This window comes from Anguilla anguilla, chromosome 13, assembly GCF_013347855.1.
Source record: "Anguilla anguilla isolate fAngAng1 chromosome 13, fAngAng1.pri, whole genome shotgun sequence".
Lineage (NCBI taxonomy): Eukaryota > Metazoa > Chordata > Actinopteri > Anguilliformes > Anguillidae > Anguilla > Anguilla anguilla.
The window spans coordinates 1018240-1090328 of record NC_049213.1 but is presented as its reverse complement, the minus strand read 5'-3'; the positions used below and the strand labels follow the sequence as shown (position 1 = coordinate 1090328).

The following is a 72089-nucleotide window of genomic DNA, read 5'->3' as shown; positions in this document are numbered from 1 at the left end:
ATGCATTCAAACTTCTTCTTCAGATGAGTTATCAGTGCCTGTTGGGCTCGTTTTATGGATTCATCTGAAGAGAGGAAATATGAGAAATAATAATTTAAAAAATATGATAAACATTTCCCACTCAATAACAGATTTTAAGAAAAAACAGCCAATAAAAGTATTAATGCATTCTGTCTTCACAATATTTCACACATATCAGTGTTACATGCTTATAACAGTATGTTACACACCTAACAGAGCATTACACACCTCTCTCACAGTGTGTTACACACCTCTCACACAGCATTACACACCTCTCTGACAGTATTACATACCTTCCATCATTGAAATAGAATTTCTTGTTGACAGCAGCATCAGTGTCACTGTCACTCTCGCTATAATAGTTTTCGACCGAATTAACACTAATGGGTATTTTTTTCATTATGATGAAGAGGAGCGCTTTTTCAATTCCGAGTTCCCAACCAACTGCTTCCGACAAGGAAACCCCGTTGCAGGGTCATGCTTTTGCTTTTGGAACGAGCTTCTTTACAGCGTGAGACACCAAGAGGCCCTTATAATGTGATACTTTTATACTGATTGCTAAGATTGATTCCGGAATACAAACTCAGGGCAGTATGTCTGATGGGACAGTGGTCTAGTTACTGGTTTTTGAGCACAAGATTCTGCCTTTAAACCCCCCTCAGGGACATTTAATCTTTTCAATTTCCTTGTCCCTGTAATAACTGCTTGAAGCAATGTAAAATGAATAAATGTTATTTTTGGCCTTTTATTTACAGTATGCAATATTGTCAATGTAAAACAGCATTATGAAAGTGTAGATGCTGTAAATCAGAACATTGATCACTGTTAGATTTGCTATCTAAACTCATATCAAAACTCTAATTGACACACAGTAGCAATGAGAGAAAGCTCTTACTGTGCTCACCTCTTTCCAGTGAATCAGCAAGATCCTTCTGCTTCATGTACTCCAGTGACTCGTGGATCCTGTGAACAAAACATGGAGACAGAGCTTAAAGTTAAACTCATTCTCATACTGCAGCTCTAACCTACAGCACATGGAAACAGAACTTCCAGTTAAACTCATTCTCTTCCTGCAGCTCTAAACTCACAGAAAATAGAGACAGAGCTTCCAGTTAAACTCACACTCTCACTGCAGCTCTAACTCACAGCACATAGAGACAGGGCTTCCAGTTAAACTCATCCTCTTACAGCAGCTCTAACTCACAGGACATAGAGACAGGGCTTCCAGTTAAACTCATCCTCTTACAGCAGATCTATCCAGAAGAATCTGTTTTACACATTATGTACTGTACCATTTGCACAGTTTCTCTCTTGAACACACATCAGAGTTAGAAATGAATGAGCGTTGCGCACAGAATACGCAAAGCAAGTTCTGTCAGGAAACTCAAAAATTGCAGCTGACCAATCGGACGGCTCCATTAACCTCATACTCACGCGTTTCCACAATCATCCAATTGCATACACACAACACTCTTCTCTTACACATCCAATCACAGGCACGCATCACCAATGGAGCGCCTTTTTAAACCACCAGTCAGACCTCTCAGTGCTGCTGCTTGCCTGCGCTGCTTTTGCCTGCTTCACTGCTGCTGCTCACAACTGCACTCACCCTCCACCACCCCATCATCACCTGTTGTTTGGATCTGCTTCTACATACTGGGGGGTTAACTGGTATTCTTCCTGTTTAGTAGGGGAGATGTATAGTACTCCCTGTTAGACAAAGTTAGTGCGTGCACTAATATCTAAAGCAGATCCATTCACCGCCAAACCAAAAATATGTATTTACATATCCATGTGAGTATTTTAATAAGTGTGTTGTCCTTAACTGCATAAAATGTGGTTGCAGTTCACTCCTTGTTGATTAATTCACATGAAATACGAAGCCACTCCTGTCTGAGCTGTGTTAACAGCTAGAATATAGGGACAGAGTGAGGAATGGAGGGAGGGGAAGTTTAACTCTGATACTGCAGGAAATGGATCCAGGGTCATTTATTGCAAAAATTTAACAAGAAAAAACACCATCTAAACATCAGTGAGCCAACACGGTATACCACACCTACACCTGAATGTGACATAATACACCCACCTACATCGGAATGTGACATAATACACTCACTGACACTTGAATGTGACATAATACATCTACCTACACCGGAATGTGACATAATACACCCACCTACATCGGAATGTGACATAATACACCTACCTACACCGGAATGTGACGTAATACACCCACCTACACCGGAATGTGACATAATACACCCACCTACATCGGAATGTGACATAATATACCCACCTGCACCTGAAAGTGATATCATACACTATCAATACCTGAATATGACAAAATACACCCACCAGCACCTGAAAACGACATCATAAACCAAACCTGCACCTGAATGTGACATAATACACCAACGTACACCTGCTCATAGTGTACCATACTATCTAGACCTGAATGTGACATGACACACCCACATACACATGAATATGACATGGAGCACCCAACGTACACCAGAAATTAGCCAGTCAGATTTAGGTTTAATTAAACAGTAGTATCAATATGAACCTGTTTATTCACCTTGAATCACCTGGAAACTCTTCTCTGAAGTTAAGTATCCTCCTCATTGAATCATCACTCTTCATAGACACACAGCTGGGTAGAGGTGACCCTGCTCTTTCAACCTGAACCCTGTGAATAGAACATGGAGACAGAGCTTCCAGTTAAACTAATCATCTTGCTGAAGCTCTAACTCACAGAACACGGAGACAGAACTTCCAGTTAAACTCATCCTCTCACGGCAGCTCTAACTCACAGCACATGGAGACAGAGCTTCCAGTTAAACTCATCCTCTTACTGCAGCTTTAACTGACAGGACATGGAGATAGAGCTCCCAGTTAAACTCATCCTCTTACTGCAGCTCTAACTGACAGCACATGGAGACAGAGCTTACAGTTAAACTCATCCACTTACTGCAGCTCTAACTCACCGAACATGGAGACAGAGCTTCCAGTTAAACTCATCCTCTTACTGCAGCTCTAACTCACCGAACATGGAGACAGAGCTTCCAGTTAAACTCATCCTCTTACTGCAGCACTAACTCACAGAACATGGAGACAGAGCTTCCAGTTAAACTCATCCTCTTACAGCAGCTCTAACTCACAGAACATGGAGACAGAGCTTCCAGTTAAACTCATCCTCTTACTGCAGCTCTAACTCACTGCACATCTGAAAGTGACATAATACCCCCACCTACACGTGAATGATACCAGCCAGATTGAAGTAGAATTAAACAGTAATGTCAGTATGAACCTGTGTAATGACCTTGAATCAGCTGGAAACTCTTCTCTGAAGGTGAGTATCCTCCTCATTGAATCATCACTCTTCATAGACAGACAGCTGGGTACAGGTGACCCTGCTCTTTCCTCCTGGACCCTGTGATCAAATCATGGAGACAGAGCTTCCAGTTAAACTCATTCTCTTACTGAAGCTCTAACTCACAGCACATGGAGACAGAACTTCCAGTTAAACTCATCCTCTTACTGCAGCTCTAACTCACAGCACATAGAGACAGGGCTTCCAGTTAAACTCATCCTCTTACAGCAGCTCTATCAAGAAGAATCTGTTTTACACATTATGTACTGTACCACTTGCACAGTTTCTCTCTTGAACACACATCAGAGTTAGAAACTAATGAACGTTGCGCACAGAATGCGCAAAGCAAGTTCTGTCAGGAAACTCAAAAATTGCAGCTGACCAATCGGTCGGCTCCATTAACCTCATACTCACGCGTTTCAACAATCATCCAATTGCATACACACGACACTCTTCTCTTACACATCCAATCACAGGCACACATCACCAATGGAGTGCCTTTTTAAACCACCAATCAGACCTCTCAGTGCTGCTGCTTGCCTGCGCTGCTTTTGCCTGCTTCACTGCTGCTGCTCACAACTGCACTCACCCTCCACCACCCCATCATCACCTATTGTTTGGATCTGCTTCTACATGCTGGGGGGTTAACTGGTATTCTTCCTGTTTAGCAGGGGAGATGTATAGTACTCCCTGTTAGACAAAGTTAGTGCACGCACTAATATCTAAAGCAGATCCATTCACCGCCAAACCAAAAATATGTATTTACATATCCATGTAAGTATTTTAATACATGTGTTGTCCTTAACAGCATAAAATGTGGTTGCAGTTCGCTCCTTATTGATTAATTCACATAAAATATGAAGCCACTCCTGTCTGAGCAGTCTTAACAGCTAGAATATAGGGACAGAGTGAGGAATGGAGGGAGGGGAAGTTTAACTTTGATACTGCAAAAAATGGATCCAGGGTCATTTATTGCAGAAATTTAACTAGAAAAAACACCATCTAAACAGCGGTGAGCCAACACGGAATACCACACCTACACCTGAACACACCATAATACACTCACCTACACCTGAATGTGACATAAAACTCCTACCTACACCGGAATGTGACATAATACACCCACCTACACCGGAATGTGACATCATACACCCATCTACACCTGAAGTTAAAAATAATGCATGTACGTGTGTCTGTGTGTGTGTGTCTGTGTGTATGTGTTTTCTGTCTCTCCGTCTTATACACTTCTAGAAGTCCAAACTGGTGAGCTTGGCTTTCCTCCTTATCCTCCCCCTGCCATCCTGCCAGGGAGGAACCGGCTGTGATGCCATGATGCCCAGGACTCTGAAAGCAACCGATCGATAAAAGACCAAACTATTATATCTGATTTAAAGCTTGTTTATGTAACAATGAAGACTAAAAGGTCACCATGTGCTTATTCAGTATTCATGCTATATTACTAGACACAGCCAATCATTCACTTTGTTCAGTCTTACTATACGCTTATGTATTAGCCATGCATCAAAAAGGAATAGAACTGTACAAATCATAGGTAAATCACTTTGTGCTAATAAAAAGGAGGGAGTGCCCCAGTTGTCTTCAGTTTGAGTGTTTCCGTCTTGTTGTGTGTAAGTGCCAAACACGTTCTGCAGAAATAAATCCTATTTCTTAGATGGATAAACCTCGTTGTGCCTGGTTATTCTAAGGGGAGAATTTACTCTGCTCAGCAACACCCACCTACACTTGAATGTGGCACAATATACCCATCTACACCTGATAATGACATAACACACCTATCTACAACTGAATACGATATAATGCACCCACCTACACTTGAATGTGAAAAAATATACCCATCCACACCTGATAATGACATAAAACAACCACCGACACCGGAATATAACAACACACCATAAACAACTGAATGGGACATATTATACCCACCAACATTTGAATGTGACATAATACACTCACCCACACCTGAAGATGACAAACAACAGCAACCTACACCTGAATATGATATAATAAACCATCAACCCCTGAATATGACATAGGCCAAACACACCCATCAACACCTGAATGTGAAATAATACACCCACCTACACCTGAATGTGGCATAAAACACCCACCTACACCTGAAAGTGATATCATACACTATCAATACCTGAATATGACAAAATACACCCACCAGCACCTGAAAATGACATCATAAACCAAACCTGTACCTGAATGTGACATAATACACCCACGTACACCTGCACATAGTGTACCATACTATCTACACCTGAATGAGACATGACACACCCACATACACATGAATGTGACATGGAGCACCCAACCTACACCAGAAATTAGCCAGTCAGATTAAGGTTTAATTAAATAGTAGTGTCAATATGAACCTGTTCATTTACCTTGAATCACCTGGAAACTCTTCTCTGAAGTTGAGTATCCTCCTCATTGAATCATCACTCTTCATAGACACACAGCTGGGCACAGGTGACAATGCTCTTTCTACCTGAACCCTGTGAACAGAACATGGAGACAGAACTTCCAGTTAAACTAATCATCTTACTGAAGCTCTAACTCACAGCACATGGAGACAGAGCTTCCAGTTAAACTCATCATCTTACTGCAGATCGAACTCACAGCGCATAGAAACAGGGCATCCAGTTAAACTCATCCACTTACTGCAGCACTAACTCACCGAACATGGAGACAGAGCTTTCAGTTAAACTCATCCTTTTAGTTACTGCAGCTCTAACTCACTGCACGTCTGAAAGTGACATAATACCCCCACCTACACGTGAACGATACCTGCCAGATTGAAGCAGAATTAAACAGTAGTGTCAGTATGAACCTGTGTAATTACCTTGAATCAGCTGGAAACTCTTCTCTGAAGTTGAGTATCCTCCTCATTGAATCATCACTCTTCATAGACAGACAGCTGGGTACAGGTGACCCTGCTCTTTCCTCCTGGACGCTGTGATCAAATCATGGAGACAGAGCTTCCAGTTAAACTCATTCTCTTACTGCAGCTCTAACTCACAGCACATGGAGACAGAGCTTCCAGTTAAACTCATCCTCTTACTGAAGCTCTAACTCACAGCACATGGAGACAGGGCTTCCAGTTAAACTCATCCTCTTACAGCAGTCCTATCCAGAAGAATCTGTTTTACAGATTGTGTACTGAACCATTTGTGCAGTTTCTCTCTTGTACACACATCAGAGTTAGAAACGAATGAGCGTTGCGCACAGAATGCGCAAAGTAAGTTCTGTCAGGAAACTCAAAAATTGTAGCTGACCAATCGGTCGGCTCCATTAACCTCATACTCACGCGTTTCCACAATCATCCAATTGCATACAAACAACGCTCTTCTCTTACACATCCAATCACAGGCACGCATCACCAATGGAGTGCCTTTTTAAACCACCAATCAGACCTCTCAGTGCTGCTGCTTGCCTGCGCTGCTTTTGCCTGCTTCGCTGCTGCTGCTCACAACTGCACTCACCCTCCACTACCCCATCATCACCTGTTGTTTGGATCTGCTTCTACATACTGGGAGGTTTACTGGTATTCTTCCTGTTTAGTAGGGGAGATGTATAGTACTCCCTGTTAGACAAAGTTAGTGCGTGCACTAATATCTAAAGCAGATCCATTCACCGCCAAACCAAAAATATGTATTTACATATCCATGTAAGTATTTTAATAAGCGTGTTGTCCTTAACAGCATAAAATGTGGTTGCAGTTCGCTCCTTGTTGATTAATTCACATAAAATATGAAGCCACTCCTGTCTGAGCAGTCTTAACAGCTAGAATATAGGGACAGAGTGAGGAATGGAGGGAGGGGAAGTTTAACTCTGATACTGCAGGAAATGGATCCAGGGTCATTTATTGCAGAAATTTAACAAGAAAAAACACCATCTAAACAGCGGTGAGCCAACACGGAATACCACACCTACACCTGAACACACCATAATACACTCACCTACACCTGAATGTGACATAAAACTCCTACCTACACCGGAATGTGACATAATACACCCACCTACACCGGAATGTGACATCATACACCCATCTACACCTGAAGTTAAAAATAATGCATGTACGTGTGTCTGTGTGTGTGTGTCTGTGTGTATGTGTTTTCTGTCTCTCCGTCTTATACACTTCTAGAAGTCCAAACTGGTGAGCTTGGCTTTCCTCCTTATCCTCCCCCTGCCATCCTGCCAGGGAGGAACCGGCTGTGATGCCATAATGCCCAGGACTCTGAAAGCAACCGATCGATAAAAGACCAAACTATTATATCTGATTTAAAGCTTGTTTATGTAACACTGAAGACTAAAAGGTCACCATGTGCTTATTCAGTATTCATGCTATATTACTAGACACAGCCAATCATTCACTTTGTTCAGTCTTACTATACGCTTATGTATTAGCCATGCATCAATAAGAAATAGAACTGTACAAATCATAGGTAAATCACTTTGTGCTAATAAAAAGGAGGGAGTGCCCCAGTTGTCTTCAGTTTGAGTGTTTCCGTCTTGTTGTGTGTAAGTGCCAAACATGTTCTGCAGAAATAAATCCTATTTCTTAGATGGATAAACCTCGTTGTGCCTGGTTATTCTAAGGGGAGAATTTACTCTGCTCAGCAACACCCACCTACACTTGAATGTGGCACAATATACCCATCTACACCTGATAATGACATAACACACCTATCTACAACTGAATACGATATAATGCACCCACCTACACTTGAATGTGAAAAAATATACCCATCCACACCTGATAATGACATAATACACCCATCAACACCTGATAATGACATAAAACAACCACCGACACCGGAATATAACAACACACCATAAACAACTGAATGGGACATATTATACCCACCAACATTTGAATGTGACATAATACACTCACCCACACCTGAAGATGACAAACAACACCAACCTACACCTGAATATGATATAATAAACCATCAACCCCTGAATATGACATAGGCCTAACACACCCATCGACACCTGAATGTGAAATAATACACCCACCTACACCTGAATGTGGCATAAAACACCCACCTACACCTGAAAGTGATATCATACACTATCAATACCTGAATATGACAAAATACACCCACCAGCACCTGAAAATGACATCATAAACCAAACCTGCACCTGAATGTGACATAATACACCCACGTACACCTGCACATAGTGTACCATACTATCTACACCTGAATGAGACATGACACACCCACATACACATGAATATGACATGGAGCACCCAACCTACACCAGAAATTAGCCAGTCAGATTAAGGTTTAATTAAATAGTAGTGTCAATATGAACCTGTTCATTTACCTTGAATCACCTGGAAACTCTTCCCTGAAGTTGAGTATCCTCCTCATTGAATCATCACTCTTCATAGACACACAGCTGGGCACAGGTGACCCTGCTCTTTCTACCTGAACCCTGTGAACAGAACATGGAGACAGAACTTCCAGTTAAACTCATCCTCTTACTGCAGCTCTAACTCACCGAACATGGAGACAGAACTTCCAGTTAAACTCATCCACTTACGGCAGCTCTAACTCACAGCACATAGAGACAGAGCTTCCAGTTAAACTCATCCTCTTACTGCAGCTCTAACTCACAGCACATGGAGACAGAGCTTCCAGTTAAACTCATTCTCTTACTGCAGCTCTAATTCACATCACATTAAATATCTGATTTGTGCATTCATACCTCTTTCTGTTAGTGCTGAGGGTTCCTCCTTTGGTGTCTGGCTCTCCTGAGTGACTCATTTTAGAAACAGCGCCCCCTATCTCAGGAGACTGGAACACATCAGACCAGTTTACACCACATGTGGGTTCTATCCCAAACTAGCCAACCTGTAAACACACAAAATGAGAACACACCGAACACACATATAGACACACTAATATACAGAGGCATGCATATACAACACACCACAGTGTTGAGAGTAAGCAATCAAGAATTTAAATAGGCCCTAAACATGTTCTATACAGCAACTGTATTACATAAATGAAAGTGGTAAGCTCTATATTGATTGTACAACTTGATAAATATTCTTTGTTAATGATTCAATGGAATTCAATGGAATCGGTCAAAATTCCACATTTCTCAGATTATACATTAACTTCCAGAAAATAAGTGTCACAATTATTGCCCCCCTCCACCCCTTATTTAGAAATTTGTTCACCCTCCCCTTGCAGGGATAATGGCACTGAGTCTTTATGAATAACATCTTATAAGACTGGAGAACACATTGGGCGGGATCTTAAACCCTTCCTCCATCCAGATCCTTAATATCTTTTGATCTTTGCTAAAGAACTGTCCTGTTCAATTAAAACTGCAGGTTTCCAATGGAGTTCAAGTCTGGAGACTGTACCCATTGCAAATGCGCCTTATGTGGTTAATTAATCATTTATTTGTGAATAGTAATGTGTGCTTGAGGTCACTGTTTTGCTGGAAGATCCACTAGTGGCTTTCAGTCCGCTTGGCAGAGGCAACCAGGTTTCTGGCTAAAATGTCCTGGTACCTAGGTAGAGTTCATGATGCTGTTGTTTTTAACAAGGGCCCAAGGATCAGTGGACGCAGAACAGCCCCGTAACATTAAAGATCCACCGCTGTATTTACCAGTATATATGAGGCCTGTTTCTGTATACACATCCCTATATCAACACCAAACCCATAACCTTTGTATTATATACCGGACACTTTATTATGTACACCCGCTCATTAATGCAAATAGCCTACTCCACCAAACAGCAAATCATGTGGCTGCAACTCAATACATAAAGTATGCAGACATAGTGAAGATGTTTAGTTTTTTGTTTGAGCAAATATTGTAATGGACAAGATGTGTGATCTAAGTGACTTTGACTGTGGCATGACTGTCTGTGCCAGACGTAGTGGTTTCACCATCACAGAAACAGCTGCCCTCCTGGGATCTTCATGCAATTCAGTCTCTAGAGTTTACAGAGAATGGTGCAATGAACAATGTAGTATAATGGGTAAGGAACTAGTCTAAAGATCACAGGTTTGATTCTAGGATAGACTGTATCCTTGAGCAAGGTACTTAACCAGCATTGCTTCAGTATATATCTGACTGTATAAATGGATGCAATGTAAAAGTTGTGTAAGTCACTCTGGATAAGAGTGTCTGCTAAATGACTGTAATGTAATGTAATTGTAGGGTGGAGGACTAAAATAGGGCTGCCACCAGGGGGCGCTGCTCCGTTCTGGTACAGTAACTGTTGTCGGGGACCCTCTTGGGCCACGTGAGATCAAGGTCAAGCCATAACTGTTTCAATTCTGAAAGGTAGGAAGAAGAAATACTTCTCTCCCTCAAAACAGTTTTATACCTTGATTAATGTTACCCATCCATGTAATTCATTCATGAAATTCATGAAATATGGAAGACAATATGTTTGATGTTCATTACATGTTACTATTTGCGGTCAATGATTTACATAAAGTATGCAGTGTTCATCTTTATTTATGGCACTGGCGTGACTAGTAGCTATTTATTTCGCTATTGAAAATGAATGAAGCGCACAAGTAATTTGGTTGTGGATCAAATGTTGATTGTATTTGCTACTACTTAGTGTTTTACTATCTATATTCTTTTATTTCTTGCCATATGTTTATTAGACTTTAACTACTTGTTTTATGCAAATTGAACTAATGTGAAGCATGTGTGCTACGCTAGCTATATGTAGCTGCAGTAGTTGGCCATGTAACTAATTCAGCCATAACTGTTTTAATTCTGAAAGGCTGGATGTGTGAGACTGACTGCATGCTGCTGTTTCAACTGCTTCATCTGCCACCAAATAAACAACACTGCTGTGTTTCAACCGCAACCACAAACTCTCCCTATACTCCTTTTCTTCCACCAAGACCCACACATAAAACAACAGACTTTACGGTCAGGGTTATTCGTGGAAGGGACGAAAAGCATAAGCACACAGTAAAATAGGGTCACACAATGATGTCATCTCATTTAACAGTAGATGAGGCAATGTCATTTTGAAAATGCTAGATTTTTGGGTTTGACTGACTTCTCCCAGTAAAACATTTACTTTGCATTGCAGGCATTTAGCAGACGCTCTTATCCAGGGCGATTTAAACAAGTTTTTATTTTGCATAGTATTTTACATTGAATCCATACAGCTGGATATATACTGAAGCAATACAGGTTAGGTACCTAGCTCAAGGGTACAACGGCAGTGTCCTACCTGGGAATCAAACCTGTGACCTATAGGTTACAAGACCAGCTCCATACCTATTAGAATGGGCAAGATGTGTGATCTAAGCGACTTTGACTGTACCAGATGGATGGTGCCAGATGTACTGGTTCCAGCATCACAGAAACAGCTGCCCTCCTGGGATTTTCATGCAGTACAGTCTCTAGAGTTTACAGAGAATGGTGTGATAAACAAAAAACACCTTGTTAATGAGAGATCAGAGGAGAATGGGCAGACTAGTTCAAGCTAACAGAAAGGCCACAAATGAAATAACAGCTATGCTTGGCCAAAGAGCTCTAATGTCATCTCTCCGGACCACAGTAGATGAAACAAAGGAGACAATTTAGTTTCTTGAAACTGTTGATTACTTCCAGTAAAACCATTTTTCCTGAAACCATTCCAAATAGCCTTTAGGCATGGAGGTAGCATCTAATTTTGGAGCATCTAATGTAGCAATTAATTGTAGATTTGGAAACTTGGTGACCCCCCGACGCAACCAAGTTCTGGAATTCTCCAACTGTGGCCACTGGATTGTTCTTTGCTCCCTGAACCATCTACCTCACTGTGCATGGGGCTAAGATATACTAGCACCCTCTACTGGACAGGTTTAACTCTACTCCAGTATTTTTAAAATTATTAATATTTGGTCTCACAGTATTAAGTCATATATTTCTTTCTTTGTTTAGTTTTTGACCCATTGCCTTATTTTTGAATGTCAACAACCATTTTTTTTTCTTCATTTGTGAGTTTGTTGCTTTTGATGAAAAATGGATTTTATAAGTGTGTTGCCTCAGTTTTATACTCCAGAGAAGTAGCAAGCCATGGAAGAGCACGACACTGTTCCTCAGGCCTGACATCAGCTTAATGTCTTATATATATATACATTCTGGTGTAGATCAGCTTCATGTCAAATATAAATATAAATATATATATATATATATATATATATATATATATATATACAGTTGCAATTAAATTTATTCAACCACTGTGGAAACTGTAAATATTTTTAAATGCATGCTTTTCGGGAGACTTGAAACTAAAAAAACAACATGTATGTCACTTGTGTGTTCTGTTAAAATTCAAAATAAAAATGTATTTTTTAATATTTCCGAGTAGCATGTACATTTTGTATTTCAGCCATATCATAAATATTCAACCCCCATTCAATATCACCATTTTTTAAATATTTGCTGGTCTGTAGAGTGACTAAATTTTGTGGAAACACACTTAAGCCCTTAGGAAATCCATAAAGATACTGTTTGCTTCCCCTGTGATAAACATATAAATCCCACCGATGCACTTCTTCACATCAATTTGAAGCTGACTAGCAAACATGCCAAAGACAAAGGAGCTTTCTCAAAAGTTCAGAGAAGAAATTATTTCACTGCATAAAAAAGGCAATGGATACAAAAAGATCTCCAAGATATTGAAAGTTCAAAGAGACACAATTGGCAGCATCATAAGGAAGTTTAAAAGTCATGGAATAGCAGTAAACCTACCTGGACGTGGAAGGAAGAGTAAAGTTACATCAACTGTTATCAGGCACATCGTAAGAACTGCTGAGAAAACACCTCATATTACTGCCAAAGGATTACAGAATGACCTTTTGAAAGCTGGAACAAAAGTATAAGTACAGACGATAAGAAGGATATTGAACAAGCAAGGCCTTCATGGCCGGACACCTCGCCGCACTCCACTCTTAACCATTAAGCATATGAAAAATTGACTTGAATATGCAAGACATCATTTGGATAAGTCTGTGGAGTTTTGGGAGAATATTTTAAGGAGTGACGAGACAACTGGAAATTTTTTAGACCCAAGGATAAGTGGTATGTCTGGCGCAAGAAAGGTGCAGCTTATGACAAGAAGAACACCATTCCCACAGTCAAGTATGGAAGTGGGTCAGTCCTTCTGTGGGGGTGTCTTGCTGCTTCTGGTACTGGCAATCTTCAGCGTGTGACTGGCACCATGGATTCCTTGAAATACCAGGCCATTCTGGAGAAGAATGTGATGACCTCAGTGCATAAGCTGAAGCTTGGTGATCATTGGACTTTCCAGCAAGACAATGATCCCAAGCATACATCCAAGTCAACCAAAGCTTGGTTCAGGGAACGATCTTGGAATGTCCTTGCCTGGCCTTCTCAGTCCCCAGATTTAAATCCCATTGAAAATCTTTGGTGGGATTTGAAGAAAGCAGTGGCATCACGAAAACCAAAGAATATCGGTGAACTTGAAGCATTTGCACAGGAAGAATGGGCCAAGATTCCAAAAGCGAGGTGTCAGAGGCTTGTGAGCACTTATAGGAAGTGTTTATTGGAAGTTATAAAAGCTAAAGGATGTTCCACAAAGTACTGAATTTGGGGGTTGAATAATTTAGTCATTGATTTTTTTGGAGAGACTTTTTTCCTTATAAACAAATAGTGAACTCAGCTGTATGTTTTCAAAATCACTTGAACTTGTTCTAATAAACACGTATTTCTGTTTACAAAGGCCTTAGTTCATACATTGTCATGAAATTTTATTCACATCACAAAGACATCGTATGGGTTAGAGGGGCTGAATAATTTTGATTGCAACTGCATATATATGTGTGTGTGTGTGTGTGTGTGTGTGTTTGTCTGTGTTTCATTAGTTATTTTATTCTTGTTCCCCTCCTCGTACACCCATATATGTTAAAGTGAAATGAATATTAGAACCAGCTATCATGCTTATGTCTGACCAGGTATTAGCCTAATTGTATTTGTTTTTTTTTGTCTTTCCTCCCCATTTTCATTGTTTTCATTCACTCCCTCATGTGTTTATGTATATTTCTTTGAATATATATTAGGGTGCATCAGACACCCCTATGGTAAGCAATTGAATTAGGTCCTCAAATACTCTATAACATGGATTCTCAAATTTGGACCACAAATTAAAATCCAGCCCTAGTTTTCTTTTCCCCAGGTAATTAACAGAACAATTTATGCTACTTTGTGCCAGACTGCATTCACACGTGACTCCCAGGTAAACGGAGGGTACAAAACAAGCAGTTCTTGGATGTGGAAGCCTGCGATTAGAATAACAGTACACTAGAACCACACCAGAAACCCATGATTTGGGATGACAGATATGCCATCCTGCCAAGTTACGCCTTGGCAGGGCGGCATGCCCTATACCTGTACAGCACCAAGAGTTTGGCACTCTTCAGGGTTCCCCACAGAAATAACCACAACAGCCACAGACACTCAGCCCTTAAAAACATTAAATTCTGTACATTCTCACCCCATTTCAACAGACAGAATTCATAAACAACTTCACATGTCCACGCAATAAAGCCCCAAACCAAGGGGGTTTTCCTCCTTCTTCTTCTTCCTGCCGCCTATCCCACAAACAAAATGTCTCCCTACTGGACATTTTACCAACACCAGCCAATCCTTCACCTACACGAGCCAATCAAAATCTCGCATACACACGCAAAATAGCCATATCTTTTTAGTCTGAAACATTTCTGGTCTTCACAGCAAGTCTGTTCATGGCCTAGTGGTCAAAGTTACAGCCTATGGACCATGAAGCTGCGGGCTCAAGCCCAGCCAGGATCACATTTCTTTAACCTGGTTATTTCCTCACTAATAATTGTCTGTTACTTCTCAATTATTGCTTTTGCACCACATCTACCCGGCCTTCACCGAACATATACACTGCATTATGACATACCATCTACACGTTCAGTTAACCAGCTACAATATCGCCAGGCCATATGGATTCAACCGGAGTTCAGCAGTGCTTACTGGCCTGTGTTCTTTAAAACCACGGACAGGTTTTACCAGGACATTTTACGCATTGAATAGTTATGTCGTGGTGACGTACTGCCAGAGTTACGAACTGGAAAGCCAGAGGTCGAAGGGTCGAATCCCGCCTCGCCCTCAGGAAGATATTTTCATATTTTACACTAACGTTTTCTTACACTTATATTTGCTTTACCAAAAGTCACTCACGGCCAGCCATATGCATTTCATGACGACAAATATATTGATTTTCTTAAAAAGTTACACCAGCTGACCACTGTGCCATTTCTACTAACTATATTTCTTCACTTGGCTACTGTAGAAAACATCAGCAAACGCCACATTTCTACATTCATGTTACCTCGCTCTGTTCTCTATCTAGCCACATACAAACAATTACTACGTATGTACTGTCTGCAACTCCCCATTAAAACATTACATTTCAACTCATGACTCAATCATAACTATAACTACTAGTACTCAACATGAGAACAGCACATCAGGGCAATAGATTCCCTATACATTATCACATGTTACTTCACCCACCACTTTCACGAGGGATTGCTTATACCGTTCAATAAGGAAACGCAAATTGCTCATGGTCACTTCATTTACTTTGCACTATAGTCTGTCATCATGTCAAACTTCACCTACACGCCCATTCTGCTAAAAAACATATTGTTTCAACTAGTCAATTTTATCATATGCAAAGATTGCTGGGACATATGCGTCTGCTCTTATTCCCCCCTATCAAGTGTTCCGCTTCTACTACTTCCAATTCTCACATAAGCTCACTGATCTACCTTAGAAAAACAGCGAAGAGGACTCCTACCTGCAGATAAGGCTATCAAACTGCCTTATAAACCTTGCAAACACTAAAAGTGCATCTCAACGAAATAACAGAAAACGGAGCAGGACATAAGGGTACACAAGTTGCGACCTAGGGAGCACTAATTCTAAGGGCTTGCTGATAATTTTGTCAATCAAGGCTCGCAGGATGGTTGCCAAATCCGTGAGTACATACACTGGGCATATTTCAGCTGCGTTTCTCATACGTTTATACTTACGCCACCGCACCCTTTGCCACAGCCACTGTTTTACATGTATAGCAAAGCGAAAGGGCTCAACGGTACACGCTCATCAGACTGTACAAATTCACACAAGGACAGCCATAATCCAAAACTGTTTCTTAAAGGGTTACTTCGCATTTCTCACTTTCTCATAACAAAGACTTTGCAAAAAGAAATGATATCTCATAAAAAACACGTTTTCAGCATACAAAAATGTCAAGTTACTCACACATACAAGACATACACTGTTACGTCCCCTGCCTCTGCTTGCCTGGGTAGTGCAGGTGGAGGTAGTTGTTTAATTACTTAATTGCCTGATTGCTTCCACCTGCCTGTGGTCCAATATAAGCCCAGTAGTATGAGGCAGGGGAGATTTTCTTTTGGGGTTTGTGATTTGTGTGGAGAGCTTTGGTTTTGTGAACTTTGTGTGTTTTTGTCTGTAATTTAGATTAATAAATGTCTGGGTTTGTTTTTATATCAGTTTCTGTCGTGTTTTTGGTGCATCTGGACTTTGTTTGTTGCGGCCAGTCGAGCCAGCCGTAACATACACTGTCTAACTCATTCATTCAAACTGGCAAAATCTAGGCTTGCCATTAAAAGTATTGATATCAAAATGATGCCAAATTACTGTACTACAAACAATATGGGCTATCTTGCCTCACTGAAATTACATAAACTGTATTCCAAAGCAATGCTACCCAATGTTTCCTCAATTGATTCAAGTCACTTGGCCCTGTGTTTTGTAATCTTACCATTTTACAATGTCATTCAAACTGTGTCACATCAAACTGTGAAATATTTCTAATTGCCTCATGCAACACATTTAACTTCATGTACAAAACTGCTGGTGAATACCTACAGGAAGCATACTCCTCCAGAAAACATATGTTTATACTTGCTCGTGAACTTCATTTCACTAAATGTACAAGTTGTTGTATATTTGCGACTTACAATAAATACTACATGTGAAATACATATTGTACAAACATATATAGAATACTTCTTTATCCCCATGGGCACATTTCCCTAGCAGCATGTTACATTTACATTTACGAACAAACATTTATACCAAAAACATGCAATCATTCACGCAATAGAAAGGCTGGGCAACTAAACACATACATAGCAATACAAATTGGATATACTGAAGCCTATTCAATCAATCTTCACTCTTACAAACCCATCCACACATATGTTTCGCCTGTCCATGTACTGTATGCTTATACACACAGGGCCAAGTGACTTTAAATAATTGAGGAAACATTGGGTAGCATTGCTTTGGAATACAGTTTATGTAATTTCAGTGAGGCAAGATAGCCTATTATTGTTTGTAGTACAGTAACTTGGGGTCATTTTGATATCAATACTTTTAATGGCAGGCCTAGATTTTGCATGAATGAGTTATAGACAGTGTATGTCTTGTATGTGAGTAACTTGGAGTTTTTGTACGTTGAAAACATGTTTTTTATGAGATTATAATAACAAAAATATGGTAGTGTGTGAATAGCAGGTTGTGTATTATAATAACAGAAATATGGTAGTATGTGAATAGCAGGATATGTATCATAATAACAGAAATATGGTAGTATGTGAATAGCAGGATGTGTATGATAATAACAGAAACATGGTAATATGTGAATATCAGGATGTGTATTATAATAACACAAATACTGTAGTATGTGAATAGCAGGATGTGTATCATAATAATGCTCATGCAGTATGGCAAAAGTATGTGATGAAATGTATGGCATTATTTCAATAATGTATCATATATAACAATGTTCAACTGCAGGAAGAAAAGGCAAAAAATCTAAAGGGACGGATTTTAAATGTTTAAGCAAAGACAACAGATTAAACAGAATAGCCTATGATAGGGTGAGCCAAATAACCTATGACAGAGTGAGCTAGATAGCCTATGACAGAGTGAGCTGAATAGCCTATGATAGAGTGAGCTGAATAGCCTATGACAGAGTGAGCTGAATAGCCTATGACAGAGTGAGCTGAATAGCCTATGACAGAGTGAACTGTCCCCCTTTAAAATGGAAAGAAAGACAGGTTATGTAAAGGGGCTACTAGGGCTTACCTCTGTTAAATTTAGTTCCTTAGTTGAACGTTCGTCCTGTGGAAACAGTCTCTGCTGTCCCTGCAAGTATCAAAATGCGTCAGTTGCTCTGTGCTGTCAGTGGAACCATCGCCTGACCTAACTAGGCAACAGGTAACATTTGAATGTGCAGCCATCTTCTCTATGGAGAATTATAAAACTGTAACACTAATGCTGCATTGCTTGTGTAGCTCTGTATTACCAGTTTGACCTCAGTATTCTACTGTGCTTTAGCTAAATAGCTGTGTTAGCCAATAGCATTAACACAACAACTGTAACAGTAACACACCACATACTGTAGAGTCTGCCCAAATTTTACATTTCTACATTCTGCACAAATTCAAACTGCTTGATATATAGAGAAAACTAATTTCTGACTTCCCTGTCCACACAAGGCTCATCGTGTACAAAAAAACTGTTATTCTATCAATAAATCTCTGTTCAAGAGAAATAGGCTTCCATAGGCCTATTATTGCCATGTGGGAAAATCCAGTTGTTCCTAATGTCTTAATTATTTTCTTAAGAATAAGTTTATCTATAAATATGACACTAGTTGGAAAAGAAAAAACTTTTCTGACAAAACCACAGACCGAATTTAAAATATACATTGTTTAATAAATAGATATCAATTAAATTAATAAATAGATTTACTGAAATAGTAAAATTGCGGGCGCAAGGAATTGCGTGTTATGCATTCAAACGACAAAGCGCTTCTCGTCACATTAATACCGCTAATTAAATCAACCGCCAGTAAACTGTAGGGATGCACCGAAATTTCGTTCACCGAAAATATTCGGCCGAAAATAGCAAAACTAACACATTCGGTATTCGGCCGAAAGAGTGAAAATGCCGAAAATTTTGACCAAATGTGGGGTTTTTTTTTTTTTTTATTGTAACAAAAGTATAGAAATAAATGTGACACTGTTTCGTTGCTCTCCTGCGGCTATTGATGACGCATTCAAACAGTGCCGGTGTTGTAGCGAATTCAGTATCCTCGAAGCGAACTGATTCCCCTGTCCGTGCACGCGCGTCTCGCGATTTGACATTTCAAACAGCGCCTTTTTGTGTGCATTTAGAATGGCTAATACTCGCAGCATGCAACTAGTAGCCTATTTGTACGGTTATTAGGTATTTTACATTTCCCTTGATTAGTCAACAATCGGCACTGACTTACCTTTTGAAATTACGTTCGGTAGAAATGAAATATATATTCCACCGTTAGGCTACAGGTGAACATTTGTGGTTGGAAATCATGTTGGTTGAATTATGTTTTCTCCGTTTATTTGTTTTTTTTTTTTGTTTGTTTTGTTATTGTATTCTTGTATTGTACAAAGGAAAATAATAAAGATCTTGAATTACCTCCCAAAAAGATTTTTACTGAATGTTATACTAGTATCAGCTTTCTGTGGAACACTCCCTGCCCTCTATGTTCATTACCCCAGTTATTGTGCTTTTTACTATAATGACTTCTGGAAAGGACTGAATGTTCAATAGACTAATAAAAGTTTTTTTAATCACCTTGTCGTTTTGTCATTGAATAGCATAAATCAAAAGCTAAATTGATTTAATGGTAAATGGGCAAATAAATGAAAAAATAACGGTACTCGGTATAAAGCCAAGTGTTTTCTTACTTTCGGTTTCGGCCAAGAATTTATTTCGGTGCATCCCTAGTAAACTGCATCGGAGAAATTAGCTGTTTCAACCGGCTCGCTACACAAAACACTACGTTAACGTTTCTAAAAAAAAAAAAATGCCGTAGTTAATCGTTCGCTTCAACTTTTCACCTATCGATAACGCTAATAAATGGATCATAAACTTTTGTCTTCAGGTAACATTAGTGTACTAACTAGCGAATGTACAGAGAAAGGGACGTTCGACTGGAAAAAGAAAAAAAAAGGTCGCACCAGAACAATTATTTGCACTCGCACAAATGCTCCCAATTATATTTCGGGAGCATATGAAAAAATGGTCGTAATTTCGAGCCCTGCAAATGGAATATAAAAAAAGAAGCCATTTTCTTGTCAGATTTCTGTTTTGCTGAATTAGGCGTGTTAATGCGATTATAGGCTACTAGAAGTTTCCCATTCCTCCCCACACCTCTTCAACCTTAGGTTTATATTCTCTCCATCCCACTCCACAACAGGCTACTTACTCTGTTCTTTTTTTCAGTTTTATTCCTTCTTTTACTCCCTTTTCTTTCTCGTCCGTCTTTAAAATGGCGTTTGAGTTTGAAGGGTCCGCCTGCAGCAAGCTGGGGAAAATCCACCAGGAGGAGATCCACGGAGAGGACAGGAAGCACGTAACGTCCATGTAGAGGGCCCAATTTTTTTTTTTTTTTATTAGTAGAAATTACTAAATACAGGTTAAAGCAGGAAAGTACAGCAATATGTAAATTCAAATGTTACTGTATCTTATTGAAACACAGAAGAAATGGTACAATATATAAAATAATAGAAAAAAATAACTATTAGTTTAAAAAAATAAATAAATAAAAATAAATAAATAAAAAATAAAGTAAAATAAGGAAAATAATAATGTGAATACAGACATTCCATAGTCAGTAATAGTACAAATAATTAAATTAATATACATTAAGATGTACAATAGTAAAGAGTGAAATTAACCAATTATTTCAGTTACATTTCAACAGGGGGTTCTTCAAAAAAAATTTGTAAATATTTTATCAACTTTTGACTTTTATTGTGATTTAGTATTATAATTGACGATAGAAGTGAATCCAGTTCAATCAAAAAAGAGACAAGGCAGGACGGGAGTTAGAGAATTTCTGTTTATGAACAAAACATTTTGCAATAAGAATAAAGAAGTGAAGTACATATTCCAATGTTTTATTATTTTTCGTTATCATAACAACAAACAATGTCTTTTAGCATGAAGGAATATGTAATATTAGAATTTGGAAATAAGTAAGATGCTAAATCTTCCCAGAATTTCTTTGTTATTTCACAGCTATAAAACAGATGGATATGAGTTTCATCAGCTTCATTGCAAAAAGTACAAAGGCTATCAATATCTGTAAATTTAGCCATAAATGCCTTGGTTGGATATATTTTGTGTAGAAGTTTAATATGAGTCTCCTTGGTTTTATTAGAAATGCAATATTTATATGGCAGAAGCCAAGCCCTTTTCCAGCAAATATCCTCAATACACATTCTCCAGTAGAATTTACCTCTTGGCACCACTTTGTTCTTTCGTTGAAAGATTTGGCGAATATGTTTGTTGATACATTTTTTGTCTGTGAGCTTTATACCATCCAACATCAATATTGGTAATGCATTATCTATCTTACCACAGCAAAGGCAGTTTCTAATTAACTGAGTTAGCCTGGGAGGAACAGCTCGTATGACAGAATTGTTGTCATGGTTCTGTCTTTTTGTTTCTCTTTTTCCTTTTGGGCCGCCAGATGGCGGTAGTTTTGTTCCTTTTCCCTGTTTAATTGTTTTATTGGTTCCAATTATTCTATTATTGTTTTTCAGTTGCGTCTAGTTATCCCTTCCCTCTGTGGTCTGATTGTGCATTGTGCACTCCTGTGTCTCGTTAGAGTCTAGTCTATTTAAATCTTCTTCTTCCCTGACTAGGGTGCTGGTTCCTTGTGTTTTCGCTTGTGTTTCCACATGTGTCTGCCTGAGAGTTCGCCCGCGTTTCCCCGTGCCTGTTTTTGTTCACCTGTTTCTGCCCTGCCCGTTTAGCTTCTCTCTTTGGATTTTTTATTTTCTGTTTTTGAGTTTTTGTCATTAAAGTCTGTATTCCCCTTTTGGAGTTCTTGGGGTTTTTTTAACTCTGCATTTGGGTCCATTCCCTCGACAACCCGTGACAATTGTATTCCTTAAAAGGGATTGGAAAGTTATAAGTTTCCATAAACTTTCCATAAGATAAAACATTGCCAAAATCATCAAAAAGATTAAGTGTGTGATTTATATTTCTAAGGTGCCATTTTGGAAGTAAAATCACTGTTATTCCATAGGAGGGATTTGTGCGGGGTGAAATTGTGAATGAATCTGTGTGACCATGTGATTTGCTTATTCAGTCCACATGGAAGCTGCAAGGCCTTGCTTTTCATTGGCTATCTTTTCAGCTCCAATTAATATCAGCAATGTTTGTTTATTTCCCAGAAGCCTTTCACGTGGCCTCTGATGCTTGGATGATTGCTACCACATCAGGTGTGATTAAAGAGAAAAGACCAAAGATTGCCTATGTGCCCCATGTTGGCAGTTATCCTATTCTGTTTAAGAAATTGGCGATTCGATTTATCATGACAGGTGGTATTAAATGGATCTTGTGATTTTCCAGGGCATTACGGTTTCCCTATATGTTTTCTTTTGTTGGTGTTTCTAAAAGGACATACTGCACTGATTAATATATGTATTTATAACGGTATTATGGGAAAATACTGGAGGATTCTTGTTTATATGTTGCCTGGCAGCAAATGATGTCTGTTTTAGATAAACAGTGTTTCTGACGTCTCATTCTTAACTGAAAACCCTTGGAAAAATGTTGAGGAAAGAAACTAGTTGGCTCTAGTACTAAAAATGCACTGTTCAGGTAAGTTATCCTACAGAGCTGTTGTGTAATGGTTATCTGAAACTCTTATTTTGATGTTTGACTGACAGGACCATACAGAAAGGCATTAATTATACAAGAAATGAATGTGACACTGCTTTACAGCAAATAGGCAGGACATTATACCTTACTGTTTATGAAACCACGAGCAAACCATGACTAAATCACAGGGTGTACTGTTATGAGGGAGTAGGTTTTGTGCGTCTTGTAGTTATCCACAAGTTCGGAAAAGTCCAGAAGCACGCGGCTGTCGTGTTTCACTGGTAAATGTGGAGACTTTACCTTCGGTGCAGTGCGTTGCAGTGTGGAATATGGAAAGATCCATAGAACAGATTCGTAGAACAGCTGGCGAACTCTGTACAGTGATGGCTGTCCATACAGTCACACTTTCCTTCCGATAAATAAGGCTCGGTATCATTTCCCTGATGGGAAATATCCAGTTGCATAACTGTGTAAAACCAGCTATAGCAAAGTCCTCACTGAGGCAAATAAGAAGGTAAGATTTGTGTCACTTCTGCATACAAAGTAAGAGATGCACAATGGGAAAATTCTGGGTCAACTGATATTTGTCTGACCATATTGGCTGATGTTGTTACCTTCTGTTTTACATTTTGCATACAAAGTGCAAACTGGTTTCCACATTCAAGGAAGTAGGTAATCACAGACAGCAACTTAAGATGGAGAAAATAGCATTTTATCTGTATGACAAAATACTAAAAGCGGTTTACTTTATTATTAAGCAGAGAGCATGAGTCTAGAGAGGTACAGAGTCTCTGTGGAGCTTTGCTTGGGTGTTTGGTGTTTGTAAAAATGGTCAATGAAAAATAAATAAAAGAGGTTCAGATGACTATGATTAGGCCACATTTATTTATTTATTTATTTATTTATTGGCATTTTTGCCTAATTGCAGCGCTGCAGATGCATCGTCTCTCTGTCACGCGTTGTCATAGCTGCCCATCATACCAGCTGTAATCACTGCATCGGGCAGACGCCTGCCGGTCCATTTTAAGGCATTATCAGCCGATACCGACCCCCAGCGCTATCGTGTGTTCTTCTGTCCCGCCAGCCGAACTGTGACCGCACTTCCTCCTCCGAAGGTGGGTGTGGCCAGTCTCCCCTCCTCCTCCAACCGCGCGCCAGAAGAATGGCCCCAGGCGTTCTGCCGCTGAAAGGGTTGTGTGTGTGGTGGGTTTTGGGGGGAATGTGAGTGCTGAGTCACCCTGACTCTGCCTGCTACAAGGCTAACCATAGCGCCATCTCCTGGCCGTGAACACTGTCCTCCATTACAGCCGCTGTGCAGTCTCTCATTCCTGCCTTTAAAGAGACTCTCGCATGACGATAATGTGTGCTTGTTTCAGATTTATGAACAGAAAAATAATTAGATTTCCTTTAGATTTCCTCTAGATGTGAAGGGCGTCATTTCTAGAGAGCTGGAGGTCTGAGAGGTCATCGCCATCCTGTAGTGGACGTTTGCGTGATCGTCAAATTTAATTGGCTGACCTCAAAACAGATGCCCCCCTGATTGGTTAAAATGTAAATGGTGAAGTCATTCACACTGGCGATATGGTCTTTGAAAGACCGATTCCAAAGCCTCCAGCTTTAGGTGGGATAAAGACTTAGTTGATTTCAGGATAAAAGGAAACCCTAAAATCTGTACCAAATGAAATAGGCTTAGCATTTGCTTCCTTTGATGCTTTTTGAAAAAATATCTATTAGAAATTATGATTTTGATTGGACAGGGCTTTAAGTACATTCAACCATCTTTTGGAATTTACAGCCTTCTTGCTAATTTTAAAACGGTAACTGGTTAGTTAACAGTATTTAGAGTCTTGTTTTTAGACGCATGCAGGTAGCCAGTATTTGTAAATTCTGAAAGTACACGTTGTTTTTCGTTTGACTCCTTCTTGCAGACATAACAGTGAATGCAGTTTGTAAATAACCGGTAACCCAAGTAGCTTGTTTTAAATTTTCTTGTGAAATTATGAGAAGAAATATGGAAATTCCTCCTAATCTGTTAGATTCAATTTATTAACGTCAATGATTTAGCTCATTAACTATTAATGTCTATGGTTTACTTCACAAATGAATAATGCCAATGATTTAGGTAATGAGACTCTTATAATCAATGCCTTTCGGTGTATTTCCAGCTGGCTTAAGGTACTAAAACAGAAAATAACCTTTCGTCATCTTCAACCCTTCTCTTAATCTGCAGTGGTGGAGCCAATCTGTTTTTAACACAGAAACTCATGATTAGAGGGAAGATGAGTTTTTAAGTCCCCAGGTCATAAGTCTACTTAGTACATTAAAACAATTTACTTCAGAATCATAATGTCGCTTACGATCTTGAATGCATACCAGTGTCATATGTTACATTTTTCATTAATTATTTTCCCCCTATTCCTTTATTTGAAAAGCCTGTGCCACTGAGCAACACGGTCGCAACGTCAGGACGCTGTTTTAGAATAATTTATAAATTACTTTGATATATTAAATAAAATGGCGAGAGAAGCATGTCCGCGCCGTCTCGTCCTGTTTCTTGCGAGTGCTTTGATGCATCACAGCTCTGTTTCTCAGAGGGGCCTCTCATAGCTCTGTGACGGACTCAGCATGAGCATCAGATGGAGCCCCACATGCAGACAATACCAGCCGGTGGTAGAGAGGAGTCACTGGCAGTCACAAGTGTGCCGAGTTATGGCTTTGTGGGTGACTGAAAGCTCTGAAGTTTTTAAATATCTTTTGCATGCCGCATTCTTCTCCAACCAGTGGCCCACTACTTTCGACCTGTGGACGGGGTGTCATCATCATCGTGAAAGACACGCGTCTCTGCGGGAAAGTCAATGCTTTAACGTGGGGTGCAGATTTTGACTCGATACCAACAAGCAGTGATGGACATTGACCTTGCTTGTAAGGCTGTAAGTGCTCTAACACTATTAGGGAGCTTTCTGAAGCCTTCAGTCTTGGAAATGGTTCCATTTTGTTGTGCTTTACATTCATTACCTGTTTGGCACACAAGTCCTGAGATGTCTCCTGTTATTTGCCTTACACCGATTATTTTTTTTAGCAGGGCTGGTCTTCACCATCAGACATTTATCTGCACCTCAGAGCCACCCAGCTTCTGCTTCAGGGTTTTTTTACTTTTCAAAATTCTGGTTGTCAGAAGCCACGCTCTTGATCTATTCCTCTCTTGAAAGGGGAGAGTAACATCTCTACCGCGATAATATTCAAGCAAACAGAAACACTCAAACCCTTTTGGTGTTCCTGGTCGACATTTTAATTATTTGCCACGTTGTCCGAGTCCGAAACATGGAAAATGTTGACGGACACAAGCATTGCCTTGATATTCTTCCACTGCACCCGATGAAGTGTTTATTTAACAATTTCTGCAATTAATTGAATGATTGTTTGACTTGAAACTGATATATGCTTTACCAAAACTCACTCACGGCCAGCCATATGCATTTCATGACGACAAATGTATTGATTTTCTTAAAAAGTTACACCAGCTGACCACTGTGCCATTTCTACTAACTATCGTTCTTCACTTGGCTACTGTAGAAAACGTTCTTATCAGCAAATGCCACATTTCTACATTTATGTTACCTCGCTCTGTTCTCTATCTACCCACATACAAACAATTAGGCTACTACGTATGTACTGTCTGCAACTCCCCATTAAAACATTACATTTCAACTCATGACTCAATCATCATTATAACTACTAGTACTCAACATGAGAACAGCACATCAGGGCAATAGATTCCCTATACATTATCACACGTTACTTCACCCACTACTTTCACGAGGGATTGCTTATACCGTTCAATAAGGAAACGCAAATTGCTCATGGTCACTTCATTTACTTTGCACTATAGTCTGTCATCATGTCAAACTTCACCTACACGCCCATTCTGCTAAAAAAAAAACACATCGTTTCAACTAGTCAATTTAATCATTTCTCCTCATACTATTGTTATTTTATCATATGCAAAGATTGCTGGGACATATGCGTCTGCTCCTATTCCCCCCTATCAAGTGTTTCGCTTCTACTACTTCCAATTCTCACATAAGGTCACTGATCTACCTTAGAAAAACAGCGAAGAGGACTCCTACCTGCATATCAGCCTATCAAACTGCCTTATAAACCTTACAAACACTAAAAGTGCATCTCGACGAAATAACAGAAAACGGAGCAGGACAGAAGGGTACACAAGTTGCGACCTAGGGAGCTCTAATTCTACGGGCTTGCTGATAATTTTGTCAATCAGGGCTCGCAGGATGGTTGTCAAATCCGTGAGTACATACACTGGGCATATTTCAGCTGCGTTTCTCATGCGTTTACACTCACAGCCAGTGTTTTACATATATAGCAAAGTGAAAGTGCTCAACGGTACACGCTCATCAGACTGTACAAATTCACACAAGGATAGCCATAATCCACAACCGTTTCTTAAAGGGTTACTTCGCATTTCTCACTTTCTCATAACAAAGACTTTGCAAAAAGAAATGATATCGCATAAAAAACACGTTTTCAACATACAAAAATGCCAAGATACGCACGCATACAAGACATATACTGTCTATAACTCATTCAACTGGCAAAATCTAGGCCTGTCATTAAAAGTATTGATATCAAAATGACGCCAAGTTACTGTACTACAAACGATATAGGCTATCTTGCCTCACCGAAATTACATAAACTGTATTCCAAAGCAATGCTACCCAATGTTTCCTCAACTGATTCAAGTCACTTGGCCCTGTGTGTATAAGCATACACACAAGATATGATCATATCTCACAAGGTAATATTATCACAAACTATTTACAAAATACTGAATTAAACAAGAACTTTAAAAAATATATTTTTAAATGACTTTTGGTCCCAAATGGAATATAAAAAAGAAGAAGCCAATTGCACCCAGACCGCCATTTTATTGTCAGTTTCCTGTTTTGCTGAGTTAGGTGTGTTAATGCGATTATACTAGAAGATTCCCGTTCCTCCCTATACCTCTTCACCTTTCACCGTTTATATTCTCTCCATCCCACTCCACAACAGGCTACTTACTCTGTTCTTTTTTCAGTTTTATTCCTTCTTTTACTCCCTTTTCTTTCTCGTCCGTCTTTAAAATGGCATTTGAGTTTGAAATACCCTCAGAGTTGTACTTTTGCACTTTCACATTCCAACTGATTATCAGATCGTTTGCATGCTTGTGCTTGTACGGAACTCAGGAACCCGTACTCCCCCAGGCCAGTCCCTGGACACGCCCCTGGGTTAGGGCTCTGGCTCCTGAATAATTTGTACAGGAGTGGTGTGGCTTTCAGCTAGACTGTGTTAAGTTCCCAGAACTCAAACTGTAACGTGCAGTCCGTGAGATTCTGACATGGCGTCAGACGAACCTCACCACAACATTCTATCACTACTGGGTGTGTGTTAATCCTGGAGTGCATTTAGTTTATTTCTGTAGGCTTGTGTACGTCCAGGCCGACATTGCAGTTTAAAGTTGCTTTTTAAATGTGATTGTCACATGCCGTGACCACCCTGGTAGCGATGTTGCAGCGTTTCCAGCTGCTAACCTGAAGAAGCAACAGGCACACGTGTTGTTTGCAGCCTTACGTCATCGAGCTGTTCTGGTTACACAAAAGAGACAGATTTCCTTCTTTGAGTTTTCGTCTCTGCATTTCACTCAACTTCCCAGCATCCTTCCCTACTCAAGCACACTTCCTGGCAGGCTGTGATTGGCTGCCGAGCTCAGGTGTTTTCCACATTGAGCACAGTGTAGCGGGGTGTCTTGCGCGGTATCCGCTGGTCTGACCCCGCCCCTTCTGCTGCCCTCCCTCTCAGATCCTGCTTTTGTCAGACTACTTCTATGCCTACCTGTGGAGGGAGCACCACCTGGCTGTACCTGAAACGCAAGGACGGAAGCGAGGCCACGCTGGTGCTCAAGTAGATCTGGGCGTGGCGGTGGGCGTGGCCATGGGCGTGGCTCTGACATCGCCACAGCGCTCGACTCCTCCGGGCTTTCATTGTAAGATACGTCTGTTTGGCTTTGTTCTGCGGAGCTGCTCCTCACAGACCAACGTCTCGGAATTCTGAGGGCACTCTGGACGGAAGCTGTGAAGTTCATGAGCCAAGAAGCACTGTAGGACCCATGCCCTCCTGCAGACTACTGGAGGATTGTGGGATTTGTAGTCTTATCCTATTTTTTTGATCTTTGCATCTGCATCTTTCACTATGATTTTGGAAAGGACCAGCAAACTCTCTCTCTCTCTCTCTTTCTCTCTCCTCTCAAAAGGACAAGCAGCCCAACCACATTGTGTCTCCTTGCTTGTCAGAACACTCCTGCAGTTCAGGCCTGGGCCTGCAGAGGGCAGCATGTGAACATGTGTAGGAATTCTTTCACTGTGGGTCTTTTACTGAGGGACTCAACAAGTGGATAAAATGAAAACTTGGAGGAGAAAAAGAAAAAAACTGTGCCAGAATGCTTATATTTTTGTCTGTGGAAGGAGGTGGTCTGGCTATTTTAAAGCAGTCTGCCATAACCTTTTTTTATGCTTCTTTGAATGTCATCCATTTACCTGAAAACACATTTTAGCTTGAGTTTCAATCATTTTTATTTGTGAGGGATTTATATTTGTGCATCTTATTTACCAACCATCATTGGAGAAAGGTACTAATTGACCTTTAACCTTTACTTAAAAGCATTTAGGAGTGTGTAATCCCTCTGAAGTATAAACAGTCTGTGACTGAAAAACAGAAAATCAGGGAAGATATCCGGTGTATCAACGAGAGGATAAGGTGTTTTGCTTTAGGGAAATATGTGCAAGATCGTCCTTCCCCGTTCGTGTGCCAGACATTGTCTCATTGTTTTCACTGTCATATACCGAATGCTTGTAGAGTGACCCAGATTCAAAGAATGCCATTCATGTATTAATGTAGGTCGGTTGGTGGCAAAGCTTGTATGCTTGGAGGGTGTTCTTGGCTTTACCCCCCCCCCCCCCCCCCCCCCCTTCCCTTCCCTCCCCTCCCCTCCATCCGAGCTTTGCCTTTGGCCTTCGATACAGCTCTCTCACAGGCGTCCCGTGTCACATGATCGCTCTGTGGTGCCTCGCCCCACAACATGGCCGCCGGGGCCATGTGTGAAGCCCGGTGCCTGGTGGCTAAAATGGCCGTGTCAAACGGGGCCCTTGGCTTCCGGTACCTGTGGCAGGTGCGCTTGTAGGAGAAACTGTACATTTATAGGATTAACGCCCCCGTCCCGGTCCCTCTTCAGGGCTCTCTGGAAGGTGATTGGTTGCCCTTGGCTACTGTTTGATCAGTTATTTGATGCATTGTTTGCAGATTGCTTGTATTGCTTGTATTTTCACAGGCAAATGTCCTCATATCTGTTAGAGATATTTCCTTGCAGGAACCGGAAATGAATGTCTTCTAAGTCTGAGCAGTCTGTGTGTGGAAGCACGGGATGATTTTTTCGGCTCCAAGTGCACAGATCCTGCTGTCCCGTTGCTAGGGCTGCACAATGTATCATATCGCCATCTTTTTAAGCGTAATAAGAATAACCGTTACCATGGGGGCGTATATCTTCTTTAATCTGATGTGGTAGCACACATCCAAGCGGTTAAAGACTTCATCACCAATGTCTATTAGGTGCTGATAAAACAGCCAATCAGCAGCAACGTCGTACTGCTTCTGTGTGATCACGTGATTTGCTTTTTCAGTCACAAAGAAGCTGCAAGGCCTTGCTGTTCATTGGCTGTCTTTTCTGCACCAATTGCTATCAGCAATGTTTGTTTATTTCCCAGAAGCCTTTCACATGGGCTGTGATGCATGGATGCTTGCTACCACATCAGGTATGATTAAAGAAAAAAAGACCAGAGATCGCCTATACGTCCCATGTTGACAGTTATCTTATTCCGTTTAACAAGATCGAGGTACGATTTATCGTGACAGGTGGTATTAAAAGGATTTAGTGATTTTTCCAGGGCATTACGATTTCCCTAAATGTTTTATTTGTTGCTGTTTCTAAAAGGAAATACTGCACTGAATAATATATTTATTTATAACGGTATTATGGGAAAGTACTGGAGGATTCGTCCTTGTTTATAAGTTGCCTGCCAGCAAATTATGTCTGTTTTAGATAAACAGTGTTTCTGACGTCTCATTCTTAACTGAAAACCCAAGGAAAAATGTTGAGGAAAAATGCTAGTTGGCTCTAGTACTAACAATGTGCTCTTCAGATAAGTTATCCTACAGAGCTGTTGTGTAATGGTTATCTGAAACTCTTATTTTGATGTCTGACTGACAGGACCATACAGAAAGGCATTAATTATACAAGAAATGAATGTGACACTGCTTTACAGCAAATAGGCAGGACATTATATCTTACTGTTTATGAAACCACGAGCAAACCAAATCACAGGGTGTGCTGTTATGAGGGAGTAGGTTTTGTGCGTCTTGTAGTTATCCGCAAGTTCGGAAAAGTCCAGAAGCACGCGGCTGTTGTGTTTCACTCATACATGTGGAGACTTTACCTTCGGTGCAGTGCGTTGCAGTGTGGAATATGGAAAGATCCATAGAACAGATTCGTAGAACAGTTGGTGAACTCTGTACAGTGATGACTGTCCATACAGTCTCACTTTCCTTCCGATAAATAAGGCCCAGTAACGTTTCCCTGATGGGAAATATCCAGTTGCATAACTGTGTAAAACCAGCTATAGCAAACTCCTCACCGAGGCAAATTTGAAGGTAAGATTTGTGTCACTTCTGCATACAAAGCAGATTTCCAACTAGAGATGCACAATAGGAAAATTCTGGGCCAACTGATATTTGTCTGACCATATTGGCTGATGTTGTTACCTTCCTGTTTTACATTTTGCGTACATTTACAAACTGCAACCTGATTTCCACATTCAAGGAAGTAGGTAATCACAGACAGCAACTTATGATGGAGAAATTAGCATTTTGTTTGTATGACAAAATACTAAAACCGGTTTACTTTTTTATTATTAAGCAGAGAGCATGAGTCTAGAGAGGTACAGAGTCTCTGTGGAGCTTTGCTTGGGTGTTTGGTGTTTGCAAAAATGATAAATGAAAAATAAATAAAAGAGGTTCAGATGATAATGATTAGGCCATTTAGATTTTTTTTTTTTTTGAGGTGGGCATTTTTTCTTAATTACATACAGCACTGCAGATGCATCGTCTCTCTGACACGCGTTACGCCATCATAGCGGCCAATCATACCAGCTGTAATCACAGCATCAGGCAGTCACCCGCCAGTTCATTTTTAAGGCATTATCAGCCGATACCAACCCCCAGTGCTATCGTGCGTTCTTCTGTCCCGCCAGCCGAACTGTGACCGCACTTCCTCCTCTAAAAGTGGGTGTGGCCAGTCTCCCCTCCTCCTCCAACCACGTGCCAGAAGAATGGCCGATGAAAGGGTTGCAGAGTGTGATGGGTTTTTGACTTTTATAGAGACTGTCAAGATGTTTTGTTCATTTAAATGATCGTTTTATTGAGTGCCCCAGACTTGGTTGGCAAGATCCACTACTGTATGTCACTCTGGATTTGAGCATCTGCTAAGCGATTGTATTGTAATTGTAAAGTATGATATACCCCGTAAATCTGTTAGAGCCATAGAGTACACTGTGAAATATTGGTACAGTAGATGAACATTTTTATTCTTTAAGGAACAAATTTGCCAAATGTACACTGAACGTGCAATAATGTTCCATTTGGGTACTAATACGTACCTTTTTCAAGGAAATAATATAGAAATGAATTATGCATTGTTGGTTAGAGGTGCAATTTTATGTACCTATAGGGTACAGCGCTTGTACCTATATAGGCACGTTTTAATTTTTTCTGAGAGTGTACCGGACCAATGCCCACCTCTCCGGGGTATGATTTACCTAGTAAATCTGTTAGCGCCATATTGGGATGGCAGGTATGCCATCCTGCCAAGTTACGCCTTGGCGGGGCAGCATGCCCCATACCTATACGTACGGCACCGAGGGTTTGGCACTTTTCAGGGTTTCCTATACGGAAATAACCACAATGACCACAGACACTCAGCCCTTAAAAACATTCATTTCTGTACCTTCTGACCCCATTTCAACAGAGAGAATTCACCAACTTCACACGTCCGCACATTAAAGCCCCAAACCTAGGGGATTTCCTGCCTGATTACATCAGCACAATGCTCCAAGCCCACAAACAATATGTCTCCCCATTGGACATTTACCTTCACCAGCCAATCAAAGCATTACATACACAAGCAACACAAGAAAATTCCGGACCACTGCAGCTGCTATGATGGCGGCTCACTCTGGTGGTTTAGCAGAAGTCTCGTACGGGGAGCCATATGCATTTCATGACGGCAGATTTATTGATTTTATTAAAAATCGACAACAGCTGACCGTTGTGCCGTTTCTACTGTTTACCTATGTTTTTTTACTGGGCTACGAGCTCCCATTACTGGCAAATGCCACTTTAGCAAGACATAGTTTCTCCACCGACGTACAAACAATTAGTGCGTCTGTTGTGTCTACAACACCCTATTAAAATCAATTTGATTTTAACACACGCTAAACACTTTCATATCTAGTAGTAGTCTACGGGAAAAATCACATTCGCGCAAAAGCTTTTGAATTGTATTTTACATGCTTTTATCATCAGAGAATACTGAATGTATTATGGTGTCCTGTGTTTTATACATCGTTCAATTAGCGACTTCATCATGGTTAGTGTGCTTTGTACAAAAGACTGTGATCATGTCAAACTTCATCTTACATGCCCATTCTGTAGAAAACATATTGTTTAAACTATTCCATTGAATAATTTGTTGTCGTTTCTTTGGTTCTACTTTTATTTTCTCATATGCAAATATTGCTGGGAAATATTTACGGTGTAAAATGTTAGGTCAGCTAATGCCTGAGATCTGAAAAGGGATCATTTTGACCCAAATACACCACATGGCCCAAAGTATGTGGACACCTGACATCCAACATCTCATCCAAAAGTATGGGCATTAATATGGAGTTGGTCCACCCTTTGCTACTATAAAAACCTCCACTCTTCTGGGAAGGATTTAAACTAGATGCTAGAGCATTGCTGCAGGGATTTGCTTCCATTCAGCCAGAAGGGCACTGGTGAGGTCAGGCACTGATTGGGCGATTAGGCCTGGCTCACAGTTGGTTTCCAATTCATCCCAAAAGGGCTGGATGGGGTTGAGGTCAGTGTAGATCAGTCAAGTTCTACCACACCATCCTGGACAAAAGCATTTCTATATGGACCTCGCTGCCAAGCTGAAACAGGAAAGGGCCTTCCCTAAACTGTTGGGGAAGCACAGAATCGTCTAGAATGTGATGGCATGCTGTAGCGTTAAGATTTGCTTTCACTGGAACTTTCTTTCAGGAGGCTGAAAGAGGGTGTGCTTTTCTCTAAAGAGACGTACATCATTAGGCTATTATAAATGCCACTAGATCGATCTAGTTCGAGTGGGATTGCAAATACATACGTCATGTCCAGCGAGGTAAATATTGTCATGAAATAGGCTATACAAAAATAAGCATTTTTTCTTTTTTCTTGCCTGCGTCAATTATTGTATTGAATTGGTTATTCAAAAGAAACAATCATTACATGCTTGTAAATATCTGGAATTCTAAGCTGGTGATGGTTTAAACTGCGTTCAGCACATTTAGCTGGTCATAGCTGGTCTCTGGCTGGACAGAGCTGGTCAAACTGGTTGATTAAGCTGGTGGTCAAACTGGTGGACTAGCTGACTATATAGGCTGGTCAGCTGGCGAACAGGTAAAAAGTGTGGGTAACACATAGCAAACCAGCTTCGACAGATATAAGCTGTAATTTTCAGCGGGGCAACAACTCGAGAATTATTTTTCTTTAGGGACTTTAAGTACACCAGTCCAATATTATATTATAGGCCTATTATATTACTTGCTATACCAGTATAGTATCTGTAAACAAAACTAACAAACCTGTTTGAGTATAACGAATGTCCGTAAAAACTTAAGACATCTTCCTATTTCAAGATAGAGCAAGGGACAGCGAATAAAAAATAAAATTAAAAAAAATCCATCGCACTCCCTCAGTGATCACTGCCTCATGATCATGGTCGTATGTGCTGATGTTTCTGTATTAATTTCTGTTTACACTACTTGTTATCCCGATTCTTATATGTTTCTTTTTGTTTATAAGTTTAGGCGCAAGGTTTGGAATTATTGTGTCTGGATGTTTTTGTAAGGTTATTTGTCATTTGTATGTTTCTCATCATATCGGTTGTTTGTGAAGTATTTTTTATTTTATTTTATTTTTTAATCGAGAAGCTGATTTTCCATGGCATTTGCTCTTTACAGATTCACTTCTTAGCTAACCAAAATGAGCTGTGGCGGGACATGTTGTTTTATTTATTTATTTCCATTTTCAGGGCTGAGATATGAGCTCTGGTCCACAGCTGCTATAGTAAGTCTCCTTTCTCCCACAGAGGGGCCCATGGTATTGATGCACAATGACAGTCAACAGGAGCAGAGTAACCTCCATACAAACTGAATTGAGTGACAACAGCTGCAGTTCATTTGTAATAAAATGTTTCCTCAGTGGATAATCAACTCAGTTTCCAACTTGATAAATCCATCAGCATTAAAACAGTGATTTGTCAAAAAGGTGTTTAAAATACAGTCAGGTAAAATGATGCAAAATGAGCACAAAAATCAGCAGACATGGTATCAGTGAGCTGTAACCAAGAGTACATATTTGGCCTGTAACTGTATGATCGTACATGGTGTGTATCTGTGCCCATTATTTGATTTATGTAAAAATGGGCAGAGTTACACTTGTAGAATCAGATCTCAGTGATCAGATTCAATGAGAAAGAACACAAGGAGAAGTCAGTTATGATTCAGTGGCCCTTAAATCTTTGTGATGTTGGGGGGGATGATGACAATGTAGCGTAAAAGATACACATTTTACAGTGCGCGGTGTAAAAGATGCATACCCTCATACGTAATATTTAATATTACACTATGCACTTACACACCACTGAATAGTCAGTGATTTTTGCATTCTGAATCTGATCGCAGAAACCTGATTTCAGTGACAAATGTCATGGTCATTGTGACCACATACTCCCAATAAAGAAATAATTATAGAATTATGTCTACATATGATAAAAGCCCACACTGAATCTAATTTTACACAACATAAAAGGTACCTTCAGAATAAAAAACATCAGTGTCCATGTTCTTGCCCACAAGTGAAACATGGAATCATTTATGTATACAACAATGACAATTTGATGACACAAAAACCCAAACTTCATACTGAGGCCTGTGATACTCTGACCAGAGAAAGCTCCTGTAATCCATCTAGTGACAAACTATTAGAAAGCTAGCTCTCAGAACTCTGTGAAATGATTATTGCTGCTTAATATACTTGTTATGCAGATTCTGTTATTTTTGCCAAGCGCCCACGACACAACAGCTCAGTGTGAAACTGAAGTTCTACCACCATCTAGTGGCTGTATGAAGAAACTACAATATTTTTTTCAACAGTCATTTCCAGAACTCCCCAGATATCCTTACATCTTAATAATTGCAGCAGATATGGCTTTGAACTAAAATGTTTTCATCAATCAGAAAAACAGTTTTCATGTCTGTATGAGCGCACATAGTGAATCACTGCCCATTCTTCCACTGCTCCGCCTCAGTTCCTGTAGATTCAGTTGGAAACCTGCAGTGATTAATGCACTTCAGACTGTTCTGTGTGTTCTGCACAGCTGCTTGGAGGCTTAAGGTGGTGAAGGGAAGTGTATGTTTCTGTATTTCCGTATGCACTCCTGGCCCCTTCTGCCTAGGCCTGCAGTCTTGTCCCAGTCTCCACATTCCCAGTTACCGTGGCAATGAGGGAGAAGAGCGATGGGGAGCTACGGGGAGGATGGGATGCAGCTCAGGGCCATCCCGAGTGCTCTCCTGAGAGGACCCGAAAAGCTCTGGCACCCACCATGGGGATACACCGCCCCCATCCCAGGCACTATACTGTGCTGTTATATTGTGTGGTGTGAGGCCTAATTACTGATGTAACATGCGTGTTTGACCACAGACAGAGCCTCCATGCTTGTGAGATGTGCCCTTATGAGGTGTAATGCTCAGAAACTACTATCAAGAGTGAGACAACTTAGTGAGTCTTTGGAGAATGCCTCTGCTTGCTGTGTAGTGGGTATTTCCCTGGTGCATATTGTACTAAAGTCCGTTACCGTGGGAAAATGTCACCTGGCCTGATGATTTCCTGTGTGCCTCATGTACGTGCTTTGAGTGGTTCCTATCAATTCAGTGATTATTTGGCATATTGTATGGAAGTTAGCATTTCTTATGGATGCTGATAAGGTGTAATTTTATTGAAAGTAGGCTTGGGGCTGCAGGATGGCTCATTCGGTTAAGCCACCATGCTGAGGTGCATGGATGAGCCTCACAGCCTCGGGTTGAATCCGGACCGTGCCAGTGCCGACTGTGCCCGGTAGCTCCACAGGGCGACGCATGATTGGTGCCTGTGTTGCCCAGGGTACGGGGGGGGGGGGTTCAGTCAGACAGGGATCTGTGTTTCATTGCTCTCTAGCGACCCCCCTTGGGCGCTCGTATGACTGCATGTCAGAGCCACTTATGAAAGGTCTTCCTCCGGCATGAAAAACAGCTTTTCTGTCCTATTCCATTACAAAATATATATGCGCACAAGCTGAAATGTGGTAAATGTGTCTTTTTCTTGCCCAAGCAGAGTAAAATAATCCATTAATGTGTAGGCTTGATATCGTACTAAACCTGATTTTTTTATTGAGAAAGCAAAGCCTTAAGATTAAACATAAGGTCATGTCATGGCTTTGGCTCTATCACATGGGTGTTTGATGTAATTACAACTGGGAAAAAGTTACTCAGACGAGCTCGCTTTTGTTAAGATAATATACTCCATACTGGTGTGTGGCATTAGCAAACTTCTGAGAATTCTTCTGCAGGCTGTGTAGTGTGTGTCTCCCTGGTGCCCCTTGTATTATAGCCTGTTAAAGGAAACCTGTCTACCTCATGTACAGTGCCATGAAAAATATTTACCCCATCCTGATTTCCTATATTAGTGCATAGTTTCAGATCTTTAGAAAAAATGTTATATTAGACAAAGTGAATCGGAGTAAGCAGTCAACGTTTTAGAAACTCCCAAATGCTGCCTTGAGTCTCACCCTCGGCAGTTCAGTTCCTTGTAGTAGCGTCACAAGACCAGTATATGGCGGAATGCATCCACTTTGTGTTTCCAGTATTCCAGTACAGCCCACAGGTCTGATAGCAAAAATAAATACTCCGATGCTCCCAACCATTTCCAGCTCCTGCCACGGCACGTAATGGTTTTATTAAATTCGACTTAGCATGAGGATGGGGGTGTAATTTCAAAGAAATGCACTGGTAGACGCATTGAAGATGCTCTTATTGTACACACAGAGCACATACACAGCGCATCAATACACACACACACACACACGTGCATAACATGCACACACACGCACACAAACACACACCCACACACATACACACATTGTTCACCTGATCACATGGATAGATGGTTTGATATAGTGGTTTGTGTCTTTGGAGGCCCTACTAGACTGAAGGCTTTTCTTTCTGGGGAGGCTACGTTCCTTCGGTGTGTGTAGCAGGATGCTGGCCCTGTTCTACCAGATCATTGTGGCCGATGTCTTGTTCTACACCTGTGTGTACTGGGCTGGGAGCCTCCACCCCAGGGACAGAAAGAGGCTCAAACTGATCCAGAAGGCCAGCTGCCACCCCCTGCTGTTGGTTTGGGTGGAGTGGGTATTTGACGACTCTTCCCGCCCACACCTTCTGAGCCAAAGCCGCCAGCCCCCCTTCTCTGCTTCCTGAGCCAGCCCCCTAGCTGGCCTCCTCAGGCTTGCTCCTGTCATGCCCGTGTTCTCCAGAAGGTGAAGCACTGACTGGCAGATGAAGCCCCAGCATCCTAACTCCACTGGATATACTGTCGCTCTCCAACTGGCTTCCTTACACTCCTTACACTCTCACACTCCGCTGCCAGGTCGGAGTACTTCAGCCGTGTCCGCTCATAGGCTGCTTCTGCCCCCTCCTCCCATGGGAGGGTGAGCTCCATAAGGAGCTTCACCTTCGCCCAAGTAGACCACATCTCCATATAAGGAGCTCCACCTTCGCCCGAGTGGACCACGTCTCCATATAAGGAGCTCCACCTTCGCCCGAGTGGACCACGTTTCCATATAAGGAGCACCACCTTCGCCCGAGTGGACCACGTCTCTATATAAAGAGCACCACCTTCGCCCGAGCAGACCACATTTCCATGTTAGGGCACAGGGACGCTGTGCTGATTTCATTTGGGAAACGGAGCTGTGGACTGAGATCTACACGCATGCTCCACCCTCTGCCTGGAACCAGGGCTCTACTCCCACCTTTGTGTCCTACGGTCCCCTCCTCCTCTGCTTGCCTCACAAAGTGGGTTTGATGCTCTTTCACAGGAGAGGCGTCTCTGTTTGCCTCCTGTCTGCTGGTCTCCAGTATTTCCAGAAGCTTCCGCAGCAGCTGATCATACCTCCATCTGTAGCACCCCTGTGCTGGAGCCATCTCACAGCCTGACAGAACGTGCCGGAGGCCTGCTCTGTGTCCCTGTGCTGGAGGCCTGCTCTGTGTCCCTGTGCCGGAGTCCTGCTCTGTGTCCCTGTGCTGGAGCTGTCTCACAGCCTGACAGAATGTGCCACAGGCCTCGTTTGGGGGCAGCACAGAGCGGACGGTCTCATCCACACCAAACCATTAGCGCAGGTTCTGAGGAGAAGGCAGTGTGTCATAATTGACCCTGATCAGGAAGCTGAGTCTGGCTTGTGGTATCTTCCACCAGTCTGACCCACTGAGCGATCGGTCCTCCACAATTTCCCACGCTGTCCATCCTCCCAGACCACCTTAGCAAACTGCTAAAACCTGCTACCCCTCTTGCGCCGTCCATGGTGGGATGACCCAGAGTCTTCTGTGCCCCTCTGTTTCCCTGCTGGGGGGGCTGTGTCCATCTGTTTTCCTGCTGGGGGGGTTGTGCCCCTCTGTTTCCCTGCTAGGGGTAAGCAGTCAGGTAGAAGCAAACTGCAAACATAGAATGCGTATCAAGCCACTGCTATATGTACCACAATTAAACCATCAGTAAAAGCCCAGGATATACTGGTATATTTATAAATCAATGACAAACTATGTTCTACAGCGTATCCACCAATTTACCCACCCAGATATAATTTCTGATTAACAAAGTTATACATTTTCAGCTCTCATAAAATGCCAAGAGTACAGATTCTGTAGATGGTATAGCCAAATGAGCAGATGTTAACCCTGTCATGACAGAAGCTGCCTGGTGTGGGTGGGGATGGCAGATTTAACCTGTGCGCAGTGATTACCTCACTACGCAGAGGTGCAGCCACTCCTGTTCCTGGGTCCAATTAGCCTGGCTAATTATCTAATTCTTCACCAATTATCCAATTGGCCAGGTCTAATTAGCTTGACCCAGGGCAGGTGTGGCTGCTTAAACCAGCCATCCCCACACCACAGTGTCATTTCAAACAGATTGGAATATGGGTTTAACATCAGCATGCCTTTGGAGCTGAGACACGCGAGTACATTTAACATGGTCGGTGAAAATAGCGGCGATGTGTGTTATAACCAATCATTTAAACAGAAACATTTACACTCTAGACATTTGACACATAAACAGCAAAAATAACACATACAAATGCAACATTACAAACTTACACCAGCAGGCCTTATCTGATAGAAGAAAAATAATCACATTATCAGAACAGACAGAACAGACTATGCCACAGGAATACCTAACACAAATGCAATTTTCCCCCATGTGGAATAAGCCGGCATTTTGGAAAAACAGAGCTGCGCGTTCTCTAATAAAAATGATTAACATGGCTTACAGGCTCATCACGAAACACAAATAATATAAAATGACACCAACACAACAATCCTGTAATGTAATTACAGTGTCACATTTTGCAGTAAATTATTGACATATCAATGTTCAGTCCAAAAGCTCTTATTAGATGCCACTTTTGACATTTTTAAGTTTGGCCTGACAATCCTTCCAGCTTCTCCCATTGTTATGACTGGATTCATGACATGGTCAATCACTGTGGCTCTAAATTCATTCGATACAACAATATTTCTTCTACCTGCTTGACCACAACCTCAGCCACAGCCACAATTCGTCCATCAGTACCAACTGCATTGGGCTGCTCCATGTTGTCAGACACTACTGAATGTAGTGCTGTAAAACAGCCTTTTATGTTGGGATTACCAATCATGCTGCAATGCGACTCACCTGGGCAATGTTGCTGGAAGTGACGAGACAGGATTGCAAACATCTTGACTTAATTTCACAATCTGCATGTCTAGCAATAAGCATTGGAACGTTGTACTAATACGAGACAACTGTATTGTGAAAACTGAGTGTGATTTAGAGTTGTGCACTTTGTGGGTAGGTACTGCAATTAGTGTCTTAGGGTAAGAATTTTGCCAGTCAGTTTGGCAAATTGAGTTTTCCACATTGAGCCAAAGCAATCATAACATACTGTAATGCATTTGTAATGTGTGACAGCAGATATTAGAAATGCATCTGAAAAACTAAGAAAAACTGTAGGGTCTCAGGAACATCTCAGAGACTGGATGTCATGCAAACCACACTTCAGTCTTGATTTTAGCTTAGTGGTCTAATCCATTCAACTGATGTGCAGCAGATCCAGGTTCAAACCTACAGGGAAACCATTTATTTGAGAGGTAACATAAATATACCAGCTCAATAGACAAGCAGTGACTTTACAAAATGTATTGAGTTGTGGTCACACTACAGTAACAGAAGCAAGTATTCATCAGACACTACACAACTTCTCTTATAATGGATTTTATTTCCACTACTGTATATGAATGCCATTGCTTCAACTGTAGATTTTAGCCCCATGCTGATCTACTCATATTGAGCCCAAACATAATCCCATACAGAATGTGAAATAATTACTACTGTGTCACAGGAGTTCAATACATCACACAATAATAAATCATAACAGCAAAACATTTGATATTTTTATAATTCAGGTTTAATCATTGCATATTATTGTCTCAAAATACAGAAAATTAAAGCAAAAAAAACAAAAAAACAATCCTAACAAAAATAATAAGGAAAGTCAGTCCATCATTGTTTACATTAATGAAAGGAAATAAGTACACTGCAGTGATCATTCTGCATTCTCCCTATCAGCTGCATTTGCCCACAGAAATTTGCACATTGGAACTCTTGTGAAAATGAATGAAAGCAACTGTAAAAACTAGTAAAATGCACATTTAAGTGGAGGAGTTTGCCACTGGCTTCTTTAAAAAAAGATGCAGATACAGGAGACAGAATTATTACTTCAAATACATTTTACCCTGCCAGTTTTGGCATTATTACTCTCAATGTTCTATTAATGTTTTAATAATCAAAAGTACGTAAAAACACCTTGAACATTTGCAATATAAATGTATTAAAATGTAAAAAAAAAAAAAAATCATATTTAGACAGCAAGTGCTTAACCTGAATCTGCTAAAAGATCATACTCTTATGTACAGGGTTTAAGCTGTACTGAGGCTAATATTTGGCACAGCTGAAATTGCACTGCTAAGGCACTGGTCAAGGAAGGTTGCAAGTGTGTCGACGTGTGTGTGTGTGTGTGTGTTTGTGTGTGTGATTGGGTGAGAGTGTGTTTGCGTGGGTGTATTTGTGAATGTGTGCGCATGCATGCATACGTTTGTGGGAGTGACTGTGGATGTGAACATGTGTGTGTGTATGTCTGTGAGTGCATGAGTACGAGTGTGTGTGTGTGCCCGGGTTGCGTGTGTGTATGGGTAAGAGAATGTGTGTGTGTGTGCGTGTGCACGCATGTATGTGTGTGTGCATGTGTGAGAGTATGATTGAGTGCATGAGTATGTGTGTGTGCACACGGGTGCGTGTGTGTATGGGTAAGAGGATGTGTGTGTGTGTGTGCGTGTGCACGCATGTATGTGTGTGTGCATGTGTGAGAGTACGATTGAGTGCATGAGTATGTGTGTGTGTGCACACGGATGCGTGTGTATGGGTAAGAGAAAGTGTGTGTGCGTGCGTTTGTGTGAATGTGTGTGTGACTGTGTATTTGAGCGTGTGTGCCTGCAAGAGAATGAGTGTATGTATGTGTATGTGTGTGTGCGTGAGAGTGCCTTTGTGAATGTGTGTGTGTTTATACATGTGTCTGTCTGTGTGTGTGTATGGGAATGAGAATGTGTGTGTGTTGACACGTTTGTGTTTGTGTGTGAGTGCATGAGAGTGTGTGCGCATGCGTTTGCAAATGTGTGTCTATATACTGTATGTGAGTGTGTGAGTGAGAGAAAGAGTGTGTGTGTGTGTGTGCATACGGATATGAGCGTGTGTATGTTTGCATGCGTGTGTGTGTGTGTGTGTGTGTGTGTGTGAGATTGTGTGTCTGTCTGTCTGTAGGTGTGTGTGAGTGACTGGGTGTGAGAGAGTGTGCGTGCGTAGGTGTGTGAGTGCGTGAGCATGAGTAAACATGAGTGTATGTATTTGTGAGTGTGTGTGCATGACAGAGAGAAAGGGTGTGTGTGTATGTGTGACTGGGTGTGCGAGAGTGTGTATAGGTGTGTGAGTGTGGGTCTAGGTGCATATGAGTGTGTGTATATATATGTGTGAGTGTGTGATTGAGTGTGTGTGTATGTGTATATAAGTGTATGTGTGTGTGTGTATATGAGTGTGTGTGTGTGTGTGTGTAGGTGTGGGTGTGTGAGGGTCTAGGTGTATATATGTGTGTGAGTGTGTGATTGAGTGTGTGTGTGCATGCATTCGAGTGTGTATGCGCACATGTGTGTATGTGTATGCGTGTGTGAGTGCGCGCATGTTTGTGTGTGCGCGTATGTGTGTGTCTACTCCAGTTAGCAGAGGGACACCGAGGAGTGTGTGTGTTGACACGTGTCTGTGTCTCTGCACGCATGTGTGTGTGTGCGCCTGAGTGCATGAGTTTGTGTGTGTATGCGTGCGTTTGTGTGAATGTGTGTGGATGTGAGTGTGTTTATGTGAGTGACTGAGTATGAGAGAGAGAGAGAGAGTGTGTGTGTGTGCATACAGTTTTGAGCCTGTGTACGTATGCAGGCATGTGTGTGTGCGCGTGAGAGTGAACTGGTGAATGTGTGTTTGTGTGTGCAAGAGATTGTGTTCATGTGTGTAGGTGTGTGTGTGCATGTGTGTGATTAGGTGTGTGAGTGATTGGGTGTGAGAGAGTGTGTATGTGTGTGTGAGTGTGAGTGGGTGTGCACGAGTGTGTGCATGCGTAGGTGTGTGAGTGCGTGTGCATGAGTGTACATCAGTGTGTGTATTTGAGAGTGTGTGTGCATGAGTGTGAGTGTGAGAGAGAAAGGGTGTGTGTGAGAGTATGTGTGTGTGGATGTGTGTGTGTAGGTGTGGGTGTGTGTGTGTCTATGTGTATCTGAGTGTGTGTGTGAGTGTGTGATTGAGTGTGTGTGTGTATGTGTATGTGAGTGTGTGTGGTGTGTGTGTGTGTGAGTGGGTATATGAATGTGGTGTGTGTGTGTGTACACGAGTGTGTGTGTGCGCGCGTGCATGCGTGCGAGTGTGTATGCGCACGTGTGTTTGTGTGTGCACGTGCATGTTTGTGTGTGCGCACACATGCGTGTGTGTGTGCATGTTTGTGTGTGCACGCACGTGTGTAAATGTGTGTGTGTGTGTGTCTACTCCAGTTAACAGAGGGACACAGAGGAGCCAAGCACACGAAATCCAGCACAGAGGGGTGTGTGTTGAGTGAAGTGTGTGTGGAATCTGTGCAGGAGGGTCAGTGTGTCAGAGTCAGAGACGCTGTAGAAGGACAGAGTGCCGGCCGGACGGTCCACACACACTCCTACCCTGTACACACACGCTCGTCTACCAGCACCACCATGCACTCCTGCTCTGCGGTAGGGGGAGGGGGGGTCAGGTATGCGTGTTTGCTTCTCATTGTGAAAGACAGAGATTTCATAGATTCCACCAAAGCAAATGACCATCTCCAGACTCCAGGAGTTTTTATTCCTTCCAAACCTACAGTCAGAACCCTCTCCTTTCCTGCTGATTCCTTTATCTGTCACTGCTATAGAAACCCATCCCCCCCTCGACTCAGACTCACTGTACTCAGCCTCCCAGTACCAGCGCTCACACACACTCTCTCTGCACACAACCTGGGGCTCGTGCTCAAATCTCTCTGGATGATCAGGATATGGCTGCTCCTCTCTCGCCCATGTGTCTGTCACCTTCCTGTTCCCCTCAGACAGAGACAGCTTTCTGTGCGCTGTGTTTGGATCCAGTGTGAGCTGGCAGCCGTCTGCACACCAGAGACATTAATGAGATTAATTCTCATTACTAATATTCACCTCTTTATGTGTGTGTGAGAGAAAGAGCTGTGATAGTACCTGTGTGTGTGTTTGTGTACATGTGTGTTTCTGTTTGTGTGTTTATGTGAGTAAGAGAGAAGTCTCTTACACACACACACACACACAACAGAGTGTGTATCTATGGAAAGTGTTCTGTGTTGATACACACTCACATTTCCTGGGTCCTGGTTTGGTCCTGTTCTCTCCTCCATTGTCCACACTGTAAGAACAGCAGAACAGAATTCTGAATTTTAACAATACTTTATTTCCACTCTCAACACACCAATGACATCACATAAATAAAAACAAAGACACAATAAAACACAAAACCAAGATCATATGAAAAAAACACAAATCTGTCACAAAGGAAACGTATTCCATTCCTTCACCCTATTCCATGTGCAAAAATAGCTCCCCTCCCTCCACTGAACATAAAACACCCTTATAACACACACACTCTGAAATACACTCAGGTTCTCCATTGCTTTGTAATACTGAAACTCCACCATCACTGTGTTCTGATCAAACCCCAAACTACAACAGCCACATCTTGCCGGTCCCCTCCACCAATCATATTTTTCCCCACTTATAGAAACTGCCATTTTAGCCCTGAAATGAAATAAATTAGCTGGCACTTATCCGTCTGTGACTGTATGGGAAACCAAGGATAAAATAAATAAACGTCCCCAAAAAAGAAAAGAGAGGCTGAAGTCTGGCACACCCAGAAAAACTATGATGAACAGTTTCTCTCTCCATACAGAATGGGCAATGGTGGGATCCTGACGGGATCATCACAGAAATAAAACTATTTACTGCAGTGATCCCGTGCAGCACCCTCCACTGTAGATCCTCAACCCTCTTGGGTAACGCTGGTTTGTACAGTGCCCTCCATGCCCTCCAAACCCTTCTGTGTGTGTGTGTGAATGTGTGTGTGTATGTGAGGTGCAGTGTGGAAACTCTCTGTACTTACAGCAGTGTGAGTGTGTCCAGTTTAGCAGCAGACAGCGCTCTCACTCCTGAGTCTCCTGGGTGATTGTATCTCAGGTCCAGCTCTCTCAGGTATGAGGGGTTTGAACACAGAGCTGAAGCCAGAGAATCACAGCCTATCTGTGTGACTCTACAGCCTGACAGCCTGCAGACAGAAGGACACACACACCTTACACACATTAATATAAACAGGGCTGTATGTGTCAAACACATATCAGTGTGTTACACACCTTACAGTACATTAATATAAGCTAACAGGGCTGTGTGTGTCAAACACATAGCAGTGTGTTACACACCTTACACACATTCATATAAACTAACAGAACTGTGTGTGTCAAACACATAGCAGTATGTTACACACCTTACACACATAATATAAACTAACAGGGCTGTGTGTCAAACACCTAGCAGTGTGTTACACACCTTAAACACATTCATATAAACTAACAGGGCTGTGTGTGTCAAACACATCAGTGTGTTACACACCTTACGCACATTAATATAAACTAACAGGGCTGTGTGTCAAACACCTAGCAGTGTGTTACACACCTTCTACAGCTATATATAAAATAAAATGAATGTGGAATGAGCCATTATCAAACACATTTGAGTTTACACCCCACTACAGTTCAGGAAACAGGACTAATTCATTTTCTTCATTCATGTGCGTTGTGTCTTATTCTTCCAAGAGGAAGAACAGGAACATGCTGTTTCAGTTCTGTGAAGTGTCTGTTTTCACATTAGAAACATTAACATCAGTGTTGTATTTAGTCACACTGGAGCCCTTTGGATTGAAGGGGTGTGTGTTTGTACTCACCCCAGTCTCTGCAGATTACAGTGTGGGTCCTCCAGTCCAGCAGAGAGCGCTCTCACTCCTGAATCCTGCAGCTCGTTGTCTCTGAGCTCCAGATCTCTCAGCTCTGAGTCAGGAGAACGCAGGACTGAGGCCAGAACATCACAGCAGCCCTCTGTGAGATTACACCAACCCAGCCTGTGGAGAAACCACACACACACACACACACACACACACACACACACAAATTCACAGCTGTGACACTGTGCAGCGTGGCACTTGATATATATATGTACCTACGCATTCCTGAGACCCAGATAGCCAGCGACTCCGGGCCGGAATTGCGCCGAGTCCGGCCTGGCAGTGCTGACTTCGGGCCAGAATCCGGCCCGGAGTCACTTGCTATCTGGGGATGTACACACAGAAACAGGGAGGGGGTGTGTAAATTAAGTTCACTAAGTATTCTGAGTAATACACAAAAGTCTAAGGCAATTACTGGGCTCTATTAACTGACAAAAATAATGAAACCTCAAGGCTGGGAGTCTACTGCAAGGAATTCATTGCCAAACCCTTTCCATATGATGAACTTATCTGACTTGCAAACATATTCATTTAATCTGCAAACACAAGAAACAGCATTTTTGTGGTGCACTATACCTGACCTGACATGTTCTTCGGTCCATAAACATCTATACGTTTTAAAAACGTTCAATATTCATCACTATGAATAGATAAATATAACTGTTAATGTACACGTGAAACCCATTAGCTGAATACGTCAACTGTTATCATGATAATATTTTCTTCCTAATCTTATAACCATCAAGTTATCAAACAATTTATGGTTAACTAATTCAGTGTTTTTGACATTCATTTTAAAATTTTCACAATGGTGAAATGAAACCGCATTCTATACAAAATTGCGAATTCTTACTTAACGTGACGGTAACCTTGACGACACTGTTTAAAAGTGTCCGATAGGAGGGTCGGTTGGTTACTTCATGAATCCACCTAGCTAGGGGAGCCAGTGAACAATTAAGCAGCTTACTGTCACAGACAACTTAAATATATACACCAGTATATAAAATAACATGAAGGTTTTATCAAAACAGCAATGATATCATTGGTCAGACCTGCGATATTGTACTTGCTAACAGCTGAAGTTGTGCCGGAGCCGTGTACCAGCTGTGCTACACTTCAGTTCATCTGGCTGGCTCGATCTCCCAGCAATGCAACTATGGCATCAACTGGAATTACACTGCAGCGCCATCTAGTGGCTGTATGAGAACACCACAACTGATTATTGCCAATAACTTTTACTGCTGGTAGACACTAGATTTTTAAAAACGTGGTGTCTTTTGAAAATTCCACACATTGCACCTATTTTCTGCGTGTCCTTGCCCTATAATCCATCCATTCATTTCATTCTCGCGCACTTTTGCAAATATAACAGGCTAATTATTGCATAGCATTTAAGTATAATTGTAACAATTAAAATAATAATGATAATAAAAACCTGATGTATTAAGTCATTTTTTTTCTTTTAAAACCCCTTATCAACATGTTTGGTGGACCTTGTGGAGTAATATAAACTGCACAAATTTTTTTATAAGTGGGGGCATTTGAAAGTTATTAGAAAACTTATCTAAGAAATACTCCTGTAAATTATGTTATCCTTCAGATGATAGGAGCTAGAGCCAGAACATTGATCTCTGAATCAGGTTATTCCACACAGCATGCCTGCTTACAGTGGTATAATACCCAGCCTATGACTTGGGACTGGGACCACAGAAGACTGAATAAACTAAATGATGTAACACTGCATCTAAACAGCAGCTCATATGTTGTTCAGATGGACACTCTCCCACCAAGATGTACACACATACCCCCCTGCCGGCCAATAGTTAATGCTTGGCTTTACCAGCAGAATAAAATACCATTTTATTCACAATCCTTTCAGAACATCACAATCCTGCAGCGCACACAGGTGTGTGATGAAGGAGTAAAACTCACCTTCATCAAAAGGTCAGTGTGTGAAAGAGAGTGGGGTAAATATATGGATTTCATTAGAGTTCATAGCAGGTAGTGAATAATGGAGATGGATGAAGACTGCAATGTGTGACAGACCTGAAACATTTTACTATACAGGTGGTCAATAAGGTATATATGGACAAAGAAATAATGCTGGTGGACAGAGGAGTAAACTGAGAGAGAAAGAGCATTTTAATATTTCACTGAATAAAACCATAATCACAAATTCTATTTAGTTAAGATCACACAGTACACAGCACTACTCACCCCAGTCTCTGCAGTTTACAGTTTGGACTCATCAGTCCAACACAAATCAGCTTCACTCCTGAATCTCCCAGGTTATTGTAGCTGAGGTCCAGATCTCTCAGGGGTGAGTTTGATGACTGGAGAGCTGAGGCCACAATATTACAGCACTTCTGTGTGAGTTTACAGTTGTTCAGTCTGCAAAGAAGAGTTCATATATTTTAGTATTATTATACAAGGTATACATTAAGCATGTATCTAATATGGGAAATGTGCCAATGACAGTGTTCAGTGATGAAGAGTGAAAATGAGGATTTTAAGGTTGATGATGCTCTGAGGAAGATGTCTGTGCTACACTCTCCAACTGCAGTATTTTGGACCTGAAAATTAAATTGAATTGGGGCAACGGGCTCATCTACCTTTTCTATCTTTTCTCTGGGCTTAACCCTCCCATCCCATACTAGACGTGCAGCTGCCATCTTTCAGAGTGGACAGCGAGTTAGTTTTCAGTGCTGTAGGATGTTTGGCCACCACCAAAAGTAAAGAAGTAAAAGGAAACACACATTTTTCAGAGTGGACATTGACTTTGCTAATTTCCTTTTGGTTTTCTGTGATGAACTTCCCACATCACTGAAAACTAACACACAGCTCAAGGCAGATTCACTGTAACAGGAAGTAATGCTCATGCTCATATATATGTATTGTGGTGTGGGCCTCTGCAGCCCCGCCCCTCCCTGCCATCAGCTGCCACTCTGCTCCACTTCACCTGTGTCTCATTGGCCAGCCTGCAGCACCATGGACAGCGCCGGACGGACAGGGCTGAGTTTCAGCATCTCCACTCCACACTCAGACCTGGACAGCGCCGGAGGGACAGGGCTGAGTTTCAGCACCTCCACTCTGCACTCAGACCTGGACAGCACCAGAGGGACAGGGCTGAGTTTCAGCACCTCCACTCTGCACTCAGACCTGGACAGCGCCGGAGGGACAGGGCTGAGTTTCAGCACCTCCACTCCGCACTCAGACCTGGACCTGAGATACAATCAGGCCACCGGCAGCATACCAGTGCTTTGTCCACACCACTTTCCCCTTTGCCTGAGTAGCTGCTGGCCCTATATAGGCCTCATGGTCTCACTCCAGGGGTGTGCTGGCTTTCCCCTCACTGAGTGACTCTGATTCTCTTTTTTTTTTTTGTGGCAGACTCAGACGTACCCCTCCTCATGGCCTGAATTTTGGACCCACCTGCACTTCCCTAGCACTTTTGCTTTCCCGAACATTTGAGTAGCCTGATCTCATCTCAACTCTCTTCTGGCTGGACTACCGGCATCTGCCACCAGACCCCTGCAACTCATTCAGAATGCTGCGGCTCGTCTGGTCTTCAACCTCCCCAGACACTCCCACGTAACTCCCCTGCTCACTACCCTCCACTGGCTGCCTGTTATAGCTCGCATCAAATTTAAAACATTGGTCCTAGCATACCAGGCAGTCAAGGGATCAGCCCCAGCATACCTCCACAAGATATTCAAACCCTACATGCCATCCAGATCCCTCCGTTCTGCTACCTCAGGACGCCTAGCACCTCCCCCTCTTCGCACCTGCACTTCCAGAACACGTCTCCTGTCTGTTCTGGCCCCACGATGGTGGAATGACCTCCCTGTGGAGGTCAGAACAGCTGAGACACTGACCCATTTCAAACGACGACTGAAGACTCACCTCTTCAGGCTGCACCTCTCCCCCTCCCTCCCTTCCCCCCTGTAAATGACTAAACTTAGGGTTGTAACTAGGCAGCTGTTTCGTAGGTGACTAGGTGCATTAACTGTCTTAATGACTACTTGTGTTTTTTTCCATAGATTGCGTTGTTGCCGTTCTCGTTGTTAGTGTTAATCAGTTTAACCATCAGGGTCCAAGTTGAACTATGCGGTTGTTCCCTGCACTTGGACCGGTACTTCTCTCTAGGGGTTTCGTCATACTTGTTCCTGGTTATGGTTATACACTTTGTTGTACGTCGCTCTGGATAAGAGCGTCTGCCAAATGCCTGTAATGTAATGTAATGTAATGTAATGTCATCTTGTGTTTCACTTTTCCCCCGTCTTCATTCATTGTGATACTGCTGTCACAATAAAAGTCCTCTACAGGCATGTTGCCAGCACTGTCTGCCTCGTCTGTGCCTCGTTCCCATAGCATACAGTATGGATGTGATAAAAGTTTATTAAAGGATATGAAAGATATGGAATTGAAGGTATCTGTAAGTGGGTGGAAAATCACAACCTGTACCTGTACAACATGCCATATAAATGCTCTGCCCATTTGCAAATGTTGCACACAATGCAAATCATGCAAAAGATGCAGACTACACAGAAGTATAAAACAGTCCTTAGAAAGACCATCACTGTAAACCCTTGCAGGAGGACATGAAACACATACAGGAATGAAAGATTCAATCATTAGGGCACACCAGTAGTACAATGCCCCTTATTTACTGTCAGTAAAATTACCATGCAGCACCCCTGTCCCTGTAGGGTGGGGGTGGGGGGGGGGGGTCTCGTGGGGATGGCGGTAGGTACTAGAGTTTTGGTCAGGTCAGACTTCATTTTGTCAAATGTAAACTAGTGTGGATTGTGGGAGATGTTCTCTGAATAGCATTTAAGGGAAGCTCAAACAATTTACTTCATTATCCAAAGTCCTTTCATTACATTACATTGCATTACAGGCATTTAGCAGACGTTCTTATCCAGAGCGACTTACACAACTTTTACATAGCATTTTACATTGTATCCATTTATACAGCTGGATATATACTGAAGCAATTTCGGTTAAGTACCTTGCTCAAAGATACAACGGCAGTGTCCTACCCGGGAATCGAACCTGCGACCTTTCGGTTACAAGCCCAGTTCCTTACCCACTGTGCTACACTCCGTCCGTTCCGTTTCATAAAAAGCATTTTTGGTATGCATCACAATTTCTTTGTGTTCCTTTTCTTTATCTTACAATCTCTTCAGGTGCATGTCCTTTCCTCTCTAATAGAATAGTGTCCAGTCCATCTTGCCATGTCTTCTCAATAAAATGATTGCTTCTTAACACTGTTAAAGCTTTCAATTCATGGTTATTGGCAACTCCATTATTTTGTCATATTATAAAGTACTCTTTCTCTTACAGCGCATCCAAAGTACATGGCTTACTTACACACTGACTGAAGTGTGCATCTCTGCTTGAACGAATCACTGAATTGGTGCCATAAATAAACTTCTCTTTCATCATCTTGTGTTTGAAAGCCAACTCTAGGGAATGACATCCGGTCCAGATCTCCACAGAAGCATCCAATTGCACTAAGTCTGGCTCTGACAGACAGTAGTACGTCCAATGCGAAAGGAGGCTACTGCCCTCCAGGAAGAGCACATAGAACACTGCAGCGCTACTATAGCCAAAAGCTACAGACAATAGCCAAGGGTTACAGACTCCAGTTCAGAGTGAACCCCCCATTTCAACAGAGTCATTTACTCTCAAACACAAGAGAGCACTCCCATGTTTAAGAGGAATAAATTCCTTCCCTCTTACAAAAAGGGGGAAATACGTGTGGTTCCCAGAGATCGAACCCAACATAGTTTTTATTTTCCTTATTTCCAGCTCCCAAAGAAGGATGGTTCTCAACTTCCTATCTTGGATCTCAGTGTGTGTATGTGTATATCTCTCTCAGTTCAAGCCTGGCTCGAGAGTACAGTATCACACATGCCTCAGACTACAGGGGCTGATGGTGCCAGCCTCTCAGGTTTTGCCACTGGGGCTGTTAAGAACGAGGGGCTTTATGAGGTGGATTTCATCCCTCTACCTCAGCCCCGTGTGCGATCTCCATCACTGTCTCACAGTAACACACAACCGCTCTGCAACTCTGCGTCACTGGGAAAACACAGACATTTACACTCAGGGAACCCCTCTCAAGATCGTTTTCATATGGGAAAAAAGGACAGACACATCCCTCTCTGGGGTGGGGGGTCTCAGGAGGGTTACATGGTGAATCAATTTTCTTTTAGCTATTAACTATATGGACAGCACTCAGATATTTTCTTCCCTGTCTAAGGGGACATCATGTGCTCGTACGCTGCGATAATGACTGCGGTAGCATATGTCAATCACCAAGGTGGCATGCGCTCCCTCCAGCTCCATGGTCTAGCCCACAGTCTGTTGGTCTGGAGCAGCCATCACTTTCTGTGGTTACGTGTGACCCATGTTGCTTTAGGCTTGCTCCTGTGGGGGTCTAGGCCAGGGTTGTCTGTGAAGCATATTGTGACAATCGCTGTGAAATACGGTATATAAATAAAATTTGATTGATTGATTGATTGATGTTCCAGGAATTCTGAACACGAGCGCTGATCTGCTGTCAAGGGGAAACCCACTGTATGGGGAATGGTGTCTCCATGCCCAGATTTTGGAAATGTTACTGCAGTGATTATCCCTTTCCTTTATGTACAGCCATTCACGCTCCCGCTACGCACAGACCTCCTGTCTCTATGGGCTTGGCCCGTGAGAGGCATAACCTCAACGCATTAGGGCTTCCCCCTCACGTGCCTGCAACCATCCAGAGCACGAGAGCGCCCTCTACCAGGTCACTTCCTGACTATATGTGTCAGGTGTTTGAAAGATGGTGTGCCTCTCATCAGTCAGTGCCTTACCAGTGCTCTGTTTCTGACGTGCTGTGCTATTCACAGAATCTTATGGATAAAGAGAAATCCTTTTCTACCAATAAGATCTACCTGGCAGCTATCACTGCTTGTCATGTTGGGTTGAAAGACCATGCAGTGGGGCAACACCCCTCATTCACAGGTTCATGAAGGGGGCTCACTGTTCTCTGCCTGTTGCTAAAAAGCTCATTTCCCCTTGGGATTTATCACTGGAGCTGGAGGCTCTGTCTCTAAGGCCATTTGAGCCTATACATGAGATAGATTTAAAATTGTTGTCTCTCCAGACAGCGTTGCTGCTTGCACTAGCCTCAGCTAAGTGAGTCAGTGACCTCCATGTGCTCTCAGTGCATCTCTCGTGCACAATATTCTCCCCTAAGATGCACTGGCTTTTTCTTAAGCTCAATCCAGCCTTTATGCCTAAAAGCTTCCCTCCTTTCACATGCGAGATGTTGGAGCTTGCCACTTTTCACCCACCACCTTTCTCCCCTGACAAGGAGCATAGGCTGCATATGCTGTGTTCTCCGCATGTATATGACAAAGACTAAGGCTTTTAGAAAGAGCGACCAGGGCCTGGGCCCCTGCCTGCAAAGGAAAAGCATCTCTAAGCAGCGGCTGTCCCATTGGCTTGTGGAAGCTATTGTTATGGCATATGATTCAAAGAGGATAACACCCCCTTTGGGCCTGAGGGCTCATGCTACGAGGGGTATGGCTGCATTGTGGGCCCTATTCCATGGGCTCTCCTTACAGGAAATATATTCAGCTGCAGCCTGGGTTTCTCCAGATACTTTTGCAAGGTTCTACCGCCTGAACGTCAGCAGGAGGCCAGTAGCCCACTCAGTTCTGGGGGTGAGCTCTGTGTGAGGTACACACATCTCCCCTCATCTGCTATGGGTTTTAGTACTTCATATTGTTCCCAGGACCTGGCTATAGCTTTGGGCAGTGGAATCTGTTTAGTACTTCCCTACACGGGATGTGCCCGACACCACCCTCCCCTCAGGGGAGGAGGCTTCATTTGCTGGCCTGACAGTATCTCAGCTCATCTCTGTGAGCATAAGGCAATCTGGGAGTTGTCCATATCTCCCCATAGGTGGATCTCAAACACGAGATGATGAAAGAGAACTTTAGGTTACTGTTGTAACCCCAGTGGAGAGATCCACCAAGACTGCCCTGCTTGCCGCGCATGAGAAGTGAATATGTTCACTGAGGAGTAGTAGCGCTGCACTTGTCCTATATGTTCTTCCAGGAGGGCAGTAGTCTCCTGTAGCATTGAATGCGCTACTGGCTGTCAAAGCCACACTTGGTGCAATTGGATGACCGGATGTCATTCCCTATATGTGGATCGCTCTACTCTGTGTTTCGGAGAACCGGGGTAGCGACAGTAACTTAAAGTTTTGGGGTAACACCCTTACTGAGGTACTCACTGGGCATACTGTTAGATTCACTAGCAGGATATGTAGCTCTTCTTGGATAGCTGCTAGGGTCAGTCAAATGTTATTTAATAGAATAATACAGAAGTCATGCCCAAATGGGGTAAATCTTAATTAGGTTAATCCCAGGGATAGCTGTTGGTTTTAGATTCCTGGATGAGCAGGACATTTACCTCCCAGGATTGAAGGTCTTAATGTCAGAGAACACTTTGATGAATGCCTGGCAGCAGTAGCTAGTCTCTCTCTCCAGGATACAGGGTCAAGCTGCCCATCATTTCATATGAGCACACCCCAGTCAATAATCTTATGAGCAAAATTGTATTCACACAAACATTCAGGTTAGAGGTTTAGAAAATGAATGGAGTCAGGAAATTAGTCTTCCCTGTGACAAAATTCAAACCCTTACATTTCCATAATCAGTAGTTCTATTTAGTTAATGTCACACAGTACACAGCACTACTCACCCCAGTCTCTGCAGTTTACAGTTTGGACTCATCAGTTCAACACAGAGCAGCTCCACTCCTGAATCTCCCAGGTTATTGTAGCTGAGGTCCAGTCTCTGCAGTTTACAGTTTGGACTCCTCAATCCAGCACAGAGCAGCTTCACTCCTGAATCTCCCAGGTCATTGTAGCTGAGGTCCAGATCTCTCAGGGGTGAGTTTGGTGACTGGAGAGCTGAGGCCACAATATCACAGGACTTCTCTGTGAGGTCACAGCTGTTCAGTCTGCAAAGAAGAGTTCATACATTCAAGTAAAGAAGAATTATTGGCACTCTTCCTTAAAATTAGCATAAATGATTATATAAAAGAAACAATAAACCTAATGATTTTAATTATCTGCTCAAACATCTGTAGAAACTGCTTACTTTCACTTTAATAAAACAATTCTTATAAAAAACTGACAAAAAATAGGATTTTTCTCAAAAACATAGGGGTCAAAATTATTGGCACCCCTAAAGAATATTTAAAATAAAACCAAACAAAGTAGCATCTAAAGAAATTTTACTTAAAAAAATTGATCTCAGTCCCCCGGAACTGTACTGCTGCCTTTCACCATTTCCTGTTTCACTAAGGTACAAATATGAGGTTGCACAAATGTAAAATATCTTTGTCATCCATCACTATGGGCTAAGGGATCAGCTGAGCCCCTGTGCTGACTCTGTCTCAGGACCCCCTGGTGCTGCACACTGCTTAGGGATCAGCCGAGCCCCTGTGCTGAGTCTGCCTCAGGACCCCCAGGTGCTGCATACTGCTCACTTAACCTACATATAAAATATATTTTACGATTTAATGTAATAAGTAATATTAAAAATGACAATTATGAATCTAATCATTGATAGGTCAGTTGACAGTAACCTGGTGGAATCAACCGACAAACCAAAACAAACTCTGTATCAGGTCTAGTTACAAGTTACAAAACAAAACAGAAGACATGAAACAAGATGCTAACTTTAGATTACCAGAAAAGAAAGACTGAAGAGCCAGACCTTATCAAAGTATTACCCTCTTCCAGTGCCACAGAAACAAAGGAAATTAGCTAAAATGCACAACAAAGAAACCAACACCAAAATAAAGACCAACTGCAACACAACACAACTTTTTCCTGAGGCCATCATAAACACTTAACGCAGCATGGCTTCAGCATGTTTGCCCTGATTGGGAAATTCCACGTTCAGATGTAGAAAGGGAGGCAGGCTCATTTATGACAAGGACTGGCCTATCTAAAAGCTGACAGCGTACTTATTAATGAAAGTGACCTTATGTTGTTGAAAGCATGGCTAAGAACCATATATTACCAAAATATTCAGGAATTTAGTCCCTTTCTAACAAGACCAAACATGAATAGGTAATTCAGTAATTGAATACCAATAAAATGCAGTGAAGTCTACTTGTGCTTCTAACATAAATATAAAGTTTTCAGTCAATGATATCAATAAAATGTCACAGATTGTATTTAAACCGGAAATATATCAAACAGAACTGGATCTTGGAAATAGCTTTGTCTTCTGGTTTGTCTCATCCGTGACAAACTCTGCAGGAGGTGGGACCCATAGGTCGCCCGCCTAGATTAGGGTATCAGAGTGGCATAAAGAACGTCTCCTTTAATTTTCGTGGAGGGGAGGGGAGGCAGCATTCTTCAAGCCAATATTGTATCCAGTTCACTGTTTCTCTCTCTGAGGCCATAATCTAAACACTTGATATCTGACATACATTTTGCCCTCCCGCCCAACCACAGTGTCTGGCTTCAGTTGGTTTGTGGTGTGAAGAACAAAGCATCACTGCAGACCCGTCGCCCCGTCCCACAGGTGGACCATTTCAGAGCAGCCAGCAGCTCAGCGGTTGCAGTCTCGTCAGAGGCAGTTCATGAAAATGATAGGTATTGTGTAGTAATACTATTTGAGCACCCTGGGGCAATACAAAAGGACTCTCTATGCATTTTTTCTTTTGTTTCTTTTCTCCTGATTCGTTTCTGAGCTCACTGAAAGTCAGCCATCTAGCAGTGAAAATTGAACAGCCGAGACTAATGCCAATGATGTCACAAACTAGCTTGTTCCAAGATGGCAGCACCCTCATGCAAAAAAGGGAATTTTAGCTTTTTTCCTGGCAAATACAGATCAATTTCAGATTTGAATGCAGGGCCATTTCTTATTTAAGGTAAAAAGCAAACAAACCAGAGCCACATATAATATAATATAATATAATAGTTAATATAATAAAAACAGTTCACATAATAATTTTGTCCTCTTTCATGTAATAACTGCCGGTTAAGCTGCTTGGCCCTCACCAGTCTGGATTTCGATCGGGGCACTCAACAGGGACTGCTCTCCTCACGCCTCTCCTCTGTCCTGATCCTCCTAGAACTGTCTGCAGCAATCGACATGGTCAACCAAAACTACTCCTCTCCACCTTGGCTAAGATGGGCATTTCTGGGAGTGCCCCAGGTCATACCAGGTCACCTGGATGAGGTCCGCCTCTGCTCCTCATCCCCGTGCTACAGGAGTCCCACAGGGATCTGTACAGGAGCCTGTGTTGTTTTTGCACTGTTTCGTAGTTTTGTAAACTAACTGAAGACATGTTTGGGATGGTTACTTTTTGATTTGCTGTTTGCACTATTTTTACAACTATTTGTGCCATGACAGTACAACAGAGGTTGTATAAGTGTTTGCGTTTTCATTTGTTGTATGTAGTTTATGATTAAAGTCAGAATCGGTGTTTACATTTCAAACTTGTACTTGATTTGAATCATTATTGTGTTTATATACTGTTTTGATGTTTTGCAGCATAGTTTAAGACCTGTTAAGTTTGGACTATTTAAACATTATTTGCACTTTTACAGAAGAAAAGTATTTTTACAACACTTCCATTTGTTTTTCCTGGGGTTAGATTATGAATCCTGCGAGTATCGGTGTTTGCATTTTAACTGGAATTTTAATTTGGAAATAAAATTCATGTTCTATTTTTTAGCCTACTTAATTGGTACAGTTTAGTATTTGATGATGGTCAGGATTAAGTTTGACTTTTTTGGATCAATGTTTGTTTGCATAGCTCTCAAGACTGTATGCTGATGTCACTTGTGGCCAAAAAGATAGTGTTGAATGGTACTATTTTCATATCGTCATTTATATTGTTACCGCAAAAAATACCATGAAATATCGTGTTATAGTTTTAAGTCTATATCGCCCACCCCTACTCACTACCCAGATAAGCCTTAATTTGGTTGATCCCTGGGATAGTGAGTTTTGGCACTTACATCTGCTGAATTTACAGGTTAAGTTGCTCCTTCAGGGCAGAAGTCTATGAATCACAAGATTCCTGGATGAGCAGGACATTTACCTCCTATGACTGATGGTCTTAATGTCAGAGAACACTTAGATCAGTGTTACTCATTACGCGGCTCGTGAGACTTTGTTTTGCGGCTCAGACCCACTAACTATCCTAAAATTTCTTCTTACTGTGAAGAGTTTTCACGGTTGGGAAATTTTTTTTAGCTAAAGTCAGTGACTCACAGCGGTTGGAAAGAACGGTAATGGTAATCCTATCAATATGCCAGCTAACATCAATGTTAGCTAGCTAGTTGTCAGCGAATGAACTATGATATCAGACAGTGTACCGCTGCTAGCTACTTATCACACTGTCTGAATGTGATGTTCACTTTACTTAGAAAACTACCTGGCGATAGCTGCACTCGGTTGATAAGCAGGGAATTAACGTGACTCCCCATGTTGCAGTGTTAGTGTTTTAGCCTTAGTCAATGTTTTGTGTAACGTTATGGGCACGTCTTGTAAAATTACAAGTTTGTTTTAGCTATCAATATCTCTTTAACGTTAGCTCCCCCCTCAATATTTAGAACACGTGCATTTGTCCCTGTGAATCTTGTCTTTTCCTTTACATAAAGACATTTCCACCATAAATTGATGCAGAAAAGGCACAAATTGGTGCATAAAAATGAAGTGTTTGATGCTCAAAATTTCCTGGGGGAGGACCCTAACCCTAACCCTAACCCTAACCCAGACCCCCCGCTCAATGTGCCCCCCCCCCCCCCGGGTGTAAAAAAACGAGTACGATTCTGTACTCAACTTCCTCACATCTGTGATTTTCTTGCAAGCAAGGGGAGGGCTGAGCCAAAGCTTGAGGACCCACACATCACATCCCAGCTGAATTCCCTTAACCTCCAACTCCAAGGAAAAGGGAAGCACCCAGGTAACATGCTAAGAGCAGTCACTGCTTTCCAGCACAAGATCACCACTCTCTTCATACCGACAGAGAATTTCTTCACTTTCCCAATCTAAGAGCCTGCACAACTGCTAACCCTGATCTACTGCAACATTTTGACTATGACAAATTTGTATATGGGAGGAAATAAGAAATTAATTTGAAAGGAGATTTCAAGATGTTGTGGGGTATAGGGGAGCTTTTCAATTTCATTGAGAACCCTTTCAATGTGTCATTGTCAGGCCTTACACCTGCTCTGAAAAACCTTTGTTCAGACCTTGCTGTAATACAGAGTGAGATTCAGGTCAACGGTGTACTGAAAACTGAGCTCAGATCAGGCGTTGCTCATTTCTGGAGCATGGTCCCAGCCTCAGATTATCCATATTTAAAGCTTTGTGTGCAGAAGGTAATGAGATTTTTTTGTGAGCACTTACTCATGTGAGGCAACATTTTCTATAATGAGCATTGTCAAAAGAAAACATAGAAGTAGGCTTACAGATGTGCATCTTGATTGTTTGACTAGGATTGCAACCACTAACTAAAAGTTTTGCATGGAGAAAGTCTAGGGACAGCTAAAACACATGAGAGCCTCAACATATTGATACAAATATAACAGAGAAAAAGACGTTTTTCATCTCTATTAGTAGACCAATATATACATTTTTGTGAAGTTTTTTTATTTTATGTTGATAATGCTTATGTATAATTGCATATGTACATACATACATAAGATGAGTTCCACTCCCAGCCTTACACATTCACACACAAGTATTATATCTTTTAATAATGCAATGTAATTATGAATTGAGAATGAAAAGAGATGTAAGGATGGAAAGCATGGTACTGTATTTTTTAAAACATACACAAAGATGGTAAATATCTTGAGTGATGATAAAAAAAAAACATCTGAGTTATATCTGCAATCTCTCTTGCTCTTTGAGTAATGGTCTTACTCATAAGTGGCTCCTAAGAAAATTAGTGAGTACCACTGAACTACGGCATCAACTGGAATTACACTGCATCGCCATCTAGTGGCTGTATGAGAACACCACAACTGATTATTGCTACTAACTTTTACTGGGGGTAGACACTAGATTTTTAAAAACGTGGTGTCTTTTGAAAATTCCACACATTGCACCTATTTTCCGTGTGTCCTTGCCCTATAATCCATCCATTCATTTTATTCTCGCACACTTTTGCAAATATAACAGGCTAATTATAGCGCTGCATTTAATTGTTATTTTAACAATTAAAATAATAATGATAATAAAAGCCTGATGTATTAAGTCTTTTTTTTTTCTTTTAAAACCCCAACATGTTTGGTAGATCTTGTGGAGTGAAATAAACTGCACAAAAAATTTAATAAGTGGGGGCATTTGAGAGTTATTAGAATACTTACCCAAGAAATACTCCTGTAAATGATGTAATCCTTTAGATGATAGGAGCTAGAGCCAGAACATTGACCTCTGAATCAGGCTATTCCATACAGCATGCCTGGTTACAATGGTATAATATCCATCCAATGACTTGGGACTGGACCACAGAAGAGTGACTAAACTAAACGATGTAACACTGCATCTAAACAGCAGCTCACATGTTGATCAGATGGACACTCTCCCACCAAGATGTACACACACACCCTGCCTGCCAATAGTTAATGCTTGGCTTTACCAGCAGAATAAAATACCATTTTATTCACAATCCTTTCAGAAACACCACAATCCTGCAGCACACACAGGTGTGTGATGAACGAGTAAAACTCACCAAAAGGTCAGTGTGTGAAAGAGAGTGGGGTAAATATATGGATTTCATTAGAGTTCATAGCAGGTAGTGAATAATGGAGATGGATGAAGACTGCAATGTGTGACAGACCTGAAACATTTTACTATGCAGGTGGTCAATCTTTTACCATGTCAATCAGACACTCAGCATCCAGTCATCACCTGTGACCTGATACTACAGACTCCACTGAAACCTTACATTTTTCTCAGGAACCACAAACCTGGCAACCCTCAAAAGGTTTTATCCTGCTTTTATTTGCTTGCTGTGATAGAGGAGTAAGGTATATATGGGCAAAGAAAGAATGCTGGTGGACAGAGGAGTAAACAGAGAGAAAGAGCGTTTTAATATTTCACTGAATAGAACCATAATCACAAATGCTATTTAGTTAAGATCACACAATACACAGCACTACTCACCCCAGTCTCTGTAGTTTACAGTTTGGACTCCTCAATCCAGCACAGAGCAGCTCCACTCCTGAATCTCCCAGGTCATTGTTGCTGATGTCCAGATCTCTCAGGGGTGAGTTTGATGACCGGAGAGCTGAGGCCACAGTATTACAGCACTTCTGTGTGAGTTCACAGTTGTTCAGTCTGCAAAGAAGAGTACATATATAATAGTATTATTATATTAGGTATACATGAAGCATGTATCCTATATGGGAAATGTGCCAATGACAGTGTTCAGCGATGAAGAGTGAAATTGAGGATTTTAAGGTTGATGATGCTCTGAGAAAGATGTCTGTGCTACACTCTCCAACTGCAGTATTTTGGACCTGAAAATTAAACATCCAGCTGGACTCAACTCTGACAATTCTACAGATGTAATTCTGACCCAAATGTCCCCTTTTCGTATATATTGTAAGTTCTCTGAATTGGGGCAAAGGGCTCATTTACCTTTTCTCTGGGCTTAACCCTCCCATCCCATAGTAGTTGTGCAGCTGCCATCTTTCAGAGTGGACAGCGAGTTAGTTTTCAGTGCTGTAGGATGTTTGGCCCCCACCAAAAGTAAACATGTAAAAGGAAACACACATTTTTCAGAGTGGACATTGACTTTGTTTATTTCCTTTTGGTTGTCTGTGACAAATTTCCACAGCACTGAAAACTAACACACAGCTAAAGGCAGATTCACTGTAATAGGAAGTAATGCACATGCTCATATATGTATTGTGGTGTGGGCCTCTGGAGTCCCGCCCCTCTCTGCCATCAGCTGCCACTCTGCTCGACTTCACCTGTGTCTCATTGGCCAGCCTGCAGCACCATGAACAGCACCAGAGGGACAGGGCTGAGTTTCAGCACCTCCACTCTGCACTCAGACCTGGACACTCAGACCTGGACAGCGCCGGAGGGACAGGGCTGAGTTTCAGCACCTCCACTCCACACTTAGACCTGGACAGCGCCGGAGGGACAGGGCTGAGTTTCAGCACCTCCACTCCACACTCAGACCTGGACCTGAGATACAGTCAGGCCACTGGCAGCATACCAGTGCTTTTTCCACACCACTTTCCCCTTTGCCTGAGTAGCTGCTGGCCCTATATAGGCCTCAAGGTCTCACTCCAGGGGTGTGCTGGCTTTCCCCTCAATGAGTGACTAACAGAGTCTCTGTTTCTCGTTTTTTTTTTTTTTTTTTTTTTTTTTTTTGTGGCAGACTCGGATGTACCCCTCCTCATGGCCTGAATTTTGGACCCGCCTACACTTCCCTAGCACTTTTGCTTTCCCCAACACTTGAGTAGCCTGATCTCGTCTTGTGTTTCACTTTTCCCCTGTCTTCATTCATTGTGATACTGCTGTCACAATAAAAGTCCTCTACAGGCATGTTGCTAGCACTGTCTGCCTCGTCTCTGCCTTGTTCCCGTAGCATACAGTATGGATGTGATAAAAGTTTATTAAAGGATATGAAAGATATGGAATTGAAGGTATCTGTAAGTGGGTGGAAAATCACAACTTGTACCTGTACAACATGCCATGTAAATGCTCTGCCCGTTTGCAAATGTCGCACACAATGCAAATCATGCAAACGATGCAGACTACACAGAAGTATAAAACAGTCCTTAGAAAGACCATCACTGTAAACCCTTGCAGGAGGACATGCAACACATACAGGAATGATATATTCAATCATTAGGGCACACCAGTAGTACGAAGTCCCTTATTTACTGTCAATAAAATTACCATGCAGCACCCCTGTCCCTGCAGAGTGGGGGGGGAGGGTCTCCTGGGGATGGCGGTAGGTACTAGAGTTTTGGTCAGGTCAGACTTCATTTTGTCAAATGTAAACGAGTGTGGATTGTGGGAGATGTTCTCTGGATAGCATTTAAGGGAAGCTCAGACAATTTACTTCATTATCCAAAGTCCTTTCAAAAAAAGCATTTTTGGTATGCATCACAATTTCTTTGTGTTCCTTTTCTTTATCTTACAATCTCTTCAGGTGCATGTCCTTTCCTCTCTTATAGCATAGTGTCCAGTCCATCTTGCCATGTCTTGTAAATAAAATGATTGCCTCTTAACACTGTTAAAGCTTTCTATTCATGGTTATTAGCAACTCTCATATTTTGTCATATGATAAAGTACTCTTTCTCTTACAGCGCATCCAAAGTACGTGGCTTACTTACACAATGACTGAAGTGTGCATCTCTGCTTGAACAAATCACTGCATTGGTGCCATAAATAAACTTCTCTTTCATCATCTTGTGTTTGAAAGCCAACTCTAGGGAATGACATCCGGTCCAGACCTCCATAGAAGCATCCAATTGCACTAAGTCTGGCTCTGACAGACAGTAGTACGTCCAATGCGAAAAGAGGCTACTGCCCTCCTGGAAGAGCACATAGAACACTGCAGCGCTACTATAGCCAAAAGCTACAGACAATAGCCAAGGACTACAGACTCCAGTTCAGAGTGAACCCCCCCATTTCAACAGAGTCATTTACTCTCAAACAAAAGTGAGCGCTCCCATGTTTAAGAGGAATAAATTCCTTCCCTCTTACAAAAAGGGGGAAATACGTGTGGTTCCCAGAGATCGAACCCAACATAGTTTTTATTTTCCTTATTTCCAGCTCCCAAAGAAGGATGGTTCTCAAATTCCTATCTTGGATCTCAGTGTGTGTATGTGTATATCTCTCTCAGTTCAAGCCCGGCTCGAGAGTACAGTATCACACATGCCTCAGACTACAGGGGCTGATGGTGCCAGCCTCTCAGGTTTTGCCACTGGGGCTGTTAAGAACGAGGGGCTTTATGAGGTGGATTTCATCCCTCTACCTCAGCCCCGTGTGCGATCTCCATCGCTGTCTCACAGTAACACACAAGCGCTCTGCAACTCTGCGTCACTGGGAAAACACAGACTTTTACACTCAGGGAACCCCTCTCAGGATCGTTTTCATACGGGAAAAAAGGACAGACACGTCCCTCTCTGGGGTGGGGGTCTCAGGAGGGTTACATGGTGAATCAGTTTTCTTTTAGCCATTAACTATATGGACAGCTCTCAGATATTTTCTTCCCTGTCTAAGGGGACATCATGTGCTCGTACGCTGCGATAATGACGGTAGCATATGTCAATCACCAAGAAAGAGCGACCAGGGCCTGGGCCCCTGCCTGCAAAAGAAAAGTATCTCTAAGCAGCGGCTGTCCCATTGGCTTGTGGAAGGAATTGTTATGGCATATGATTCAAAGAGGATAACACCCCCTTTGGGCCTGAGGGCTCATGCTACGAGGGGTATGGCTGCATTGTGGGCCCTATTCCATGGGCTCTCCTTACAGGAAATGTATTCAGCCGCAGCCTGGGTTTCTCTAGATACTTTTGCAAGGTTCTACCGCCTGAACGTCACCAGGAGGCCAGTAGCCCACTCAGTTCTGGGGGTGAGCTCTGTGTGAGGCTCACACATCTCCCCTCATCTGCTATGGGTTTTAGTACTTCACATTGTTCCTGGGCCCTGGCTATAGCTTTGGGCAGTGGAATGTGTTTAGTACTTCCCTACACGGGATGTGCCAGACACCACCCTCCCTTCAGGGGAGGAGGCATCCTTTGCTGGCCTGACAGTATCTCAGCTGTGAGCATAAGGCAATCTGGGAGTTGTCCACATCTCCCCATAGGTGGATCTCAACCACTAGATGATGAAAGAGAACTTTAGGTTACTGTTGTAACCCCGGTGGAGAGATCCACCAAGACTGCCCTACTTGCCGCGCATGAGAAGTGAATATGTTCACTGAGGAGTAGTAGCGCTGCACTTGTCCTATATGTTCTTCCAGGAGGGCAGTAGTCTCCTGTAGCATTGAATGCGCTACTGGCTGTCAAAGCCACACTTGGTGCAATTGGATGACCGGATGTCATTCCCCATACGTGGATCTCTCTACTCTGAGTTTCGGAGAACCGGGGTAGCGACAGTAATTTAAAGTTTTGGGGTAACACCCTTACTGAGGTACTCACTGGGCATACTGTTAGATTCACTAGCAGGATATGCAGCTCTTCTTGGATAGCTGCTAGGGTCAGTCAAATCTTATTTAATAGAATAATACAGAGGTCATGCCTTGTGATATTTATATAGTCTCGCTACCCAAATGGGGTAAATCTTAATTAGGTTCATCCCAGGGATAGTTGTTGGTTTTAGATTCCTGGATGAGCAGGACATTTACCTCCCAGCTTTGAAGGTCTTAATGTCACACTTTGATGAATGCCTGGCAGCAGTAGCTAGTATCTCTCTCCAGGATACAGGGTCAAGCTGCCCATCATTTCATATGAGCACACCCCAGTCAATAATCTTATGAGCAAAATTGTATTCACACAAACATTCAGGTTAGAGGTTTTGAAAATGAATGGAGTCAGGAAATTAGTCTTCCCTGTGACAAAATGCAAACCCTTACATTTCCATAATCAGCAATTCTATTCAGTTAATGTCACACAGTACACAGCACTACTCACCCCAGTCTCTGCAGTTTACAGTTTGGACTCATCAGTCCAGCACAGAGCAGCTCCACTCCTGAATCTCGCAGGTTATTGTAGCTGAGGTCCAGTCTCTGTAGTTTACAGTTTGGACTCCTCAATCCAGCACAGAGCAGCTCCACTCCTGAACCTCCCAGGTCATTGTAGCTGAGGTCCAGATCTCTCAGGGGTGAGTTTGGTGACTGGAGAGCTGAGGCCACAATATCACAGGACTTCTCTGTGAGGCCACAGCTGTTCAGTCTGAAAAGAAGAGTTCATATATTATAGTATAATAATATTAGGTATACATAAAACATATGGTAAATGATACAAATGATAGTGTTCAGTAATGAAGAGTGAAATTGAGGATTTTAAGGTTGATGATGCTCTGAGGAAGATGTCTGTGCTACACTCTCCAGCTGCCGCACTTCGGACCTGAGAATTACACATCCCGCTGGACTGAACTGTGACAGTTCTACATATGTAATTCTGACCCAAATGGCCCCTTTTTTTATATTGTAAGTTCCCACCCCATCCCAGAAGTTCAGCTGCCATCTTTCAAAGTGGAGAGTGAGGGAACTTGCAAAGCTGATGAATGTTTGGCACAGCTACCACCAAAAGGAAAGATGCAAAGAATAAAGCACATCTTTCAGAGAGGACAGTGAGTTTGCTTCTTTAGTTTAGGTTTTCTGTGACAAACAACCCACAGCACTGCAAGCTAAAATACAGTTAATAGTAAATTTACTTTAGAATAGGGATGCACTGAAATGAAAATTCTTGGCCGAAACTGAAACTGAAAAAAGAAAACACTTGGCCGAATTCCGAATACCGGTATTTTTTCATTTATTTGCCCATTTGTACCATTAAATCAATTTTGCTTTTGATTTATGCTTTTCAATGACAAAATTAAATTACAAAATGACAAGGTGATGAGAAAACTTTTATTAGTCTATTGGACATTCAGTCCTTTCCAGAAGACATTATACTAAAAAAGCACAATAACTGGGGTAATGAACATAGAGGGCAGGGAGTGTTCCACAGAAAGTTGATACTAGTATAATATTCAGTAAAAATCTTTTTGGGAGGTAATTCAAGATCTTTATTGATTTCCTTTGTACAATACAAGAATACAATAACTAAAAAAAATACATAAATAAACGGAGAAAACACACATCATTCAACCAACATGATTTCCAACCACAAATGTTCACCTGTAGCCTAACGGTGGAATCTATATTTCATTTTATTTCAAAAGATAAGTCAGTGCCGATTATTGACTAATCAAGGAAAATGTAAAATACCTAATAACTGTACAAATAGGCCACTAGCTGCATGCTTTGAGTATTAGCCGTTCTAAATATACACAAAAAGGCGCTGTTTGAAATGAAAGTCGAAGCGCGAGACGCGCGTGCACGGACAGGGGAATCAGTTCGCTTCGAGGATACTGAATTCGCTACAACAGCGGCACTGTTTGAACGCGTCATCAATAGCCGCATGAGAGCAACGAAACAGTGTCACATTATATCTATACTTTTGTTACAATCATTTTTTTTTTTTTTTTTAAACACACACACACATTCGGCCAAAATTTTTGGCATTATTTTTTTCTATTTTCGGCCGAACATTTTCGGTGACCGAAATTTCGGTGCATCCCTACTTTAGAAGCAGAAACACAAGGAAGTTATCTGTTCACATATAACTAGCTGTGTGTCCGTTCTTCTGGTGTTACATATGACCAGGTAGAGAAACAAGGTATTCCAAAGGTCTGTGGGAACTCCTGTTAATGATACCTTTGAGTTTATTTTATTGATATAGTGATACATTTGATGGCGCAGCCCAAGAAGACACCATTCTGGGCTCCAGGAAACTCCCTGTACAGGTCAGGCTTTGGCCTGAGATGAGCCATAGAATTAACTCAAGAACAGGCACTGGGGGCAGAGGTCACTTTAACAGTTCCCTGAGAAGACCTCATTCTGGCACCCAATTATATCCTACAATTCCTCTACCTTCATATTTTCATTCTATCTACAAGCACTATGCTGGAGATTCTGGGTCAGCCTATACCAGAATAAAGCAGAGACCAGGGTGGTACTACTGGCCTTTTACTGCCTGCCCTAGCCTCCCAACATAGAAACACAAACATTTAATTCATAATCAAACGTATCCCTCCCAAACCAAACTTAACAATTTTAATCATGACATTGAAAAGAAGTGTTATCCTATCAAGTGGCTTAAAAGTAAAATATAAAAAGGGGTATAGATAATTCTCTCCTCTCTTCTAATCATTAATTCATTATGCGTAGACCAGGAAGAGAAGGGGAACCCCCCTCTTTCAAACACATGGCAGGGATTCAAACAACATTTGTTCTTATAATTAAAACTTACAATTAAAAGCAAGGCATGTTTTTTCTTCACAAATAGTTTGAAAATTACAGCAATAACTTGAATTAATTCACCAAACTGAGTTTGTGAAGAAAAGGTGTGAAGTGCATTTACTAGTCCAAGTCCAAGTTAAGGACAAATGTTCATTGAATACAGGCTATAAAGTGTCGATTTGTTAAGCAAACATGAGCCTTTGGTCTTGTCTCAGCTTTGTCTAGCTTCTCAGCTGTGTGTCTTTGGCTTTGATCAGATTTAATGTGGGAGAGACAAGATGTGGTTTTGTTTTGTCTTTCATTCATTTCTTTCATGATTATCTTCTACTTCGTTTCCAGGACTGTCTAATTTTTGTTCATGTAATTGAGCCTGTTATTAAATTAGATGTTTAATTGGGCCCTATTTTTGCAGTCAAGGCACAACTGTCAAACACTAGCAGCAATGCGCTGGTGAATTTGGGTATTTCAGTAATTTTTGGACTCCAGGCACTAGCACAACTGTGGCACAGTTGTAAAATAGGCTGGTTCGATCAGAATAAATTGACTGTGGGTGTGGTTCGGTTTGGTTTCATTATTGCCAATCAGATCACCCCATTTCTGTCCCTTTGGGAAACACAGCCAATTGCTAATTTCGCCAGGCACCAGACCTCCCAAGGACAAGAATAAGTTAGAAAGTTTTCTTTCTCTCTGTCTTATACATTTGTAGAAGTCCAAACTGGTGAGCTTGGCTTTCCTCCTTATCCTCCCCCTGCCATCCTGCCAGGGAGAAACCGGCTATGACACCATGCTGCCCATGACTCTGAAAGCAACTGATAGATAAAGACCAAACTATTATTTCTGATTTAATTATTTCTGATTTAAAGCTTGTTTATGTAACACTTAAGACTAAGAGGTCACCGTGTGCTTATTCAGTATTTATGCTATATGACTAGTCACAGCCAATCATTTATTTTGTTTTTTTTATTTTACTATATGCTTATGTATTAACCAAGTGCCAACTGCCCCTGCTTTCTTCAGTTCGTGCTTATCCATTTTGTTGTGTGTAGGTACTGGACTCCTATTTCTTATATGGATATACCTTGTCATGCCTGGTTATTCTAAGGGGAGAATTTTCTCTGCCCAACACTATGAACTATTACAACCATTATGAGGACTTCTACAAACCAATGAAGATGAAACGGAATAGTTTTGATTAAATTTTTTGTTAATATTTTTTATTAACAAAAACGGTGTATTTTCTGTTCATATGCCAGTTTTAAAAGCTGTAATAAACGGTTCTGTTCCCATGAAGAGTTCCACAGGGAGAATATTCCCAGACTGGCCAGGAACAGGAGGCAGCTGGCAGAGACAGCCTCCAGTCGGCCTCTCCATCCTGCTGCTGCCGCTACTGTTTCAGCTAGGCAGGCATTGCGCTTGTGCACCAGAGGACAGGAAAGAAGCATTTTGTCTGGATTTACTATAGCTTTTTTGTTTCTTTGCTGTCAATTTTTGTTTTATACCACTATTTAAAATAAACAAAAAAATAATTTACTTCAACTAAGTGTCATTCATTCCAGACATGCACTTGATAAGATGAATGTACATTCACTAGTGAAACGGCTCCACAGCCAACCAGTCCCTGCTCTCTCGTGCACTCTGTGCTCTGTAGCGATCGTCACATGCGACTCTGCTTCTCTCTGTATGAAAGTCCTGTAATGTGTCCTCTATGAGGTCTATGTCACATCCATGGCATATGGCTATGTAGTGTAGAACACAGCACACCACAAAGAATGCACTGACTTTCTGAGGGCTGTACAGTGATGTACCACCCAATCCATCCAAAATTCTAAAATGCATTTTAAACATTCTAAAAGTTCACTCAATCATTGACCTAGCCCAGCCAAACACATGATTAAAAGCAAGATTACAGTGCGTTCTGGGCTCACTGTAAACACTATCTGAGGGGTGTAAAGCCGGTCTCCCACCTGTCTCATTCAAGTAGCTTACACAATTAACTCCACTGCCTAAATAGCCAGCATTGGACTGAATAACTTTTCTTTAAAATAGTTAATTGAAATAACACAGATACAAAATATATTTTGTTTATGTGTTTATGGATTCACATGTGTGGCACAGTTATAATGGCAAAATAGCACGAGTTAAAACCTGGTATGGGTTGGTTTAACTGCAGACGCATTATTCAACACCAAACTAACACAGTGCCGAATGTTTCTATTGGCACATCCCCGATTGCACCAACAAACCCATGCTGACACAAGCAGATTAACCGCAGACCATAAAACTAACAACCCTGGTGAAAGTGAAAAATATGACAAGCAATTCCAGGTGTGTTTGTGCCTGTGCTGTCACCAAAATAGGGCACCTTTTCTTAATACTGTAACTTAATATAGCTTCTCTTCATTTTAATCTGCATGAATTGTATGTTCTGACAAAGGTTGATCCATCAGATCACTCTGATATCAATAAATTCCTTATTTA

The 72089-nt window shown here is 41.7% G+C and overlaps 3 protein-coding genes and 1 long non-coding RNA gene across 4 annotated transcripts in view; all 4 read right to left on the bottom strand.

The window, feature by feature from the left end:
• The window catches only part of LOC118210809, an 18259-nt gene extending 17280 nt beyond the window's left edge, over window positions 1-979 (bottom strand). Inside the window, exons 1-2 of the mRNA XM_035387256.1 lie at window positions 917-979; window positions 1-64 (exon numbers count right to left, since the gene is read on the bottom strand). The exon at window positions 1-64 is cut by the window's left edge and continues 1938 nt beyond it. Of these exons, the coding sequence (XP_035243147.1) occupies window positions 1-64; window positions 917-962 (110 nt within the window). The 5' untranslated portion in view covers window positions 963-979. The remainder of the gene's footprint in view (window positions 65-916) is intronic.
• The window catches only part of LOC118210812 (NLR family CARD domain-containing protein 3-like), a 131566-nt gene extending 110654 nt beyond the window's left edge, over window positions 1-20912 (bottom strand). Inside the window, exons 1-7 of the mRNA XM_035387258.1 lie at window positions 20755-20912; window positions 9140-9285; window positions 8756-8866; window positions 6264-6374; window positions 5806-5916; window positions 3344-3454; window positions 2600-2710 (exon numbers count right to left, since the gene is read on the bottom strand). Coding sequence (XP_035243149.1) covers window positions 2600-2710; window positions 3344-3454; window positions 5806-5916; window positions 6264-6374; window positions 8756-8866; window positions 9140-9198 — 614 coding nt within the window. The 5' untranslated portion in view covers window positions 9199-9285; window positions 20755-20912. The remainder of the gene's footprint in view (window positions 1-2599; window positions 2711-3343; window positions 3455-5805; window positions 5917-6263; window positions 6375-8755; window positions 8867-9139; window positions 9286-20754) is intronic.
• A 24104-nt stretch (window positions 20913-45016) lies between these two features.
• LOC118211339 (stonustoxin subunit beta-like) lies at window positions 45017-46253 on the bottom strand. Its single transcript, XM_035388489.1, has 2 exons — window positions 46208-46253; window positions 45017-45624 (listed from the first exon to the last, which is right to left on the bottom strand). Exons 1-2 carry the CDS (start codon window positions 46251-46253, stop codon window positions 45017-45019), a joined length of 654 nt encoding a protein of 217 aa, XP_035244380.1.
• Window positions 46254-47679: 1426 nt separating this feature from the next.
• On the bottom strand, window positions 47680-61752 carry LOC118210815. The gene is made up of 3 exons (XR_004761917.1): window positions 61543-61752; window positions 51381-51384; window positions 47680-48694 (listed from the first exon to the last, which is right to left on the bottom strand). It is a non-coding gene; the product is annotated as an uncharacterized LOC118210815 (long non-coding RNA).
• Between the last annotated feature and the right edge of the window lie 10337 nt (window positions 61753-72089).

Bases quoted from the DNA above. Each gene is read 5' to 3' on its own strand.
- LOC118211339 (XM_035388489.1), bottom strand. From the start codon at position 46,253: ATGATTGGTGGAGGGGACCGGCAAGATGTGGCTGTTGTAGTTTGGG. The intron at 45,625-46,207 runs GTTTGATCAGAA...GTGCAGACGGCT, and splicing joins TGTGGCTGTTGTAGTTTGGG to GCCAGCTCACACTGGATCCA.